Here is a 72,089-nt window from a genome sequence, read left to right as displayed (position 1 = left end):
TTTAACAAATTTCTAAAGAAAAAGTTCAAAAAATAATGTAATTTAAACATAATAAACATTAACAAAAAATTAACATCTCCATCTAAAATAGGTGATATAGAAAAATTAAATACTACTAAAGAATTTTGAACATATAAACTTGTTGCAAGCATGACTTTGTGTATGTAGATTTGTATTTGTAGTAAGTAGTAGTTGTATTATTCATAAAAATTGATTGGTGCTTACAATTCTCCGTGGTAGTGTGCCTATATAGGCATTCACTGGCCACAAAGATAGAAGGTCACAAGTTTTAACCCATGTCTCTTCACAATTAATGGGACATTAACTAATTTAATTAATTTATTATTATTATTATTTGTTATTTAAATATTTATTATTTAATTGATGTTTATGAATATTTTTATTCATAACAGTGTCACCCTCTTTAGAGATGCTTTGTCCTCAAAGCACAACCAGAAGGGTTTTCTCTAGTTGAACATTGTTGTGATGGAATGGCATCCTTGGTGCATTCTTCATGAGTAATTGTACCTTCCTTGGAGCCGGGAGTATTAACACCATTTAATTTATAATGTTGTCCTTGCTAGTTAAACTCTGTGAATTGTTCTTCAAGGTTTGTAGTATAGTTCCCTAGTTGCATTAACCATTCTGCACCTAGAACTACATCCATTTCTTTGAGTGGTAGGGCAAAGAGATCTGTTTGTAGCTCTAGTTCTTGTATTTGAATTGAAACTTTTTGACATTCTCCTATTTCCTTGATTTTTTTTCCAGTAGCGATAGACATGTTCAAGTCCTTGATTGGACATATACAAAGGCCAAGTTGTTTAGCAAGATCAATGTTTATACAATTGTGAGTACTACCAGAATCTATAATATATTGTCATTTTTGCTTTTTATGAGTCCCTTGAGCCTTAGGGTTTTGGGACACAGTCTCTTCCTCATGTTTGTTGACAGTGTAGTAAGCTTAGTGTTCCTTCTTGGAAATCGGCTCATCTTCCGAAGATGTGGTGGAACATATTTTGCAGTTGCTTGTTGTTCTTAATCTCTAAAAGAGTTACTATTTTCATCAAGGTTTTTCTAGTCACATGAGATTGCAACTAATGACAGTTCCTCAAAATCTGAATCTTCACTATGTGTGATAATGATTCCTTCATCATGTTTTTGTACTTCAATTTGCTTCCTATCTACTATTGTATAGTAGCGCAAGGATGCATCTTCACATTTATGCCCTGGCATTCAATTTTCTCCACAGTTGTGACAATTATTTTTCTTTTTTTTTTCCTGGCGTAAGTGTCTAATTCCTTCTCGAATTCATAAGTATACAATTGCTTGTTAAGGAATTTGTATCGTGATGTTCATTTGTCTCCACAATACCTACATTTGTTAGTTTCTTTTTTTCCCGAGTGTTGTTGTTGGTCTTCGTCTTCCCTGAATGATGACATTTTGAGTTTATATTTTCTCTCAATAATTATTGTTTCATGTCTAGCTTCTTCAATGGTTTTGGGTTTATATATTTTTAATTATTCCTGAATATAATCCTTATGACCACATCGATACATTTTTAGCAGCTCTTCATCTGAGAATCCCCTTTGTCTTATAGCTAATACCTCCCACTCGAGGATGTATTCGCTTATTGATCCTTCTGTTTGAGGTGAATGAATTTCTCGTAAGCATCGTTTTCTTCTTTGTCATGAAATATTTTAGTAGGGCGCTTTTAAAAATTTCCCAATTGAATGAGTGAGTTGCACATTTGTTGGACCACCATAGGAACCAATCATATGCTTCCGCTTCTAGGCTGTTAAACGCAGACATGACCTTCTCTTGTTCACCCATTGGTGGGTTTGCTCTGAAAATGGCGTCCATTTTATTTACCCATACAATGGCACCTTTATGGTTCTTACTATCGTACTTAGGCAATTCCCTTTTAATTTTAAGGTAGTCTCTATCAAGAAACTTTGTATGGTATTGGCTTCCTTTGAACTGTATTTACAGTACTTGTGGCTTTTCGTGCATTGACCTAAATTCATGACTTGGAAAAATTCTGCCTTCCAGAGTCTTTGGACTTTGCTTAATTGAGGGGTTAAAAGGTGAATTGGCTCCTCCCATAAATTGGCTCATCAGGCTCTTTATTTCTTTGATATCCTCTGTCATTTGGTCTTGGCTCTTCCCTAATTCATCTTGCTTTCTTTCAACATTGTTAAGACGTTGGTGCATTCTGTTGATTTCTTCTTGAAATTTCTTAGATTTGTCGTCATTATTATTGCTTCCCATTTTGTTCTTCTTTTTCCTAGTAGACCCAATTTTTTTTTTTAAATATTATATATCTATCTATATATATATGTTTTTTTAATTAATTATGAACTATATAATATGATTATACCCTTATATAATAATTAATCACATAATTAATTATGTAATAATTAATGTTATGATTTATTCACTTATGAAAATCATTGGCAATTAGAACAATGCGACTCTGGACCAAAAGTCCTGTCGACTGCGAGAAAACGACGATTGGTAGTGACACCAACCACGCAGCGGGGATTTGGCAGCGGATAGGGTAGTGACACGAACCAGGCAGTGGGGACCAAGCAACGGGTTAGCTGAGGAGAGACAGTGCAGACATAAATCGACCGACGATAGAAAAGTGGATCGATGGTTGACGATAGCAGTTATACGGGTAGCAGGAAATGGTAGCACTGAAGGGATCAACACGCGAGCATGACATCGACTTAGTCGCCAAAATGGAGAGTGGTTGACTGAGGGATGGAACAGTGGAACGAATAGAGGAACGGTGGATGGAACGAACAACAGAGGGATGGAACAATGGAGAAATGGGTGGTGGTGCATTGGAGGACCAAAACAACTCTGATACCACTGAAACAGATAAACCTGTTGCAAGCATGAATATGTGTATGTAGATTTGTATTTGTAGTAAGTAGTAGTTGTGTTATTCATAAAAAATTATTGGTGCTTACAATTCTTCATGGTGGTGTGCCTATATAGGCATTGACTAGCCACGAAGATAGAAGGTCACAACTTTTGACCCATGTCTCTTCACAATTAATGGGTCATTAACTAATTTAATTAATTTATTATTATTAATATTTGTTATTTTAATATTTATTATTTAATTGATGTTTATGAATATTTTTATTCATAACAGAACTCGAGTCCTCAAGTTATGTCAATTAAACCTCACTAAAATAAAGTATAGAGATAATATGAACCAAATAATTTTAACCTAAGACATAGTAACACTTTCATTGCATGATATTCAATTTTACTATAATTTTCACAAATTTCAAGGGAATTTGACAAGTAAATAGAAAACTCAAATATAAGCATGTTTATTTTCAAAATCCTTCACTCCTATAATGAAACTTTATATTTTTTAAATTATGAAACAATGAAATCAAAAAATAAATTTACCTAATTATATATTGAAACTAGTTATTTTAAATTAAACAAGTGTAATATGCAGCATTGCTGCTTAGTACCTACCCCTTATACAATTTTAATAAACTTCATAGAATCTATTTAAAAAAAATTAAACTAACTGAAAGTAAAAGAAAATTGGCAAAAATAAAAAACAATATATCTCAGTAGGTTATATATATATAACCTACTGAGATATATTGTTTTTTATTTTTGCCAATTTTATTTTACTTTCAGTTAGTTTAATTTTTTTTAAATAGATTCTATGAATATATATATATATATATATATATACGAAATAACATTTTTTCACTGGAATCTGACGATACAATTGTGAGTAAGGATATGATTTTTTTTACTTAAAATACATTTTTGAATGCATAAGTGGATTTAGCACCCTAAAAAATCCCTGGGGCACTCGAATTCTATAAATTAAACAACTTAAACTCATGTTTTTGAAAATATCTTCCGGATTTTGATTAAAATTAATCAATATATATATATATTGAAAAAGTCATTTAGTGTATATATATATATATATGTCATAGTGATTTAAATTTGAAAAATGGTTTCTTCATTTGCGTAAAACAAGTTGTTTGGTACATTGTTTTCAATGTATCACATGTGTTTTATTGTTTTTAAAGTCAATAAATTTCAACCAAGTTATTCATTCAATTGCTTTTAATATAGTACATTGATTTCAAAGTTATGTATGTATAATTTCATATTAGTGGTTAACACATTAATATGTTTTAAGCCATGTCTTTGTTATAGTGTTTTAAATATAAAGGAATTAAAGGTAGAGACACACGAGTTATAAATCATAAGTTGATAGAAATAAAGTCACAAAAAAAACATGTGATTTTAACATGTCCAACCATAAATGTTTACAGGGGGAGAATCTAAACCAAGCAGTCGTATAAGTCTCATTTATCTATCTTCAATTGGATCTATGCACCTACGAATATAAAAGAAAAGGTCACATAAACTTGAAATTTAAAAAAAAAAAATAGTCAAATCATAGAGAACAATGTAGAATCCTCAAATACCAAGTATAAATATAAATATAAATGTTAGAGTTCTTATTTACTAATATTTCTTCATATAAATATTTTTTAATGGCGTAATCTAACTTAGAGACAAAATGGCCTTTTTCGTGACATTTTCCTGGTTAATTTTAACCAAAACCTTGTAGAGATATTTTTATTTTTTTTTACAGAAACAATTGAATTTTATTGAGAAATATGGTTGGGCCTGAGTCAAACAACCTCTATTACAGTCATTTGTAAGATTTCTGGCATTTCAGAATCCACATAATCTGGCTTTTTCATTGGAATTTCGTTGTTGCTTTTGATTCTTTTGGGATATCTTGAGAGTTCCTTGCTTTGCGCTTAGAGTCTAAATGTCTAGCTTTTTCTTTCAGCTTTTCTTTGGTGGGATAACACAACATGACTTACCCAAAATCGCTTCCAACAACTCAATAATTGTAGTCTCTGACATTACTATTCTTTTCCTTTATCTCGTTGGATGAGAGCTAAATGCTTAAGTGAACGCGTTAGCTATGGCAATCCGGTTGTGTGGTTCGAATTGTACTGCTGGAGCAACGATGATTCAAAACTTGCAATGGCTATGATGATTGACTTTCCAACAGTGTTTGTTTACCCGTGTCAAAGTCATGGATCAACGTTGGTCTTCTGCATTTAGATGTGATTTGGATGAATGTTGTGTTTGCCAAGATTGCACTTGCATGGAGACAAAACTATTGTGAAGGGAGTGTGAAACAGAGACATTGCCTTGGCTGCCCTGTCCATGCTCAACTGTCCTTCTCTATTAAGGAATTGGGTGCCTTTCAGTTTCTTCATCGTTCTTTGACAGAAAACCTTGTGCTAATAGACATCCCTTATTTGCCATAATGTCAGCTTCCTTGTTCAGAGTTCGGAGGATATGGTAGAATGAGTAGGAAGTGAAGTTTTGCAGAATCTTTCTTATTCTTTCAAGGGTCTTGTTAAGCATAGAGCTATTGAGTTGGTCGTCAGTGTTTAGGATTTTAATCAAGATTTCGGAATCAACGAAGACTTGAAGGTTTTCCCCTCTGTTCCTCTGAGCAAGTTAACACGCTTTGAATAGTCCAAGCATCTCGGCCTGGTTGTTAGTGTTCTGTCCTAGGCCCTAACTGAAGTTGTCCTTTTTGTGTTGTTTGAGGAGTAGATTGTTCCTCCTACACCTAATATCCCCGGGTTTCCTTTGGAGGCTCTGTCAAAGAATATCGTGACTTTGCCCTGATTTTTCCACCAGTTTTGAAAGTTTGCCTCAGAGATCTGAAGTCACCACTCTGGATTGTGGCAAGGCCGAGAGAGGTTCTTTTTGTTGCTGGCCCATATAAGGGATTCACTTAGCCATATGAGCTCTTCAGGGAGTAGAGAATTGTCTGACTTATGAGGTCTATTTTCGTAAGTTTCCAACAGCAGAGCTTTGGCATTGGCAGTCACTGTATTAGTGGATTGTAATCTGTTGTTGAATATAGCTTCATTCCTTGCCAACCAAATTCCCTAGCAGATGTATTTTGGAATTGCATTCCAAATTTTAGCCCATGTGGATTTGCTCTTCAAAGTGTGAGGATAACACTCTTTCCATGTGGCGAAGAGACTAACTACTGAAAGCTGCTCTAGAATTTGGGTGTTGAGCCCCAACATTGCTTGCAACGAGACTTCTTGAGAGAAGGGGCAGTCGATGAACAGGTTGTTCAATCGTTTCCTGAGCCTTGCAGCAAAAAGGGCATCTATGGGGACCAATAATTCCCCATTTCTCTAAATTATCTCCAGTGAGGACCCTTCTGTGCATGAGAATCCAGTAGAAGAAATTGATTTTTGGGAGACCAAATGGGTCCCAAACATGCTGCCAAAGCTTTGTAGAGTGGATCTGAGGCGGTTGTTCTTGAAGAGCTGCAAAGCCCTGCCGTGCTAAGTAAGCTCCGGTCTTCCCCCAACCCCACTTGTCCCTCGAATGGAGATGCACAAGAGCCAGACCAGAGAGCTTAGCTAGAAAGAGATGGAGTTGAGGGAGCATCCAGTCAGGGGGGCGATGAAGAGCCCAATTACTCCAATTCCCACCGGAATCCCAAGTGCATATGTCAACAAGTTTGTGAATACCTTTTGGATGAACCAGTTGCGCAAATCTGCAATTTCCGGTGCAAGATTTAGGGGTTGGAGGCCCATGATCTTATCTTCCCACAATCCAATTATTTTTCCATTTCATGGGATTATGTAGAGATTATATTTGAAGACCCAACCTTGGTTGCATAACTTCCACAACGTGGTTCCTTTGTGCAAAGCTCCTTCTTCCATATTCTTTATTGAGAGTTTGTGTAGATATTTTTTAATTATAACTTGACTTACAGGATGTATTTGATTTGATAATATTTTCCAAAGAATCTTATCTCCCAGATCCAGATTGGCCATCCAGGGATCTCTTACCTGTAGTCCACCTTCAGATATTGGCCTTTTCACTATGTCCCAACTTACAAGATGAAGTTTTTTTTGGTTCCCCTTTCCTCCTTGCCATAGGAAATTGCAAATCAGCTTAGCTAGCTGTTTGGTGATCATTTTTGGAGCTAAAAGGAATGAAGCCTGGTAGATAGGAAAGGATGAGAGAACTGACTTAACAAGAGTGAGCTTCCCGGCTGTGTTAAGCCATTGTCCGCCCCATGAAGGCATTTTTGCCTTGATTTTGCTGATAATTTCCATCCAATAAGGGACCTTGCTAGTTCCCAATGTTAAAGGCAGGCCTAGACACTTGAATTTGTCTCAAGAGACATAGCCGGTGAAGCCCAGGGCTTGGGAAATCCTGAGAATAGTTTGTTGGTCTACCACCCAGCCATACACTGCACTTTTCCTCTTATTGACCATAGCTTCGGAGACTCTGCAGAAGCTTTGGATTACTCCATTGAAGGCCCTTGCTATTTTAATGGAGGCTCCTCCCATAAGGATAGAGTCATCGACAAACAAGGCATGATTGATTAGGGTTGTTCCGTTTATTGCCCTGATGCTTGGAAGTTTCCCAATGAGCTTCTCTGCAAAGAGATTACGGCTCAGGGAGTCTGCCATCATAATGTACAGGAAAGGGGACAGAGGGCAGCCTTGCCTAATGCCCCTCGAAGCTTTGAAGTATCTTGTCGACTTTCCATTTACTAGAGGGGTTACCCAAGGTTCTCCAATACATGCTTTAATCAATTTTATAAATTCAGAACTAAAACCAAATGCAAAAATAACTTGGAGGAGGAAAGAGTGCCTTACTCAGTCAAAGATATTCGCCATGTCCAGCTTGATGAGCATACCTTGCTCTTTATGTTGATGGTTAGAATGGATGATTTCCTGCACTAGTATCACATTGTCCAGGATATGCCTGCCTTTGACAAACCCTCCTTGGCTGGGCGAGATGAGTTTTTCCAGCAACAACTTTATTTTATTTGCAAGTAACTTGGTGAGAATTTTGTAGGACGCATTACATAGCGAGGTTGGCTTGAAGCAGTCGAACACCACCGGGTTCGCTTCTTTAGGGATTAGAGCTAGGAAAGTGGAGTTTGTGCTTCCTCCCACTTTGGCTTTTCGAATGAAGCCTTTGATCATTCGGTACAAATCAACCTTGATGATGTCCCAGTAGATATTATAAAAATGTATGGAGAACCCATCGGGTCCTGGAGCTTTGTCTGGTTCCATATTCCATATGACATTGTTGATTTCGTCTTCAGTGAAGGGCTTCAGGAGTGTTGAGTTATCCTCCTCGTTAACCAACCTTGGAACGTGCTTGAGGAAGTCTTGAGCTTCCTCATCATCCTCCGCACCTTCTTCTTTGTACAACTGCTAAAAATGAGAGGTTGCAGCCTCTTTTATCAAAGTTGTGCCTTTGAGAACAACCCCATCCAGTGAGGTGATTTTAACAATGTGATTTCTAGAAAGACGAGTTCGAATTTTCTTGTGAAAGAAGGCTGAATTTTTGTCTCCAAACACAAGCCATAGATTGCGTGATTTGAGCCTCAAGGATTTTTCCTCCTCTATGAATGACCGGAGGGTGCTGATTTGGAGTTCTTGCTCGCTCTGTATTTTTGAGCAAGTTATGTCTTGCAGCTCTAGGCCCATTTGCAGATCCAGCAGCTGCTTTGTGTTCTGTTTTCTATGACTAGTGGGGGAGTCTGTGGGATTTTTTATCCATTGTTTCAAGGCTGATTTGGTGGCCTTTATCTTTTTCTCCCAGACATAGTTGGGCGATCCAATAACATGGATGGACCAGGCCTTCTTGACTGTACCCATAAACCCTCCTTTGTTTGCCTAGAGAGGGTTGAACCAGAAGGGGATTGGCCCCAAATTTTCTTCTTCTTCCAGCAGAAGAAGCATGGGTTTATGATTTGAAATCAACTTTGGCAGAATATTTATGGAAATGATCTTCTTCTCGGAGAGGAAGGTGCTTTGAAATAGGAATCTTTCCAACCGATCTGAAATATGCTTTGCCCCAACTCTATTATTTGTCCATGTGTAAAGCCCTTTTTTTGGCTTAAAATCCAGTAAAGCCCATTGTTGGATCAGGTCTTCCACTAAGGGAAGGAAGTGGTCCCTGCTGCTGGTTCCTCCTCTTTTTCCTTTGGATTAAGGATTAGATTGAAGTCTCCTGCAAGAATTATATTCTTGAGGGAGTAGGCTTCAAGGAAATCGGTCAAGGTTTGCCAACATTCTTTCTTTTCTGCATAGAGGACAGGTACATAAAGATTAAAGAGAGCAAAGTTAATCTTACTTGGAAGGTGCCAGAGTTCGGTGTAATCCAGTGCTGCATCTGAAAGGAGCTCTCAAGTTGAAACTTGTCATCCTCCCAGAGAGTGGCTAGCCCACTGCATGTACCTCTAGCGCTTACAGCTTTTTCAACTTTTGTTTTCCATTTTACTTTGCTGAGTTCCAGAAAGTCTCTTGGAGCATGAGGATCTTAGGAAATTTTGATTTCAATAAGTTCTTCACTGCTTCAGATTTTGAGGGATTCCCCAGTCCTCTGCAATTCCAAGAGACTAATTGCATTATTTACTTGCAGAGGGTGGGGAAGTACCTCCCTTGGGAGGCCTGGTTCTAGTATTTCTGTCGATAGACATCTCAATCGTGGGCTAGCTACCTTGCATTTTTTGTCCCTCTGCCTCTTCTTCTTTGGCCTCTTTGTGAGATTTCCTCCCCTCGTTTCGAGGGCCTCTCAGTTGTCTCATCTTCCGAGGATCTCGAAACCTCTGGGGTCTTCTTCCTTGTCATATCTACATAGGTTTGGGAACCAGAGACACCTTTTGGAGTTCCGATTTGGAGAGGGCTTGTTTCCTCTTCCCTTTTGTTTTCTTCCATGATGATGGTCTGTTGTTCAGCCTCTTTATTTGTTGGATCTTGGAGTTTTTCTGGTGTGTTGAGTATTTCAAAGGGATTTGTGGGTATGTCTGCTCTTGGTGGGTCTGAGATTCCCTCTGCTTGGGCTTCGGGAGGAGGACCACTACCCGTGGACAATGCTTTACCTTTGTTCTTGTTGGTCTGCTTAGTTGTTCCCGGTTTCTGGATCTGAGTCCATTGATATCCTTTCGCATTCTTTGCCAGATCCTCTGATTTCATTTTACATTGCCTAGCAAAGTGCCCATAGCCATGGCAATGCCGACATTTAAATGGGAGTTGCTTGTAATATAACGCTTGTATGTGAGTCCAGTCAGCCACCGTGCGTTTAATAGCTTCAGGGAGACCTTCCTCCAGGTCTACTTCTACGCAAATTCTTGCACAAGAGTATAGGTCCCTCCTTTCTGCTCGATTGATGTATTTGCCAAGTTTATTGCCTATGGTTCATAAGGATTTGGGGTTCTAGCAATCCAGAGGTAAATGGGGCAAGCACACCCAGACAGGGAGAGCTGAGGGCACATCCTTTGTCGGATCGAAGTCTGGAGTCCATTGATTCAGATACAAACCCTGAGGACCCATGGAATACGGGTTGTTTATGAATATGAGGTTTTTGTCTTCTTTCATTTCAAATACGAATACAAAGAAGCCTTTGCCGAAGAAGTGACTTTTGATACCTTCCTTGACTAGAGATCGCCAATTCCTTTGCACCCATCTATCTACAGCTTTAGGCGAGGGCCATAGCCCAGTGAACTGTCTAATAAGACCTCTTTCTGCTAGGTTCAATGTCGCTTTGCATGGTTCTTCATTTGGAAGAGCAACTATGGGGATGGAATCCATTCTTTTGATAAACTTCTACTGGTTTTCAGTTGCTGGCCATTTATTGCTTGTCGCAACCAAATCTTGGAACGCAGCTAACTCAGGTGGAAGGGGAGGATCCAGTTCGCTACCCCTTCTTGGGGCCATGGCGCTGGAGCTGCGCGCAGTCTACATTGTGGCTGTAGCTCCTCACGCGCGCCCAGAACTCCCGATCGCTCCTATCGACCTCAGATGCACCAGCCTCCCGCTATGGTTGTCTGAACTTAAGTCCCAAATTTAACCAAAACATAAAGGGTGGTAATATTCCAAACAAAAAAACATAATGTCCAAAAACAAAACCTTGTAGATATTTTTAAAAACTTGATTTTAAGTTGTTTAATATGTAAAAATTGAGTGCCCTAGGGAGTTCTTTAGGGTATTGAACCCATTTATGCATTCAAAAATACTTTTTAAATAACAAAAAATTACATTCTTTCTTGAAATTGTTTTGTCGGATTTTGGCGAAAATGTTTATTTCATCTATAAGTTAGACTATGCAATTTTTAATTTATCTATCTTTTATGAATTTTATAAGAAAAATTCTTCCAAATCTTCTTGAAATTATAAAAATTAACATTGGAAAAAACAATTATTAATATTGGAATGAACTCTAAACATGAGATAACATTTATTGTCGTTATTCTATTTAAATAATAATTAAATAACTTTCAATTTCAATCTTCTATCTCATTATAAAAAATAGATTTGTAAGATTTGATGGTACATTTTAATAAAACAATGGGCACTGATTGTTGTGATTAGTGTCAATATAATATATATTTTTATTAAATTTATATTTTATATCTACAGAGACAATTCCAAAATAAACCCCATAAAAATAGTTTAATCATTAATTTCAACCCATCAAAAATTAAGATTTTTGAATTTTAAAAATAATATTAAAATTTGATCAACTTTGTGAAACTTTATAAAAAAATTGAAATACGAAAAGGTCAAAAACATTGACCAAACAATGATTACAATATAAACATGTTTGTGGACGGCTATAATAAATGACTAAAATAGAAATTCATAATATTAATATATAATGTGTTATCATTAAATGTCAAAACTAAAATACATAAATAATTACGATCATTAATATGTGTGTGGGTGTAGTCTAATTTATAGACAAAATAGATTTTTTCACTTGAATTTAGCGAAATAATTTCAAAAAAGAATATGATTTGTTGTTTTTGAATTGCATTAACGGATTTAGCACCCTGGAAAACCCCTTTAGGCACTCGAATTAACAGATTAAACAACTTAAACCAAAGTTTTTAAAAATCTCCGAAAATTTTGGTTTAAATTAACCATGAAAAATGTTGTGAAAAAAAATATTTTGTCTATAGGTTAGACTACGTCTATGTATGTGTGAGTTTCCTTTTAATAATGAAAATTTAGCTCATTTATATACATATATGTGTTTCATTTTAATAATAAAGTTCGGCTCACTAATATAATTTATTTATACATTTATGTTTTGGATTATTTTATTGAAAAATTCATAAAGCAAGATTTGTAAGATTTGAGGGAGTACAAATTGTATCATTATAACACAAGTGTCAATTATATATATTTTTTTCAAATTTGTATTTTATATCTATGTTTTTTAAATCCAAGAATTAAAAAATAAATTCTATAAAAATAGTCTAATTAATAATTCTAACTAATAAAAAATTAGATTTTCGAATTTCAAAAAATTAAAAAACAATTTTAATTAAAAAAAAAATCATTTTAATATAATATTTTTTTATGAACTTTATATAATTTTAGAAAAAAAAGTCAAAAAGCTTTGACAAAAAAATGAAAACAATATAAACTTGCATGTCAGTCGGGCAGGGATAAAAAAACTCACTTTTGTTATATATAGATAATTTAGAATTGTCCCCATTGGGGGTCGCTGAATTAGAAAAGACACCAACTCGAGGCAATATCCACCATCACTTATGGTAGTAATGAAGGTTATATGTGGCAAGTACGATAGGCCTGGTGGCCTGCAAAGGAAGTCTCTTAAAAAAGAATGGGTTATTATTCCCCTAGCTGATCCAGGTGGATATTGGTGGCCACCTGCCAAGTCCACCTAGACCCCCACCATTTTTTCTCTCAGCATTTTTAGTTTCCATAATTGTAGCACAACCTACTATTTTTAGCAGTTTTTCGGGTCCTGAACTTCTGTAGCCGTTTTGAGGCCCTAAACGACGTTTTTTTGAAAATCTGGGGGCAACATGGGTCCATGGACGGATGTTCCCCTTCCCAAAGTGGTAGTGCTCGGATAGATCTTTCTAACGAGCTATTGTACGCATCAAACAGAGATCGTATGCCAAAGTTACGACCCTGGGAAGTTGATGTACCAATTTACTCAAACGAGACCCATAGTTTGGCGTTTCATCTTCTAGGGTTAGGTTTTGGAATGTTAAGGGTTTTCCATTGTTTCTCAACAATAAATAGGCCTTTGAGCCTCATTTTAACACAGTTCAGAGGCATGTAGCCACCACATCTCTTCTCAAAGATAAGCTACCATCGCCCTAGCTGGTTTATTTCCATTACTGTTTGTAAGCATTATTTCAGTATTTTACATTAATGAAAGGAAGTATTATTTCCACTGCATATCTGTGTTTATGGTAAATCTCTGTAATTTGTTGCGTTCCTGTTTAAATCTGGATCAGTGGTATCAGAGCGGTCTGCTTTTTCTCTGTTTTTCTTTGCATGTCCCCAACCAGGTCGGGATATAAGGAGTTACGGCTTGAACTGGTCGAACCTTTGCAAGACTAGCCTCGCAAATCCCGACGGCCTCCCATGGCGGATGAGAAGAAAGACGAGGGGGCAGGAGATCCTATCAAAATCTTGCTTGAAGAAGCCCTCGAGCGACAACGGAGTGCGATGATGGACAACTTTGCCCAGATTCTTCAGCGGCTACCCAGAAGCGACGCATTGGCTTCTAGCAGCTACTCTAGAAATGCCACGCCCTTTAAGGTACAAGTTAATTTTGAAATCGCCATATTCGAGGGTCAGATAGATGCAGATGCCGTAGATAAATGGTTAAATCTGCTAGAGGGTTATTTTTATGTTCATGAATTTTCGAGTCGGGAAAAGATTGTTTTCGCTCTTCTCAAAGCAGCCCCCCACGTCAACGACTGGTGGGAAACCTACTACGAGCAGAAGGATGAAAATACTGACTCACTATTTTCAGCCGCACCCACCTGGAATTCATTCCGGGATGCCATTAAGGAGCAGTACTACCCTGTCAGAAGCTATGAGGATGAATACATAAAGTAGACCACACTGCGGCAGGGAAGGGACCAAGACGTGCCAGAGTTCACCAATATTTTCCATACCCTTTGTACAAAGTTGGGTATCAAGGATTCGGAGCCACATTTGATACTCAAATACCACCGCTGCCTACACAAGTACATCCAGGAAAAAATAAAATTCCTAAACATCTCCTCGCTCGGCACAGTATACTGATATGCCGTCAAGGTCGAGTACAAGTTTAAACAAAAGAAGTGAGACTTTGGATCTGCGAATCTGAAGCAAGGGAAAGGTGCCCCTAAATCACAGAACAAAGGAAAAAGCCAAGGTGGGGCAACCCAAGACAACCTGCCAAAGCTTCAAGCAAAGAACAACGCCGTGAAGCCGAAAAAGGACACGGGAAAATGGTGTGAGTTCCATAAGTGCTCCACTCACAACACAAGTGAGTGTTGAGCCAAGCAGTCACTGGAGGCTGAGCTAAAGGTTTCAGAATCAGATGCATGTTCTGACTCTGAGTCAGAACCCGACAAGGGGAATGACAAAGGGAAGCAGATCATTGATGCGGATCCCAACGCCACTGTTGCTACCGCCAAGATCCAGAAAAATGAACCCGAAGATCCAGAGGAGGAGGAGTGTCTCTTCCACTCCCAGATGTGGGTAAAGGGCTCACCGCTATAGTTCATTGTCGATAGCGGGAGCCAAAAGAACCTCATTTCGGCAGAGGTTGTGAAGCGGTTGGGCTTACCGACCACAATACATCCACAACCGTACACCATCAGGTGGCTTCACCAAGGACGGTATCTTCGCGTGAGCCAGCAGTGTCACCTTCCATACAACATCAAGCCCTTCACGGATGAGGTATTGTGTGACATTGCTCCCCTTAAAGTTTGTGATGTATTATTAGGACAACCGTGCTTGTGGAAGTGACATGCTATGTATGAATCAAGGACCTGTGTTGTTATTATTACATTGGGAAATAATTTGTACAGGATACCAGAGGTAGCACCGCCTACCGCCATCTCTTTGATTACTGCAAAAAAATGCAGTAAGCTCATTTCCAAAACCAGGAAATTTGTTTTCCTGATGATACACACTCAAGGAAAGAAGAAGACGGTGGCCACGGCCTCCAGAAAGGGCCCCTCCGCACGACAACTACAGATGTACAAGGTCGTGGAGGAGTACGAGGACATCTTCACCTCCCCCACAGGGGTTCCTCTGCACTGTCAGGTCAAGCACTCCATCGATCTGACCCCAGGTGCGCCGCTACTCAATGGACCAATTTATCGGCGCTCCGCTCTGGAGAATGATGAAATCAAGAGGCAGATTCAGGAGCTCCTGCAGAAAGGTCACATCCGTCTGAGTTCATCGCCTTGTGGGAGCCTGATCGTGTTGGTACAAAAGAAGGATGGGACTTGGAGACTCTCTATTGACTATCGGGCACTGAACAAGATCACTGTCCGTAATAGGTACCCGATCCCGCGGATTGATGACCTCCTGGACCAACTAAAGGGGGCGAAATATTTCAACAAGATCGATCTGAAGTCAGGATATCACCAGGTACTGATCGAACCCTTTGATGTGTGGAAGACTGCCTTCAAAGCCAAGGAGGGCCTTTTCGAATGGTTGGTTATGCCTTTCAGATTAACGAATGCTCCTGTAACCTTCATGAGGTTAATGGATGACGTCTTGTGGCCATTCACCAACTCATTTGTAGTGGTATACTTGGATGACATTATGATCTTCAGCCAGAGTTGGGAAGAGAACCTCCACCACATCCGACAGGTTCTCCAAACACTGTGGCAACACAAGCTATGTGCCAATTTGGAGAAATGCACTTTTGGCATGACCCAGGTTTAGTATCTGGGATACATTATTGATGAATAGGGGGTGCATGTGGATCCAACCAAGATCCAAGTCATTCGGGATTGGCCATCTCCAACCACTCTGATAGAGCTCCGCAGCTTTCTAGGTCTTGCCAACTTCTACCGCAGGTTCGTGTTGGGGTTTTCTCATATCACTTGGCCCTTGAGTCAAGTCACCAAGGGAGGAGAAAAAGAAAAATTCTTTTGGTCTGAATCTCAACAGAAGGCATTCATAGAGTTGAAAGATCGCCTCTGCACAACACCAGTGCTCGCGTTACCATATTTACAACAACCATTTGAGGTCGATACAGATGCCTCTGACTATGCTATTGGGGCAGTCCTTACTCAACATGGGCATCCAGTGGCATATCACAGTGAAACACTTTCAGACACAGTCCGGAAGTATCCCACTTATGATAAAGAGATGTATTCCATTATGCAGGCCTGCCGACAATGGAATCATTACATTTTAGGGAAGGAAACGGTCATCCACACAGACCACCGACCCCTGCAGTTCATAGAGACCCAAGGGAAATTGCAGAATGATCGCCATCAGAAGTGGTCTACATACCTGCAACAGTTCCATTTGAATATCAAGTATAAGAAGGGCAACACCAATAATGTTGCAGATTGCCTCAGTCGACCACCGATCATGGCGTTAACCACCGTTCTCAACTCTTGTGGGCACGAGACTTCTGATTGGCCACTTCTCTATAAAAGCGACCCAAAATTCAGCCACACATACCAGACACTCTTGGAGGGTTGGCATGTTCCAGATTTTCACCTCCAAGATGCCCTGTTATGCTACCTGGGTCACCTTTGTGTTCCTTTAAGTGAGTGTGCCAAGATGATTTGAGAAGCACACTACAGTCGAGCTGCTGGGCATTTCGGGGTCGAGAAAATGGTGGCAGTACTGCAAAAGTATTTCTATTGGCCGAATCTTCGACAGGATGTTGGGAAGTACATCAAATCATGTACTGTCTGTGCCATTGCCAAACCGACCATCAAGAAGCAAGGCCTCTATGCCCCGCTGCCTACCCCTAGTCGACCTTGGGAATCCATCTCCATGGATTACATGTCAGATCTTCCTTCCACTAAGCATGGAAATGACTGCGTTTTTGTGGTCGTTGACAGGTTCTCGAAGATGGCCATTATGGTGGCCTGCAAGAAGAATATCACAGCAGAAGCCACTGCTAAACTCTTCTTTGAATGAGTGTGGGTGCACTTTGGGATCCCACAGTCTATCATCTTAGATCGGGATAGTCAATTCCTCAGTACATTTTGGTCCAGTCTCTAGTCAATGCTGGACACCAAACTCACTAAGTCCATAGCCTTCCATCCTCAAACTGATGGCCAGACAAAGGTTGTCAATAGGATGATTGTGCACATTCTGCGCATGTACAACTCAAAGCATCCACGCACATGGGATGAGAGCCTCCCCTATGTTCAGCACAGCTACAACCGAGCTCTTCACAACTCGACTGGCCACAATGCTTTTCAGGTGGGCTTGGGATTCCAGCCACTATGCCCCATTGATGTGGCCATGCCACTTGCAACTACTCACATAGATTTGGTTCATGTCCAGTCCAAAACAGATAAGGCAACCAGCTTCATTGAGCACATCCAACATATTCGCCAGCAAGTCCATGAAATTCTGGAGAAATCAAATGCCAAGTACAAGTAGTGACATGATCAACATCGGGTGCCACACAAGTTTCAGGTGGGCGACAAAGTCTGGTTGCATTTGCAAAAGGGACGCCTTACTGGAGCCTATCAGAAAATGAGACCACTCTGACATGGTCCTTACACCATTACTAAGGCTGTGGGAGACAATGCAGTTGAGCTCAACATTCCCCCATTCCTTGGCTTGCACCCAGTGTTCAATGTGGACCGCCTTCGGCCATACTTTCCACCATTGCTAGACACATCCGACATTGCAGAACAACTCACACCCACATAATTAAATCCAGATTGCATGGAACAAGCTGCAACTGATCGAATCATGGACACACAGATCAACAACACTCGCCAACAGAATATCCAACGGTATCAAGTTGTCAAAGCAGGCCAACTCCTTCACCAGGGCAAGTGGCTCACCAGGGACCAAGTTCAGCAAACGTTTCCTCATCTCATGAAGGAACTCAACACAATGGGGACCATTGCTTCCTAAGGGGGGAAGAATGATCTAGGTGGATATTGGTGGCCACCTACCAAGCCAATCTGGACCCCCACCATTGTTTCTCTTAGCATTTTTAGTTTCCGTAATTGTAGCACAACTTACTATTTTTAGCAGTTTTTTGGGTCCTGAACTTCTAGAGCAGTTTTGAGGCCCTAAACAACGTTTTTTTGGGAAATCTAGGGGCAACATGGGTCCATGGACTGATGTTGCCCTTCCCAAAGTGGTAGTGCTCGGATAGATCTTTCTAACGAGCTATTGTACGTGTCAAACGGAGATCGTATGCCAAAGTTACGACCCCGAGAAGTTGATGTACCAATTTACCTAAACAGGGCCCACAGTTTGGCGTTTCATCTTCTAGGGTTAGGTTTTGGAATGTTAAGGGTTTTCCATTGTTTCTCAACAATAAATAGGCCTTCGAGCCTCATTGTAACATAGTTCAGAGGCATGTAGCCACCACATCTATTCTCAAAGATAAGCTACCATCGCCCTAGCTGGTTTATTTCCATTACTGTTTGTAAGCATATTTCAGTATTTTACATTAATGAAATGAAGTATTATTTCCACTGCATATCTGTGTTTATGGTTATCTCTGTAATTTGTTGCATTCCTGTTTAAGTCCGAATCACTAGCGATAGTAGTTGTGATCATAAGCATTAACTGGGATATGAAATTGTGGTGTCTAGGGAACAGTATCTGCTTGGTTATTTCAAGAGGCCTCTCTAGATGGGCGGAGGAAATCGACTACGTCTCCAGTCTGGATCTACAGAGTGTTTTTGCATGCAATAGAAGATCAAATAGTTATTTGGGACCTTGGGTCAATTAGTGAACGAGGGCTGGTTTCGTCTGGTAGTTAGGAGCTAGAATTTGGCTTGGGCAGTGGGAGGTTGCCTCTGCAAGCGAGGCATAGTGTCGTTGGGTTTATTTGTGAAAGGAACAAAGTTGATTCTCAAGTAATTCTATCATTTCGGCCTTCGATTGTGATTCTAGTGTATATTCTTGACATCTGACATTTCAATAGAATTGGGTAGTGATTCTTGACCCCTTGGTCTTCTGGTGGTGGTTTTGGGCAGGAAAAATATGTATGGAGCTCTAGTGTGAATTGTGGAGGTGAGTATATTTGGTTTCAACCAAGAGAGGTTGGGGCCTGTAAGTAATTCCTTTAGTGCTTATTTGGAAAGAAGTTGGGCAGTGAAGAAGATTGTTGGGGTGGATATTTGGGTGAGCAAGGGGTCGACATTTTGGTTTAATTATTCTTCATGTTGGGATTTCAGTTATTCTCTAGCCTCTTAGGCTTGTTTCTTTTTTGGGGGGGTGTTCCTCTTATGTCATTCGTCATTTATGGGTTTTGGTTTTTTGCTCTCTCTGCGAGAAGGTCGTTGTTGGAGAGTTGTGATAATTTGGGTGAGGTGGTGGTTTGGAGCCCGTAGACAGGGTGGCGTCATTTCCTGGTTTCACATCCTTGGTGCCTAGACTTCCAACAGTCGGTGGTGTCTATGTTGTGCCATAGGGGGCATGCTCGGTGAGGTGGTGGCCTTTGTAGATAGCTTGAGGAGCAGGATGCACAGGTATTGTTCATAGATGCAGGTGGGAGTGGATGCGGCGAGCGAGGTGGCCCATGAATGGGCCCAATCTTTGGGTCGTGTGGAGCAACCTCAGTCTTTAGCTATGATAGCTGATCCGTTGAGGGACATTCAGGCCTCTCTTGATGTTATTCAACAACAAAGATATGATGACATAAATTAAAGCATAGCCTATGTCAATGATGTTCAATACAGCCAGGGAGAAATTATAGAGTGTCTTTCTTCAATGAGACGTAGTCAGCACTGCAACACTGAATAGATGGATGAGATTGAGGCAAGATTAGCACAATTGAATATCATGTTCATGAAGGGCATGGCCCTCATGCAGCACTTGTGGTGGTCACCCTCTGAATCCTCTTCCCTTATATGAAATTGCATGTTGCTTTATGGTTTTGTCTGTGTTTTGGGTAATTTGGCCATTTTTTATTAGGATTCACGTAACTAGAAATCTTTCTTATGTTTTTACACTACTCTCTTCACTAACAAATATGTTCGGAGTGAAGCAGGGAGAGCAGCTAGCCATCAAGATGTATTTTGTACTTTTTTGAACAATTAATGAAAGTTTTTTATCGACAAAAAAATAATATTTAGAATTGGGAAAAAATTAATTATATGTCTATAATTATATATATAAAAAAACAATATTAATTACTTGTAAAATTATTTTAACATTAAAATATTTATGAATTATATGATATAGTTTTAAAGTAAAAGAAATGAAATAATTACAAATTTAATAACATAATTAATAAGTTAATAATAATTTAAATTAAATATATAATAGAAATCAAATTTTTATTACCTAATAGTATGGGTTAAAATATAATTATTAATATCAATGAATCTTAGCTCAAGTGGGTTGGTAAACAATTCACATAGACATATTATGAAATAGTTGTATCTAGTGTAATAGTGCTAATTGATATTTCAAAGTAATCGATTCTTGAGAAATTCTCGTTTCATTTAAACAACAAAATATATAGTTATTAACATGTTATAATTTATATTTTCTTTTGGTTTAAATTTTATTTATCATTATGTGATAAATAAGTTATAGTTAATCTACAATATTTAGGGTAATACCTTAAATAATTGGTATTGCTTAGTTAAAGTAGAATTGTCTTTGGCATTTGGGCTACGAACTATGTCTATAACTATGCCTAGCTCACTTAAATGGTAATGAGGGCCCTTGCTCTTTTATAGGGTTAAACATACCACATGCTTTTGAGAGAATTCAATGCTAATGGAGGGATATCACTGGTGGGCTCCAGTATTGTAGCAATAATGCTACAACTCCTGGGGCTCCCTATCTCTAATTTTATCAACCCGGTAGTTCGTACAAACTTGGAAGCGACGGTGCTGTATGCACAAGTACTAGCTCTTGTCGCAGCTGTCACTTGGTCAGCTGGCACAAGTCCGCTAGGGCTCAAGCCAACTTCTATATGCTCTCAGAAGAAGCTTTCTAAATGATGGACGAAGGCTATCTCAAGGGAAATTGATCTACTTTGCAACAATGAACTGAAAGCCAACCAAAGCATGGAAACCCTAGTAAACCCTAATCTGACTAGTTTAACCTCTATGATGCGATGGTGAAAGTGCAAATGTCTAAAAAGGATGCCATTACTTCTAGTGATGTGAAATGCATGAACTCAAACTACTTCCATTGAAAAGAACATTGTTTTTGTATTTTTGCTTAAGTGGATGGAGTGATTATGAATTTGTCTCTGATTAGGGTTTGGCTGTGCAGAGGTGGTGCGAAGGGAGAGAAAGCTTGGGAAAGGTCAGGATGGCTAGGAGAGGTCCCAGAGGGTCCCTAGCATTAGTCCACATAGGTCTACAACATTCGGATGCTCGGAAACCAAGTTTGCAGGCTTCTACAGGATGTCTGTAGGGGATCCTACATGAAACTAAGGAATTCTACAGGAAGTCTGCTAACTTCTACAGGATGTGCTGTAAGTGGAAGTTTGGGTGATGGTGAAGGGATGGAATGGTTTGGGTGGATAGGTGAGGTGGAGATGGAACTTTTGATGACTCAGGGGCAGAGAAATAGGACAGAGAATGAGTACACGAAGTTGGTTGGTGGATAGAAGGATGGCAGCAACGAAAGGTCAAAAAGATGAAGCTACGTGGCAATGGATGTGTTGGAGGGTAAACGAGCTGGACAGAGGCCGAGTAGGTGGCTTGAGGAGAGGTCAAGAAGAAGAAGAAGGAAGTGGAATGATATGGAGCAGTGTAAATGAAACAAATGACTTATGTCTTGCACCAAAAACGAGAATTCATTAACCTATGATACCTGTGCCATTAAACCTATGAACAGCAATGTAAAACCGAGAAAAGAAGCCGTGCATGGAATGAAAAATGTAGAAGTATGGTTCAATATCAAAAGTGCATGGATGGATCTTCAACGAAAATGACTATGTTGCAGCTTGCATGGAAGTAAAAGACTGCGTTTCTTTTTGGTGGTTGATATGGACTGCACCCCAATCCCTAAACAGAGATGGCAGTGATCTCTAACAACCTTTTTCTTGGAGCTCCTATGTATTACAAACCTCCTATCGAATCTAAGCAGCTGAAAGCAAAGTAACCATAAGCTAATCCTACTCAATCACATAAAAACTAAATCAGCAGACTGTAAATTCGAATTTCATGTCAAAGTAAAGAAACAAAGTGCTGGAACAAAAGGCAAATAACACTACAAAACAGAGGAGGTCTATTGCTCTCAGGTTGGGCCCTAACCTGAGAGCTATAGCTCCCTTAAAAACTCAGAATTAGATCCAAATCTGCTTGCCTTTATTCATAATCAAAAGTCTAATGTCATGCCAAAACTGGCTTACAAAATAACAAAAACCGAGCTGTAACTCGTGCTCAGAGATTACAATAGTAATTCCAAAAGTCAAAAAGCTTCTAACAAAGGCTACGGCCTCCATATTTATACAAAATGAGGATCAAGCTGGCTGCCTTCATTCGTGGAGCTTGGCTGTCTAACTGAAAGTCAAACTGCTGATCCTGTAGAACGTGTTGGCTGCCTTTGAGCTCGGTGGGGAGAGCTGTTAGAGCTCGGAGTTAAGGTGAAAAGCACGAGGGAAGTCATTTAAAGCTATAGACAACCTCCCTATAAACATGCAATGCCACCTTTGTTGTCTCCTTGTCTCCTTTTGCGTGGTCTTTTGCTCTCTTTAATGCCAAGAACCTGAAATCATCATGTATTAGTCACATAGATATAATGCCTGCCCTTCTTCCTACAAACAACACGAATATACTAAGAAATGAATGCATAAGTGGTAAAATATGAATGGTTGAACAAGGTAAGTAGGCCAATATGAGCCCAAATTGTACCAAAAATTGGGGCTCATCATCAGCCCCCAGCTAAACTATTTGCTCATCCTTGAGCAACTTTGCTCTGGCTCCTCGTCTTTGGCCGAGAACTAGAGCCCGGAGCATGCTCTTCCTTTCCTGTTTTTGGTGGCCCTGCCTTTTCTGCCCCTGGTGGTGACGAGGGTGGCACTTCTCCCCCCTTTTCCATTTCCTTGAGCCGGGCTTCGGAAGGCGATTGGCCTATTTTTCGTGTCCAGGAAGTTATTTTTGGGCTTCCCCTCTCGGGGGTGACTGATGTTTTAGAGGGTTTCTTGCACTGGGTGAAGTAGGGACATCCCCTAAAATGGTTTGGCTGCTGGGTGGAGGTTGCGGCTTGCCCGTGTTTATCCTCTTACTTCTCCTGGCTTCAGATGGTAGAGGGGTCTCCCTCTCTCTCTTCTCCTTCGACTTTGGAGGTGTACTGAGGGCGACCAGCGCAGCTGCTGCCTCCTTTTCGAGAATGCCAGCCTTCTCTTTCTTGCGTTTTGCTTTCTCAGAGCTCCTTGTAGAGGGCCCCTTCTTTTCAGATTTCGGGCTTCCTGTAGAAGACCCTGCTTTGCCCACTTTCGGCCCTTCTGTAGAAGATCCTTTCTTTACCAATTTTGGGCTTCCTGTAGAAGACCCGGTTTTAGCCACTCTCGGGCTTCCTGTAGAAGCCCCTGCTTTGGTAATTTTCGGGCTTCCTGTAGAAGACCCTTTCTCTGCCTTCAGGCTTCCTGTAGAAGCCTGTTTCTCAATGATTTTCGGGCTTCCTGTAGAAGACCCTTTCTCTGTCTTCGGGCTTCCTGTAGAAGCCTGTTTCTGCTTTCCTGTAGACACGGGTGTCACCACCTTTTCTTGCTTAGCCGCATGGGTTTTGCTTTTTGCTTTAGTTGCAGGTGCTGATGAGGTACTTGGGCTGACGTGGACCACCTCAGCTTTGTCCATTCTGCTCTTCAACCTCTTTTCTCTTGCTGACAAGATGGGTGTGCCACCTTTTTCTTTGTCATCCTTTTCTTCAAGCTTCTTCTTTTGTTCCTTCTTCTGCACTATGGTCGGGGTCTTCTGGCCTTTTTCTCTCTTTCCCTCGGCCACTGCTTCTTGTTCCTCACTACTGGAAGAACCCGTTTCTTCAATCAACATTTTAATGTCTCCATCTCTTGTCAAATTCCGGAAGGATTCCCATGAGAGGGGAACCTTATATGAATGCAGCGCATCCTCCACAAGAAGCTTGATCAACCCATGGTGGGCTATCTGATCTGGTATGCCCTCTTTTAGCTTTGTGGCACACTCAATTAGAGACTGCAACAGGAAATAAGGGATGCTCAGTTTTTGTTCTACAGGAAGATCAATCCGGTGCCTCAATTCAGTGAGCAACCGAAAGTGATATGCATACACGATGCTAAAACGACCTTCACAAGTTATATATTTCATGATTTGCAAACTGACTTCATTCCATGGTGGCAACAGACTCGTTCTTCGCACCCCATTTTTGTCCTCCGAGAATTCCTCCTCAGGTGGAAAGAATTCTTTCTTGGCCTGCTGGCTCAACTTCCGCTCTTCCTTATCCCACGGCAGACCCATTGGAAGTTCAGTGATTCGACTGATATATTGCGGTGTGAGCTTGAGGCTTAGGCCCCTGAAATTCACTGTGGCCAGTGTCTTGGATTTCGGCCTCAGAGCCTGCAAGAATTCTTCGGCCACTTCATCATCGTAACCCTGCAGCTTATCACAAAAAGACATCCATTGTGTTCGTGTGAAGAGCTTTACCACTTCCTGGTTTTCCCTTAATTTGGCTGAATCAGTGGGTTCTCGTCTAATAAACCCACCCGGCATGATAACACAGTTTTGTTAACTAGAGGTGGTGATTGTGGAAGAGGTTTTGGTTTACTGAGACAGAGCGTAGGATATCATGCACATAACCCACAAACTTATCCCTGAGGAACATTGACACAATTTAATTACTTGACATCCTGTAGAATGACAGTATAGGCACAGCAGACAACAATTTCACCGTTTTTCTATGACCGGACTGTGGACGACAATCTTGCCACCTTTAATAACCAGTTGCATGAAGAGTTCAGGGTTACCTCTTTAATTGGCCACCTTTTTACGTGAGGCACCCGCTTTCCTGTAGAAAACTGCGTTCCTGCAGGATGACAGCGTTCCCGTAGAATGCAGCGTTCCTGTAGAATGACAACGTTCCTGTAGAATGCAGCGCGCGAATTTCGGGAGAGATTGCAGTCGGTCTGCGCTTTGGGCATGCTTCTCAATCGCTCTGATAGCCAAAGGCTCGGCTTATCACACTGCAGAAGGAGCAGGATAGCCGCTCGAGTTCAAACCGGTGGGTGATAAATGCATGAATGCGATCGAGCCGATTAGATTTCAAATTCGGCGGAATCCGTGGCGCGGGGGGTGAGCTGTCCCTGCCGGACCGTTGGGTGACGTCACCCCATCATTCAACTGTGCGTTCACTTGCTGCCGCATCAATTCTCGCGGATCTGCCGCCACCTCTCCTGTTGAACTCGTTTCCTCGACGGGATCGTTCTCACGTGCATGCTGCCCATTCTCTTTGTCATGGCCGCCACCCACACATCCAACTAGACCATTAACTGGCCGACGTGGCTGGCCAAATGGCCACACAGTCACTCAACCAATTCACCTTTACACTTAGCAATCAATCAAAGTAACATTCATGCAGTCTGATGGAAGGAAGGGTTGAGACACTTACCTGCGTGGCTGTATACGTTGTTTCGGCTCTTTGGACGCTGATGAGTCGATTTACCTGCTGCTGGCGAACTTACACAGGCCCGGAGGTCTATGTTCACGAGCTGCCGTCGATGGATGGGATGCTTCAGTTGTATGCGCCCACGTTTCCCTTCAGATGGCCTGCGTGGTGAATGGTATCCACTCTAGCAAGTTTAACTGTTACAGGACTCCCACGGGATGTCTTGGAACAGTTCTTCCTCCTTGGGTGCATGCTGCACGACTATGGATGGCCTCACGATCATGCTCTCGGAGCCTCGGGCTGACTGTGATGAATATGGTGTGAGATCTCTAGCGCTTTTTCCATTTACAGGTTGCTTTTTTTCTCGAGACTCATCGATCTGCTTTGCTAGTGCAGGTACTTGGTTGCATGTCGACAAGGACGGTGGAGCAAGATAACAGCAATGTGCATGGTTGACAACCATGGCATGCATGCGTCCAAACCGATCCTTAGCCGTTAGATCGCCTCATGAAATGAATTCTGGCCCGTTCTGAGCTTCTACAGGAAGCTTCCTGTAGAAATACAGCGTTTCCTGTAGAAAGGATGCGTTCCTGTAGAGAGTCTGCACCTTCCTGTAGAAGATCTGCATCTTCCTGTAGAAACTCTGCATTTTCCTGTAGAAAATCTGCGTCTTCCTGTAGAAGACTCAAGCTAGAATAAAATTGCACATACCTTGGAGAAAATGAGGATTCTTGGAGGAGGTGCTGGTAAGGTGTCCATGCTGCATGATGAGGACCCTTGGCTTTGAGTTGAGTGGCTTCCTCTCCTCCATAGAACACCTGCATGCAATTTTACATAATGAATCTGCTGACTTTGTTTTTCTTTTGTTTTTTTTTTGTTTTTTTCTCTTTTTTCTTTTGAAAGATAACAGGGGTGCCTCATTGAGGTTTTCACCCTTGCCATCTGCCTTGAGCGCCTCAAAGAGGTTTTCACTCAAGGATATTTTTCCAATCTCCTCTTTTTTTTGGTTGAAAAGACAATAGGGGCGCCTCAATGAGGTTTTCACCCTATTACCTGCCTTGGGCGCCTCAGAAAGGTTTTCACCCAAGGTTCTTTATTATTATTTTTCCTTTTTTTTTTTTTTAGATTCTTCAGGGTATGCCCAAAGCAGAGGTAGAACCCTTCTCTATGACCAACACTGCCTTCTCCATAGTTTTGATGAACTCTTGTCTTGAGGGAGGCTTCCTGTAGATCTTCAATCGATGCCCATTGACAAGCATGGGGATGGCTTCCTCATCAATGGTCCTAATAAGCACAGATCCATTGTCATGACATTTTTCCACTGAATATGGCCCTAGCCATCTGGTTCTCAGCTTCCCTTTGAAATCTTTGTATCTGGAGTCATACAACAAAGCCCAATCTCCCGGCTGAAATTGCTTGTCATGGAGATGTTGGTCATGCCACACCTTTCTCTGAAGTTGAACCACTTCTGAGTGAAGGAGGGCATGCATTCGGTGCTCATCCAGGCCATTCAGCTGCAATAGCCTTTCTTGTTGTGCATGGCTGAGATCTAGGTCCAGCTGAGCTGCCATCCTCAAAGTGTTGTATTCAAACTCAATGGACAACAAAACTTTCTTCCCATAGACCAGCTCATAAGGTGTGAAGCCGGTGGTGGTCTTCCAAGTGGTGTTGTAAGCCCATGTGGCTTCAACCAGGCGATCTGCCCAGTCCTTTCTGCTGCTGCTCACCACCTTAGTCAAGATCCCTTCTAATGCTCTATTGGTGACTTCCACTTGCCCATTTGCTTGAGGGTGATAGGGGGTGGAAGTCCTATGCTTGATCTTGTGATGAGCTAGTAGATCTTCAACCAGGTTGGATGTGAACTGGCTCCCTTGATCGGTGACCAGCTCTCTTGGATAGCCAAGCTTATAGAAGATGTTTTCTCTTAGGAACTCGGCCACCTTTTCTTCTGTTGCTGCTTTGATTGCTTTAGTCTCTGCCCACTTTGTCAAATAGTCAGTACACACAATGATGTAAGACCTTTGCCTCGAAGAAGGGTTGATTGGGCCCACAAAGTCCATGCCCCACTTCTCAAATGGCTCAAGAGTCACTTGAGGTTGGAGAGACATCTCATCCCTTTGGGTCGGTTTCCCCATTCTTTGGCATTGGTCACACTGGCTGACATATCTTCTGACATCTTGATGAAGTGTGGGCCAATAGTAGCCTGCCTGCAGGATCTTGAAGGCAGTTCTCTTTGCTGCAAAATGTCCTCCACAAGGCCCATCATGACAAGTGAGGAGGATATAAAAGACTTCCTCCTCCCTTACACAACGCCTTAAGATCTGATCGGGGCCAAGCTTGAACAGATTGCCCCCGATCCAAGTAAATGAAGCACTTTTTCTGATGATTCTGCTCTTCTCTCTGGAAGATAGGTGCGGAGGGAACTGTGCTGAAACAAGGTAGTTTGCTATATCAGCAAACCATGGAGAGAGTACTGAAATAGCAAACAGATGTTCATCGGGCATCTAGTCATCCATTGTTCCATCCTCATCTACAGACAAATCCAATCTAGATAAAAAGTCAGCAACAACATTTTCTCTACCTGGTTTGTCAACAATGGTCAAATCAAACTGCTGAAATAAAAGTAACCATCTAATAATACGAGCATTCACATCTGGTTTATTCATTAAATATCTAATTGCAGCATGGTCTGTATGTACAAAGGTTTGGTAACCAGTAATATAATGTCGGAACTTGTTCAGTGCATGGACCACAGCCAAGAATTCTTTCTCGGTTACAGTGTAATTCAGCTCAGCTTTGGACAAGTTTTTGCTAACAAAATAAATGGCATATGGAAGTTTTTGCTCAACCTGTCCTAAAGCTGCACCTATGGCTTTGTTCGAGGCATCAGTGTGGATGTGGAAAGGTAGGGCCCAGTTTGTACCTCTCAGGATTGGGGTTGACACCAACTTGTCCTTCAATTCATTTAAAGCCCTCTGACAATCGTCAGTCCATTTAAACTCCACATATTTTGCCAACAGGCCAAACAATGGCGAGGCTAGCTTGCTGAAATCTTGAATGAATCTCCGGTAGTATCTTGCTAATCCCAAGAAACTCCGGACATCCCTTACCTTTTGAGGAGGTGGAACCTTCTTGATGAGAGAAATTTTGTTAGGATTCACTTGTAACCCTTGGCAAGAAATTGTATGGCCTAGCACGGTCCCTTCAGTCATTAGGAATTCACATTTTTCAGGACTAAGGGACAAGTTCATCTCGATGCATTTGGTTAGGACTTTTCCCAGATTGGACAATGCTTCCTGGAAGTTGGCCCCATAAGGAGTAAAGTCATCCATATAGATTTCCACTGCATCATGGACCAGCTCCGAGAAGATGCTCAAGACAACTCTCTGGAAGGTAGCAGGAGAATTGCATAGCCCAAAGGGAAGGACTCGGTATGCAAAGGTACCCCAAGGGCAAGTGAAGGTGGTCTTATCTTGGTCTTCCGGGCTGATTTGGATTTGGTTGTACCCGCTAAACCCATCCAGGAAAGAGAAGAACTTCTTTCCTGCCAGTCCATCCAACACTTGATCTATGAAAGGTAGAGGGAAATGGTCTTTCTTGGTAGCTTTGTTCAGTTCTCGGTAGTCCACACAGATTCTCCATTTCCCATTTTTCTTGGGAACCAACACCAGAGGGGACACCCTTTCGCTATCTGAGATGGGGTAGATGAATCCTGCATCCAACAGTTTTTGCAATTCTTCCTTGACAATGTCCTTAAGAGCTGGATTCATTCTCCTCTGGGGTTGCCTAACCGGTTTACAACCCTCTTTGATGTATATATGATGGGTACAGACCGAAGGATGGACTCCTTTCATTTCCTTATAGATCCAAGCAAAAGCATCTAGGTGGTTGGCCAACAGACTACACAGCTCCTTTTCCTGGGAAGGAGATAGGGAGGAGCTGATCTTCAATGCTTTCTCAGGGCCGAACTCCACATTCTTGATTCTGGAAGTAACAGGGTTGGTTGTACAAAGATCCACTAAGGTGCTAGCTTGGGCATCCTCCACCAATTTCTCTAAGGGAAGTGCACTGGAAGGTGGATTCTGGATCAAGGTCTCGATCAAGTCATCCTCGGTTGGGGGGTCTCTTCTAGTGGTATCTAAGGTGCACAGAGGTGCTAAGTACACCTTGTCTTCCTCTCCTTCTTCCAACCAGAGTGGTAAGTCATGCTCTAAGGAGGGTTGGGCAGGAGGGTATAGGACTAGCTGCTTGGACATGGGACCATTTTTGATGGTCATGTTTCATGCACGACAACTTATGTAAGCATCTGCAGTAGCTAACCAAGGCCTTCCCAAAATGAGAGGATATCCAGTAAGCTTTGCCTTTGGTTGCAGAACCAGGAAGTCTGTAGGGTATTCCCAAGAGTCAATAGAGACCAAGACATCCTCCACAATCCCTTCGAGAGTCACGGTGGAGCAATCTGCTAATTGCAGTACTGTCGAGGTCTTCCTCAAGGAACCTTGAAGATTGAGTTTGAGCATGGTATCCCTGGTCATCACATTAATGGCAGCCCCCAGATCAATCAAGGTGTGAGGTATGATGGTGCCATTGATGTGGACATCTACTACAGGACTTCCAGGATCTAGGTACTTTGGGCAGATGACTTGTCCTAGCATCAGGTCAGACAGTTGTCCTATGACATTAATGGTTGAAGCATCTTTCTTCCGCCTGCCTGGGTGTTTGAAGCACTTTTCCTTAACCAGTTTGTTGTATATTGGCACATCCTTGATGGCTTGGAGAAGTGGTATTTTTACACACAACTGCTTGAGCTCACCCAGAAGCTCATCCTCCTCTGGGTTGGGTTGTGTGGTGGCTGTTAGTCTCTCAGGAAAGGGTGGAATAGCCTTTGGTTCACTTTCCTATTTATCTTCATCATCCTCTGGGGGAGGAGGTTGGCGATCTGGTAGAGTCTTTCCAGATTGAAGATTGTTCTCCTGGATCTCCACAGCATAGGTAGGGCATGAGGTTTCCCCAGTGTATACCTGCTGGGCCTGTCTATTGTTGAGGTTCGGGTTCGGTTGAGCAGGCATTTGAGGTTGCCTTGGAGGAGCAGGAGGTAATGGTTGAGGTTGAACTGGTGGTGGAGGCAAGATGGCAGGAGGAGTGTTGTATTGGGGCCTCCACCCCGACTGAGGTGCATTCCATTGAGGCTGTGGCTGGGCATGTGAATGATATGAATGAGAAGTAGGTTGAGTGGGGTACTGAGGTGGATAAGACCATGGAGGAGGCATGGACCATGAAGGATGAGCAGGGGGACCCCAGGAAGGCATAGGAGTCGATTGGTTGGGGCTGTAATAAGCTTGAGGTGCCCCTTGCATCCCCTGCTGATAAGGTCTAGATCCTTGTGGCCTCCTTTGGTTGAGGTAATAGAGAGGTTTAGTGGGAGCTTCTGTCCCTTGGTACACGGCTTTAAACCCAGGTAAGGTTGGACACTGATTTGTGGGATGGTCCTCCTCACAAACGAAACATACTTCAACCGAATGCAATGGGCATTCGTTCTTAGGGTGTCTCCTTGTGCACCTAGGGCAGAAGACAGCCAAGGCTCTCTCAGCTTCTTCTTTCTTCTGCTGGATTCTGAATGTGTCCAGCTGCATGGCAATGGTCTGTCTCACCTCACTCTTGAGATCTTCTAATTGATTTGAAAGCTCATGTTTGGAGAAAGGGACACTAGTTGAGGGGAGGTTTCCTCTACCTCGTTTCCGAGCTGCCCTGGAGTGGTTTCTAAACACAGTTTTGATGTCCTCATAAGGCAGTTGGTAAATGTCCCCCCCAGCTAACATGTGAAGGGTATCTAAGAGGTCTTCAGGGACTCCTCAGAGCAGGACCAACTTGAGGGATTCAGGGTCAAGTGTGCACCTGGCCCGCTTATAGCTTAGTTGGAACCTCTCCTCATAATCCTCTAAGGACTCATCATTTCCCATGGTCATCCTAAAGATTTCTCCCTTGGTTTCCTTAGACCTACAATAATCCCTGTACTTGGTATTGAAAGCTTGCTGCATCTGAGCCTAAGTGGTAATACTATTCCCAGGTAAGCCCATGAACCAGCGTAATGCTGCATCCTTAAGAGTTGAAGGGAAGAGTTTCAGCTTTTGCTCATCTTCAGTATAGTCATAGGTTTTACAAAGGACAACAAACTCAAACGGGAAGGTATCAGGATCTTCAGTAGTCAGTCCATGGAAGTGAGGTAAGGCGGAGGGGCTAATGCTCTTCATTTTCATTTCTCAATTGGTCTCTCGGATGGGGAAGGCACCTTCTATTCTCTCATCTTCTCTTCTATTGTCAGCCATAGCTTCAGATGGAGTGGTCTCTAACTCTTCTTCTACTATAGGATCTTTGTATATCTCTGGATGTTCACCTATAGGTTCTTTTGGGTCACTGTCACCAAAGAAGAGAGAAGGGTGACTCAGTGATGTGGTGGGGGTGTTTGGTAGGAATTTGCCTGATCTATCTCGGTTCCTACGAGGCATGAAAGGGAAAAGACTTTCTTTTTTATTGTTTTTGCTTTTTCTTTTGTACCTGCAAAACTGAAACAGATTGATCTACGGCTAACTATAAAGATGCAGAATTAAACTGAAAGCAGGAAAGAACTAATCTACTATGCTCAAATGAAATTGCAGAAATGAAACACTAGTCTACGCTTGCAGAAATGAAATGCTAATCTATGAAAGCAGGAAATGCTAATCTATGAAAGCAGGAAATGCTAATCTATGAAAGCAAGAAATGTCTATGCTACTTTTGCAGGATGGAAATGGAATAAACTACTTAGCAGAAGATTGTAGTGGAAAATAGAAGAAAAGCGACAATCACCAATACTCTGACGCTTCCCCAGCAACGGCGCCAAAAAGATGGTGGGCTCCAGTATTGTAGCAATAATGCTACAACTCCTGGGGCTCCCTATCTCTAATTTTATCAACCTGGTAGTTCGTACAAACTTGGAAGCGACGGTGCTGTATGCACAAGTACTAGCTCTTGTCGCAGCTGTCACTTGGTCAGCTGACACAAGTCCGCTAGGGCTCAAGCCAACTTCTATATGCTCTCAGAAGAAGCTTTCTAAATGATGGACGAAGGCTATCTCAAGGGAAATTGATCTACTTTGCAACAATGAACTGAAAGCCAACCAAAGCATGGAAACCCTAGTAAACCCTAATCTGACTAGTTTAACCTCTATGATGGGATGGTGAAAGTGCAAATGTCTAAAAAGGATGCCATTACTTCTAGTGATGTGAAATGCATGAACTCAAACTACTTCCATTGAAAAGAACATTGTTTTTGTATTTTTGCTTAAGTGGATGGAGTGATTATGAATTTGTCTCTGATTAGGGTTTGGCTGTGCAGAGGTGGTGCGAAGGGAGAGAAAGCTTGGGAAAGGTCAGGATGGCTAGGAGAGGTCCCAGAGGGTCCCTAGCATTAGTCCACAGAGGTCTACAACATTCAGATGCTCGGCAACCAAGTTTGCAGGCTTCTACAGGATGTCTGCAGGGGATCCTACAGGAAACTAAGGAATTCTACAGGAAGTCTGTTAACTTCTATAGGATGTGCTGTAAGTGGAAGTTTGGGTGATGGTGAAGGGATGGAATGGTTTGGGTGGATAGGTGAGGTGGAGATGGAACTTGTGATGACTCAGGGGCAGAGAAATAGGACAGAGAATGAGTACACGAAGTTGGTTGGTGGATAGAAGGATGGCAGCAACGAAAGGTCAAAAAGATGAAGCTACGTGGCAATGGATGAGTTGGAGGGTAAACGAGCTGGACGGAGGCCGAGTAGGTGGCTTGAGGAGAGGTCAAGAAGAAGAAGAAGGAAGTGGAATGATATGGAGCAGTGTAAATGAAACAAATGACTTATGTCTTGCACCAAAAACGAGAATTCATTAACCTATGATACCTGTGCCATTAAACCTATGAACAGCAATGTAAAACCGAGAAAAGAAGCCGTGCATGGAATGAAAAATGTAGAAGTATGGTTCAATATCAAAAGTGCATGGATGGATCTTCAACAAAAATGACTATGTTGCAGCTTGCATGGAAGTAAAAGACTGCGTTTCTTTTTGGTGGTTGATATGGACTGCACCCCAATCCCTAAACAGAGATGGCAGTGATCTCTAACAACCTTTTTCTTGGAGCTCCTGTGTATTACAAACCTCCTATCGAATCTAAGCAGCGGAAAGCAAAGTAACCATAAGCTAATCCTACTCAATCACATAAAAACTAAGTCAGCAGACTGTAAATTCGAATTTCATGTCAAAGTAAAGAAACAAAGTGCTGGAACAAAAGGCAAATAACACTACAAAATAGAGGAGGTCTATTGCTCTCAGGTTGGGCCCTAACCTGAGAGCTATAGCTCCCTTAAAAACTCAGAATTAGATCCAAATCTGCTTGCCTTTATTCATAATCAAAAGTCTAATGTCATGCCAAAACTGGCTTACAAAATAACAAAAACCGAGCTGTAACTCGTGCTCAGAGATTACAATAGTAATTCCAAAAGTCAAAAAGCTTCTAACAAAGGCTACGACCTCCATATTTATGCAAAATGAGGATCAAGCTGGCTGCCTTCATTCGTGGAGCTTGGCTGTCTAACTGAAATTCAAACTGCTGTAAACTGCTGATCCTGTAGAACGTGTTGGCTGCCTTTGAGCTCGGTGGGGAGAGCTGTTAGAGCTCGGAGTTAAGGTGAAAAGCACGAGGGAAGTCATTTAAAGCTGTAGACAACCTCCCTATAAACATGCAATGCCACCTTTGCTGTCTCCTTGTCTCCTTTTGCGTGGTCTTTTGCTCTCTTTAATGCCAAGAACCTGAAATCATCATGTATTAGTCACATAGATATAATGCCTGCCCTTCTTCCTACAAACAACACGAATATACTAAGAAATGAATGCATAAGTGGTAAAAGATGAATGGTTGAACAAGGTAAGTAGGCCAATATGAGCCCAAATTGTACCAAAAATCGGGGCTCATCAATCACCACCCCTTATGAACTAACTAATAAATCCTCATGTGTTTAAAAGAAATGTTTAAAAATTCAAATGACATATAGCTTAAGTGTATGTATAGAGAAAGTCTTTTGGTTTGCACCAAATTCTTTCCAATATTATACCTACCCTATTATTACTATGATAGAAACTTGAAAGCTTATAGAAATACCCTTCTACATGACCAACACTTGTTGTTTGTTGTGTATGAACTGACCCGAAATTCCCTCGCACGATGGCACCTGTAATGCCCACGAGCTGCAAGCAAGTTTGGGTGAGAGTGCGCAACGAGGACGTGTGGGCGAGCCAAATGAGACAGATAGCGAACGGTGGAAACGCAAAGGAAATGCGACTAAGTGTTAAGATCGTTTGGTTATATAGGTCGTGGGCGGTCCCGATGGGCAGGGCAAGGCCAAATGAAGAAGACACAATGGTTGGGTTGGCCGACGGGCGAGCCGACCCATTCAAGAATTGAAACGAAGATATGGTGGGTCGGACAGCATGGAGACACCACGTTTCATATGACAGGTGAACCATATATATTTGATGGCTTGTAAATGGAGCTAAGGCATGGAACACACAAGTTCAGAGCATTCAAGGTAGAGCGAGGGTGAAAGTGCATAGTTGGTCTGAAGTAAACGGGCAAAGTTGCAGGAGGACATAGGCCAAAAAACTCGAGCCAAAATGAAGGAAAACATTCAAGGGCGTTCGGGCAGAATCGTTCGAGGGCGTTTGTGTAGAATCGTTGGAGGAAGTTCGTGCATAATTGTTCGAGGGTGTTCGTGCGAAAAATCGTTCAAGGTCGTTCGAGGGCGTTCGTGCGAAGAGTCATTCAAGGTCGTCCGGGTGAACGGTCGTTCGAGGGCGTTCATGTGAAGAGACGTTCGAGGTCGTCCGGGTGAACGATCGTTCGAGGGCATTCGTGCGAAGAGTTGTTCGAGGTTGTCCGAGTGAATAGTCGTTTGAGATCGTTCGAGGGTGTTTGTGCGAAGAGTCGTTCGAGGTTGTCCGGGTGAATGGTCGTTCGAGGGAATTCGTGCGAAGAGTCATTCGAGGTCGTCCAATTGAATGGTCTTTCGAGAGCGTGGCATGGCGTCCGGGCGAACGGTCATTCAGGAAATCGTTCGAGGGCGTTTGTGCGAAAAGTCGTTCGAGGGCACGGGAGGGAGTTCGTTTGAGAAGTCAGGTAAGGGCGCGGAAGGGCGTCCGACCGAACGACGGGTCGAACGAAACGTGTGATAGACATTCGTGTGAATGGTGAACAATGAACGGAGGGTGAGTTGGTGAAACACGTCCGAGTCGAATGAAACGAAGAATCGTGCGACGGTTGAAGGCATTGGCAAATAGGCAAGCCGTGAACAACAGTTCAGGCGAATTTGCCCAGGATTGGGTGAGGCTACACAACAGGTGCAGGAAGTGAATTTATATAAGTGTAAAGGTGAAATTTGGGGTTTCCCTTGGATATAAACTTATATGTAATTCTGAATATTAACATTATTATTACGGGCAGACTCATTACAGAGAGTTGCCCCTCCCAGCTATATTGTTGTGTATTTCATGTTAATGCAAATTCATGGTTATGAAGTTAATATGATAAATGATATAATGAAAGATATGTCTAGCTGTTGAAAAATAAACTAAGTATAGAAAGTAGGTGTAGTCCACGATCGCAAGTATTGGTGAAAAGAAAGTGGTCGGTGGTGCCACACCTCCTATAGTGCGGTTGGAAGAGCACCGCTAGTGTAGGGGCATGACAGGTGGTATCAAAGCTACTTCATGGACCTGGACATGGCTTAGATGGAGATGGATTCTTGGTCGAGTTGATGATGTGACAGGATGTTCTGAGAAAACACTGATGATGACATAAGAATGTGCATTCTTATGGTTTAAGTGTGACAGTTGGACTGATCACGCAACTAGTTCGAGTCATGAGGGTCGACAGTGTGCAGAGATATGTTAGCATTGTGTTGGAGTATCATGGCAGCAATTCACACGATGATGACACATGATGGACTCAACATTGTGGTTGATGATCATGGATTGAGAAGGCTTTCCAATTTATGGAGGATATACCAGTGGTTTATATGTCATTAGTATGGATATCTTGGTGACAAATGGTTGTTGGGATGAGAGATTGTTGAGGACGAAAATGAAGACCATTGCACTAGCGTGACAAGTGGTATCGGAGCTGATCGGGACAAGAAGTTGAATAATTGACATTCATGATAGGTGATTCAGGTTTGCAGAAGGGAAGTGTAACACTTCGTGATAGGTTTAGCAGAGGTGAAGCTTCGTGCTTGGGCAAAGTTGAACGACAAGACATGGCAGGTTTGGAAGAATGTGAAGGGAAGCTCTTGCTGACCTTATATAGGTTGAAGCGGATGAAAGAAGAGAACCCACAGATTCGAGATAAACTTGAAGTCTTGGAAAGGAATGTTGAAGACGAACTTCTTCGACTTGGTTGGGCAATGGAGCGGGTTGCAACTGCAGATTGCGATGACAAAGAAGAGGAAGCTGTGATATTTGAGGATGTTGCAGACATGACAATGGTGGAGGATGAACTTGAAATTGATCAAGTTGGACCAGGATCATGCTGTTTGCAGACATTGGTGGATGAGGAAACTCACATAGAGGAGCCTCATGATGAAGTAAGTATTATTGATACTTGTGTTTCAGTGAGACTTTTGGAAGATGAATCGTATGCAGGGTGGTGCAAAATCAGTTTGCCAATGCAAGGGAGGATCTTACCATGGATGTCTACGATGAGACCTTGTATGGAGAGGCAAGGCTCATTGACTGTTGTAGGATTTGTTGGGGTTGTTTGTGACCTTATGGTAATAGGTACAAAGGCCCGAGACAAGGGAGGAACATGATGATCATTGCAGAAGAATGGGTCATGCTTTAGCCACATGGAAAAATTGGCTAAGTTCCCAGCATGACTCATGGATAGAATGAGAGAGGGCACACACTTGAGTATGGTGATACTTGGGTGGACTTCTCATGGCCGAGACCAAGAGGAAGTCTTGGTGGAACCTTCAGTGTGGGAGCCATAATGGAAGAGACTCATGTGATGATGATATGGTTGGGTGACCAAGTTCACTAGACCGATTTGTAGGCTTGGATGAGGATGACCGATTGTTGAGATAAGTCTACCTAGTTGGACAACATGGACAACTTGAGTCATGGACATCGAGTTAGAGACATGGGGTATGGCAGTCTTATGCAGGGACATTATACAGGAGCACTTGTAGAGGGGTCACTTATGGGCATCCAATGAGGAGTGCCAAGGCATGGATGTTGTGCAGGTGGATTTGTGGATGTGACATGGAGATGTTTTACTTATGAGCCTATGGGGATGTTGTGCACTCTTGTACAACAAGGCAATGGAATTGGTTGGACTTGTGAGCAGACTATGGAGCATTCCTACTACATGGAGATTTGAGGCATCTTGCAGAGATCTTTGGGCCGAGACATGTATGCTTGCTAGGGTGTTGGTTGGAGATGACTCATGGAGCTCATGATGACATGAGGTTGTGACTTTTGAGGACTTCATATTATGGTGGACTTAGAGGATATGATGCATTGAGAAGCTGAGGTTAGGGACTTTGATGCAGGATGGGGTGCATACTTTTGAGTACATGTATGGGTGTGCTTGAGAGAGTGACTTGATGTGGAGGACCAATATGAGACACTTTGGAGTGATGGAGTTACAATGATGATGATGCCTTGGTGGCAACACTTGGGCATAGGTTGAGCCAAGACTTAACCACTTTTTACACATAGATGAATGAGACAGGTGTATACTTGTTTCCTTGGCAGACTTGAGGGATGGCACATTACAAATATGATGGAGGTTGCTTCATGAACCTAGATGTGGCACATCGAGAGACAAGTTTGATGAGAGGATCTCTTCATTTTGAGGAGATGGATTTTACACATATGGATGATGATGTTGGATATATGTGACTGATTTCATGCAGCACATTGATACCAAACATCATGGACAACATGTTGTAGATGAGATGAAGACTACTTCATGGACCTGGATATGGCTTAGATGGAGATGGATTCTTGATCGAGTTGATATGTGATAGGATGTTCTGAGAAAATACTGATGATGGCATAAGAATGTGCATTCTTATGGTTTGAGCGTGACAGTTGGATTGATCACTTGACTAGTTCGAGTCATGAGGGTTGACAATATGTAGAGATATGTTAGCATTGTGTTGGAGTATCATGGCAGTAGTTCACATAATGACGACACATGATGGAATCAACATTGTGGTTGATGATCATGGATTGAGAAGGCTTTCCAATTTATGGAGGATATACCGGTGGTTTATATGGCATTAATATGGATATCTTGGTGACAGATGGTTGTTGGGATGAGAGATTGTTGAGGATGACAATGACTTCTAGTGGGGGAGAATGTAACGCCCACGAGCTGCAGGCAAGTTTGGGCGAGAACGCACGACGAGGACGTGCGGGCGAGCCAAACGAGACAGACAGTGAACGGAGGAAATGCAAAGGAAATGTGACTAAGTGTTAAGATCTTTTGGTTATATAGGCCGTGGGCTGTAATGCCCATGAGCTGCAGGCAAGTTTGGGTGAGTGCGCGCGACGAGGACATGTGGGCGAGCCAAACGAGACAGACAGTGAACGGAGGAAACACAAAGGAAATGCCACTAAGTGTTAAGATCGTTTGGTTATATAGGCCGTGGGCGGTCCTGATGGGCCGACGGGAGGGTGAGGCCAAACGAAGAAGACACGATGGTTGGGTCCGCTGACAGGTGAGCCTACCCGTTCAAGAATTGAAATGAAGATATGGTGGGTTGGCTGGCATGGAGACACAACGTTTCATATGGCAGGTGAACCATATATATTTGATGGCTTGGCAATGGAGCTAAGGCATGGAACACAAAAGTTCAGAGCGTTCAAGGTAGAGCAAGGGTGAAATTGTGTAATTGGTTTGAAGTAAATAGGCGAAGGTGCAGGCAGACACAGGCCGAAGCACCCGTGTTGAAACAAAGGAAAACGTTCGAGGGCGTTCAGGTAGAATTGTTCGAGGGCGTTCATGCAGAATCATTTGAGGGTGTTCATGCAGAATCGTTCAAGGACGTTCGGGTAGAATCGTTCGAGGGCGTTCATGCGGAAAATCGTTCGAGGGTGTTCATGCGGAAAATCTTTCGAGTCATTCGAAGGCGCTGTAGGGCATTATTTCGAGAAGTCGGGCGAGGGCGCGGTATGGCATCTGGCTAAACGATGGGTCGAACGAAATGTGCGAAGGGCGTTAGGGTGAACGACATGTTCGGGCAGAAACGCACGATGGTGAACGAATGGTGAACGAAGGGCGAGTTGGTGAAATGCACCCCGGGTCGAACGAAACGAAGAATCTTGCGACGATTGAAGACGTTGGTGAACGGGTGAGCCATGCACAAGGCGAACATGCTGAACGACAGTTCAGGCGACTTTGCCCAAGGTTGGGCGAGGCTACATGACGGGTGCTGGAAGTGAATTTCCATAAGTGTAAAGGTGAAATTTGGGGTTTCCCTTGGATGTAAACTTATATATAATTCTGAAGATTAAAATTATTATTACGGGCAGACTCATTACAGGGAGTTGCCCCTCCTAGTTATACTGTTGTATATTTCATGTTAATGCAGATTCATGGTAATGAAGTTAATATGATAAATGGTATAACGAAAGATATGCTTAGTTATTGAAAAATAGACAAAGTATAGAAAGTAGGCGTAGTCCACGATCGCAAGTATTGGTGAAAAGAAAGTGGTCGGTGGTGCATCCTATAGTGCAGTTGGAAGAGTACCACTAGTGTAGGGGTGTGATAGGTGGTATCAGAGCTGATCGGGACAACAAGTTGATACTTGACATTTGTGATAGGTGATTCAGGTTTGTAGAAGGGAAGTGTAACACTTCGTGACAGGTTTAGCAGAGGTGAAGCTTCATGATTAGGTCAAGCTAAACGACAAGACATGGTAGGTTTGGAAGAATGTGAAGGGAAGCTCTTGCTGACCTTATACAGGTTGAAGCAGATGAAAGAAGAAAACCCACGGATTCGAGATAAACTTGAAGTCTTGGAAAGGAATGTTGAAGACGAACTTCTTCGACTTGGTTGGGCAATGGAGCAGGTTGCAGCTGCAGATTGCGATGACGAAGAAGAGGAAGCCGTGATATTTGAGGATGTTGCAGACATGACAACGGTGGAGGATGAACTTGAAATTGATCAAGTTGGACCAGGATCATGCAGGTTGCAGACATTGGTGGATGAGGAAACTCACATAGAGGAGCCTCATGATGAAGTAAGTATTATTGATACTTGTGTTTCAATGAGACTTTTGGAAGATGAACCGTATGCAGGGAAGAGAAAAATTAGTTTGTTGATGTAAGGGAGGATCTTACCATGGGTGTCTACGATGAGACCGTGTATGGAAAAGCAAGGATCGTTGACTATTGCAGGACTTTTTGGGGTTGTTTGTGACCTTATGAAAAAAGTTACAAAGGCCCGTGACAAGGGAGGAACATGATGATCATTGCAAAGGAATGGGTCATGGTTTAGCCATATGAGAACTTGGCTAACTTCCCGACATGACTCATGGACAGATTGGAGAAGGGCACACACTTAAGTATGGCGATACTTGGGTGGATGTCTCATGGCCGAGACCAAGAGGAAGTCTTGGTGGAACCTTCAGTAGGCGAGCCATGGTGGAAGAGACTCATATGTTGATGATATGGTTTGGGTGACCGAGTTCACTAGACCGCTTTGCAGGCTTGGATGAGGATGACCGATTGTTGAGATGAGTCTACCTAGTTGGACAACATGGACAACTTGAGTCATGGACATCGAGTTGGAGACATGGGGCATGGTAGTCTTATGCAAGGACATTATGCAGGAGCACTTGTAGAGGTGTCATTTATGGGCATCCAATGAGGAGTGCCAAGGCAGGGATGTTGTGCAGGTGGATTTGCTGATGTGAAATGGAGATGTTTTACTTATGAGCCAATGGGGATGTTGTGCATTCTTGTAAAACAAGGCCATGGAAATGGTTGGACTTGTGAGTAGACTACGGAGAATTCCTACTACATGGAGAGCTGAGGCATCTTGTAGAGACCTTTGGGCCGAGACATGTATGCTTGCTAGGGTGTTGGTTGGAGATGACTCATGGAGCTCATGATGACATGAGGTTGTGACTTTTGAGGACTTCATATTATGGTGGACTTAGAGGATTTGATGCATTGAGAAGCTGAGGTTAGGGACTTTGATGCAGGATGGGGTGCATACTTTTGAGTACATGTATGGGTGTGCTTGAGAGAGTGACTTGATGTGGAGGATTGATATGAGACACTTTGGAGTGATGGAGTTACAGTGATGATGATGCCTTGGTGGCAACACTTGGGCATGGGTTGAGCTGAGACTTAACCACTTTTTACACATGGATGAATGAGATAGGTGTATACTTGTTTCCTTGGCAGACTTGAGGGATGGCACATTACAAATATGATGGAGGTTGCTTCATGAACCTGGATGTGGCACATCGAGAGTTGGGTTTGATGAGAGGATCTCTTCATTTTGAGGAGATGGATTTTACACATATGGATGATGATGTTGGATAGATGCGACTGATTTCATGCAACACATTGATACCAAACATCATGGACAACATGTTGCAGATGAGATGAAGACTACTTCATGGACCTGGATATGGCTTAGATGGAGATGGATTCTTGATTGAGTTGATATGTGAGAGGATGTTCTGAGAAAAGATTGATGATGGCATAAGAATGTGCATTCTTATGGTTTGAGCGTGACAGTTGGATTGATCACCTGACTAGTTCAAGTCATGAGGGTTGACAGTGTGTAGAGATATGTTAGCATTGCGTTGGAGTATCATGGCAGTAGTTCACACAATGACGACACATGATGGAATCAACAATGTGGTTGATGATCATGGATTGAGAAGGATTTCCGATTTATGGAGGATATACTAGTGGTTTATATGGCATTGGTATGGATATCTTGGTGACAGATGGTTGTTGGGATGAGAGATTGTCAAGGAAGACAATGACTTCAAGTGAGGGAGAATGTAACGCCCACGAGCTACAGGCAAGTTTGGGTGAGGGCGTGCGACGAGGATGTGTGAACGAGCCAAACGAGACAGACAGTGAACGGAGGAAACACAAAGGAAATGTGACTAAGTGTTAAGATCATTTGGTCATATAGGCCGTGAGCGATCCCGGCGGGCCGATGGGCGGGCGAGGCCAAACGAAGAAGACACGATGGTTGGGTCGACTGATGGGCGAGCCGACCCGTTCATGAATTGAAACGAAGATATGGTGGGTCGGCTAGCATGGAGACACAATGTTTCTTATGGCAGGAGAACCATATATATTTGATGGCTTGGCAATGGAGCTAAGGCATGGAACGCACAAGTTCAGAGCATTCAAGGTAGAGCAAGGGTGAAAGTGCATAGTTGGTCTGAAGTAAACAAGCAAAGGTGCAGGCGTACACGGGCCGAAGCACCCGAGCCGAAATGAAGGAAAACATTCGAGGGCGTTCGGGCAGAATCGTTTGAGGGAGTTCATGCAGAATTGTTCGAGGGCGTTCGTGTAGAATCGTTCGAGGGCATTCGTGCGGAAAATCGTTTGAGTTGTTCGAAGGCATGGTAGGGCATTCGTTCGAGAAGCCGGGCGAGGGCGTGGTAGGGCGTCTGGCAAAATGATGAGTCGAACGAAACGTGCAAAGGGCGTTCGGGTGAACGACACATTCGGGCAGAAACGTGCAACGGTGAATGGTGAATGATGAATGAAGAACGAGTTGGTGAACGAGCTCGGGTCAAAGGGCGAGTTGGTGAAATGCACATGGGTCGAACGAAACGAAGAATCGTGTGACGGTTGAAGATGTTGGTGAACGGGCGAGCCGTGCATGAGGCGAACAAGCTGAACGACAATTCAGATGACTTTGCCCAAGGTTGGGCGAGGCTGCACGACCGGTGCAGGAAGTGAATTTGTATAAGTGTAAAGGTGAAATTTGGGGTTTCCCTTAGATGTAAACTTATATGTAATTCTGAAGATTAACATTATTATTACGGGTAGACTCATTATAGGGAGTTGCCCCTCCCAGTTATATTGTTGTGTATTTCATGTTAATGCAGATTCATGGTAATGAAGTTAATATGATAAATGGTATAATGAAAGATATGCTTAGCTGTTGAAAAATAAACTAAGTATAGAAAGTAGGCGTAGTCCATGATCGCAAGTATTGGTGAAAAGAAAGTGGTCGGTGGTGCCGCACCTCCTATAGTGCAGTTGGAAGAGTACCGCCAGTGTAGGGGCGTGACATGGGCAGTCTCGGTGGGCTGACGGGCGGGCGAGGCCAAGTGAAGAAGACACAATGGTTGGGTCGATTGGCGGCGAGCTGACCCATTCAAGAATTGAAATGAAGATATGGTGGGTCAGCTAGCATGGAGACACAACGTTTCAAATGGCAGGCGAACCATATATATTTGATGGCTTGGTAATGGAGCTAAGGCATGGAATGCACAAGTTCAGAGCGTTCAAGGTAGAGCGAGGGTGAAAGTGCGTAGTTGGTCTGAAGTAAACAGGTGAAGGTGCAGGTGAACAATGGCCGAAGCACCTGAGCCGAAAGGAAGGAAAACTTTCGAGGGCGTACGGGTAGAATCATTCGAGGGCGTTTGTGCAGAATCTTTCGAGGGCGTTCGTGCATAATCGTTTGAGGGCGTTCATGTGGAATATCATTCGAGGTCATTTGAGGGTGTTCGTGCGAAGAGTCGTCCGAGGTCATCTGGGTGAATGGTCATTCGAGGTTGTTCAAGGGCATTCATGCGAAGAGTCATTCGAGGTCGTCTGGGTGAACGATCTTTTGAGGGTGTTCGTGCGAAGAGTCGTTTGAGGTCGTCCGGGTGAACGGTCATTCGAGATTGTTCGAGGGCGTTCATGCGAAGAGTTGTTTGAGGTCGTCCGGGTGAATAGTCGTTCGAGGGCGCGGCATGGTGTCCAGGCAAATGGTCGTTCGGGAAATTGTTCGAGGCCGTTCGTGCGAAAAGTCATTTAAGGGCATTCGTGCAAACGTTCATTCAAGAAGTCAGGCGAGGGCGCAGTAGGGTGTACGACCGAACGACGGGTCGAACGGAACATGCGACGGACATTTGGGTGAATGGTGAATGAAGGGTGAGTTGGTGAAACACGCCCGGGTCGAACGAGACGAAGAATCATGTGACGGTTTAAGGCGTTGGCAAGTGGGTGAGCTGTGCACGAGGAGAACGAGTTGAATGACAGTTCAAGTGACTTTTCCCAAGGTTTGGCGAGGCTGCACGATGGGTGAAAGAAGTGAATTTGTATAAGTGTAAAGGTGAAATTTGGGGTTTCCCTTGGATGTAAACTTATGTGTAATTCTAAAGATTAACATTATTATTACATGCAGGCTCATTACATGGAGTTTCACCTCCCAGTTATACTGTTGTGTATTTCATGTTAATGCAGATTCATGGTTATGAAGTTAATATGATAAATGGTATAACGAAAGATATGCTTAGCTGTTGAAAAATAAAATAAGTATAGAAAGTAGGCGTAGTCCACGATCGTAAGTATTAGTGAAAAGAAAGTGGTCCGTGGTGCTGCACCTCCTATAGTGCGGTTGGAAGAGTACCGCTAGTGTAGGGGCGTGATAGCACCATAGTTGGAACCATTGTGCTTGATGTGGTCCTAAGGTGCCCAGATGAAACAAATGTGTCTGCAACATGCCCAAGGTGGAATGAACACATCTAAATGGAGAAGGATTCGACCTGAGACTGCATGAGCCCCGCGCACGAGATAGAATGAGTTTGTCGCTAAAACATTTGAGGTTTCTTACACAACGAAGGATGGAATGAACATTGGCCCAATTGACTGACACCTGTCTAATTTGGAACGATGGAATTGTATATATAAGAAAAAAAGGATGGAACAAAGTGGAACAAATAAGAAGCAAAATAACACAATGGAGTGAGAACTTGGCACAAACGAGGTACAAAACTGAACGAATTTGAGGTAGTCGAGCCGTACATAGTTGATATCGTTCCAACCAATCTACAAGGTGAGTTGGAACGTACCGAGCTGAGAGGAGTCATGCACACCCAGAACCATACGAGAGAAAAATTGAAAGAAGGGTGTGGTTTTTTCCTGTTTGGTTTTGGAATTGGTTTGAGGAACCGATATTTGTCTCTCCTATATTTTCAGAAATTTTTAAGGGCTTATATTTCTGTAAGTTGTAATTAGAAGAAATTGCAATATAATTTGAAGAGAGGTATTGAGTTTCTGGTTGTACAAATTTGATGTTCTATTTTGGTGAACTTTTATATTGCATATATGTGATGAAGTAATGTTTCTATGTAATGAAATATTATAACATGTTCACATGTGATGATTTTATGAATACTAATTATAGGGTGGATGTAAAATTGTAGTTGGGTATTATACTTGTGTTAATATTGAATGTTGAATTATGCACACATAATATATCTTCCATGTGAATGAGAAGTATAAGTGTTATTCATAAGTTGGTCACAACCATTGTGAGGAACCTCCTCGATGTCGCACGCTCATAGGGACTTGATGTGCCTTAATTCAAGAAGTGCTCTAGGGGTGTGACAATTGGTATTAGAGTAGAGTCCACCACCTTCCCTCGAAGTTGGTATAAGAGCTAAAGTTTGTGGCAGTGAGACAAAAGTGCAACTCTTCATCAACCAAGAGTTAGTATCAGAGCTAAAGCAAATTAGCAATTTGGAGCTCTTCACCGCACTGTCCCTAATGTGGCAATTGGTATTAGAGAAAAGTCCATTATTTCCTCCAAAGGTTGAAGGAAGTTTGGTACATTATTCCTGACATGACAGGTGATTGGAGGATAGTTCAAATCAATGGAGGCCGAGGGGAATGGTACACAAGTTGAGAGTACTAGTGCTCGAAAATCAAGCTTGTTTGATTTGATTCATTAGGTGCTTGATAAAGTTGAGACCGATGGAAGAAGAATGGATCAGTTGGAGATGCAAGTTGGTGAACTTGTGTCATTGGTCGATGACCAGTCATAGACAATTGCAACATTGAAGAAAGCAATTCGAAAGGGTTTGTCTGATACTTCAGTGAAGGTGAAGGAAAAGGAACCAAAGTTGTATTATGGTACTGGATGTGCTAAGGTGATTGGAAATTTCTGTTGGGATGTGCAGTAGTATACTAGAGAGTTGGTTGCATACTTAGAGGAGGATAAGGTTAGAGTTGCTACTACATATTTGATATGGAATGCAAAGTTGTGGTGGAGGACTAGGGTAGAGGAGATTGTTGTTAGTCACAATCAAGATGACATCACTACATGGGCAGGAATGAAGGAAGCTTTGTGCATGGAATTTGGACCAAGGGATTAGAATTGGAATGCAAAGACTAAGTTGGGGAGTTTGAGACAAAAATGTGGTACATAGTCTTACATACGTGAGTGTTTAGGTCTCACATTGGAGATAAGGGATGTGTCTGGTGGAGACAAGTTGTTTAACTTCATGGCAAGATTGTAGCCATGGACACAAACAAAAGTGAGAAGGTTGAATGTTTATAAACTTTTAGAAGTTATCATTGTGATAGATAAGCTCTTGGATTTTCATGCAAATTGGAAGATCAAAGGGAAATATTAGGGTGGTGATAAAGGAAAGAAGAAGGCAGACAAAGAAAAAATAGATGTATTCAAAGGAAGATCGACCAAAAGAGTGATGGAGTGATGGAGGTTTTGGGTGCAACTTCTTCAAAAGAGGCTACTCCAAAGCAATATCAAAGAAGGAAATGATTGAACTATGTGAGTATATGTGTAGGTGGGAGGCAATAGGTTGCTTTAATAGATAGTGATGCTACTCACAACTTCTTGAGGGAGGATGTAGTGAAGATATTGGGTTGATAGATTATCATAGTCCACATGTCCTCCAAAGAAGTGAACTTTGAGGAGAGGAGAGGATGATCAAATATGTTCCAGTGAATATTAGATGTTGGAGTGGAAAGCTTGAATTCACCATCAATTAGTTGGATGATTATATAGTTGTATTAAGACTTGATTTTCTGATAGGATAGAAAGTTGTGCCTGTACCACATTTGGAGAGATAATTCATTATTTTAGGAGAAAATCCTATGATTTTTCTAATTGTGAGGACCATTTTTTGATGGGGATGCGAGGATGAAAATGATTTCTGTGAAGGAGAGACAACATGTTGATGACTCTTTGATGATTGATAGAGATGATGACTAATTTGGCATAGAGGATTTTGAGTCTTGCTAGAAGAATTGAGATGGTTGATGCTGAGAATTTAGTATTTGAGTATGTTGACTTTTTTGACATATATAATGAGGAGGGTGAGTTGATTGAGGATATGTTGATGATGATGGGGCCAAAATGATGTCATATGTATTCCATGATGAGGTTCAAGATGATCAATGTTGGTATAGACTATCAAGTAGAGAGATTAAGGAGTCAAGTGGGACAGATAGAGCAAGGGGTTGGTTTTAGGATCTAGAGTTAAATAGATTGATTGAGGAGAGTGAGGGTAGGATAGGTCCCTACCCCCTTTGTTGTGATATATAGCAAATAGATATGAAGGGTTCATCCTAGGAGTAGGAGGACCATTTATAAGATTGGATAGAGAATATTTGAGAGAGCATAGTACATCTTCAAGAGGTAGAGTTGGAGTGTGGAGAGGTAGTCCCTGAGGCTAGCCCACTTCATATTCTTTGTGAGCTCTTGGTGATGAGCTCATTATCAATTTCTTAGGGAGACAAGTCTGAGGATATTTGGAGTGCCTCAAAAATTACTTCTTGATGAGTAGATTTGAGACAATGTGTATGTGTGGAGACGTTTGGATGACATGGAGGTGTGATGGTGTTTGCATTTGTTCAAGTGACATGATTTATTATGGATTTGTAACTATGATTATATTAGCTACTTGATAAGTTGATGACACGAAGGGATCTAACACGTGACATTCTTACATTTGCAGTCATGGAATCACAGGGTTGAGCAGTATTAGAAAATTAGCATTCTTCATATGATTTATGTATTTGGGAGGTTATTTAAATGGCTTGAGATGTCAACTTGATGAGAAATCTTCTTAAGGATGTAATACATCTGGTGATGGATGGATTATTGAGGGAGTTTCATTGCCGAGGATGCAAACTTTTTTTTGGAGGGGGAGGATATCAGTCCTCTTAGCTTAAGTGCCCATGAGTGACATGAGCTAGATGAGATAAGTCATGAGGCAAGATGTCCATCACATATTTTGCGATGTTTTGGAGGTTGTGGCACGACGAGACCAAGAGAACCCAAGGCATTCGGGTTGGCATGAGAGTGCTCCCACAAGGTGCCCAAGTCGACATGGCCGTATATGGAATTTTGTGCCCATGAGTCAATACAAGTCTACTCGGAATGATTGAGGTGGAACAAAAGGCGCTCAAACTAACCCAAGATGCACTGGCATGATGATGTCAGGTTTGGAATGACTATGATTGATATGGTCCCAAGGCGCTTAGACAAAATGAATGTTATCACTCTAACGTGCTCAAGGTGGAACAAGTGTGTTTGAATGAAGAAGGAAACTTCCTAAGATCGCATGAGCCCCGCACATGAGACAAAATGAATCAGTCACCCCAAAAGTTTAGGTTTCTTAGATGATGAAGGATAGAACAAATGTCGACCTGGTTGACCAATTCCCACTCGATTTAGCATAATGAAATCATATATATATATATATATATATATATATATATATATATATATATATATATATATATAGATATATATATATATATATATATATATATATATATATATATATATATATATATATATATATATATATATATATATATATATATATATATATATATATATATATATATATATATAATGGATGGAATGAAGTGGAACATAGAAGAAGAAAATCCACATGGGGGAGTGAGGACTTGGCACAAAAAGGATGCAGGACCGAATGAATGAGGTGAGGTCGTTCCAACTGAGTTGTAGGGAGATTTAGAATGGATTGAGCTAAGAATATCCATGCACACCCATAACCGTATGAGAGAAGTTGTGAACAAAGGGTGTGGGTTATTTACATTTGGATTTGGAATTGGTTTGAGGAATTGAGTTTTGTATCCCTTGTATTTTGAGAAAGGCTCGAGGGTCAATATTTCTGTAAGTTGTAATTTGAAGAAATTGCAATCTAATTTGACGAGAGGACTGAAGTGTCCCATTGTACAAATTTGTTATTATATTTTGGTGAATTTTTATATTACATATATGTGATGAATTAATGTCTCTATGTGACAAAATATTGTATCATGTTCATATGTGATGATGTTATATATGTGAACTGTATGGTGGATGTAAAATTGTAGTTGGGCATTATACTTGTGTTAATATCGAATGTCATATTCTACACACATAATGAAGATATCTTACATGTGAATAAGAAGTATAAGTGTTAGAGGCGTAGTCTGGGAATCAAGTACTCATAAGTTGGTCACAACCATTGTGAGGAACCTCATTGGTTTTGCACACTTAAAGGGCCTAAACACGTCTTAACTCTAGGAATGCTCCAGGGGCGTGAAAATTAGTCTTGCATAAAATCTTGCATGACAATTTTATAGCATCAACACTGCATATACACAGTTCAAGATCAACCAAAGGTTCAACAAAATACTTGTCATGCCTCCTCTATAACAACTTCGAAATCCACATAATTGACACATCAATAATTATAGGATTGTTGTGATTAACATAAGTGTTCAAAGTTCACCATGTTAATCTAGAAAATGTGTTCATGATCAACACTAACTATTATCTTCCAAACACAAAAGTGATAATGCCCTGAAACATAAGTGTAGTCCTAGGGGAACTTGGGAAGGTTGTGCAATATCAATGCAACACCACCTCCTATCTCTTAGGCCAATATCCTTTGATACAAGGGGTGTTTCCTTTTATAATAGTCCAATATAAAATTTAGAAATAGATGGGATGGGGGACCCAAACATGTGATTTTCCAATTGGGTGATGGAGTTAGATAATTAAATTAAAAATGATTTGGAAAATATGGAGAAGTCATAGTAAGGTTTTTACAAACATGCTCAAAGTAACCAAGTTGAGTTACTTCAACATGCTAAAAAAAGGGATCTTCCAAAGATTCTCCTCACAACATGTCAAAATAACCAATTAATAAGATGTAATAATACATAGATAAAGGAAAACCACATATGAAACCATTACTTGAGGTAGAAATCGACATGAACCTTCTATTGGAATGTACAAGGAATAGTATATCAATATTCAACTATAATTCCGCCACAAGCTTAAGAGGGCCAAGATGTGTCACACCTAAAATTGAGACCCTAGCTAGGAAAACCCTCAAAGGAGAGTGAATAGCCCTAACTATTATATTATAGTAGAAAAAACCTTCATTGATATAACACAAAGATACAACAACACAAAGGGAGGGTTTTAATTCAACCATAATGTCCTCTTTGGGGCAAAAAATACTCTTCTTCAAGTTCAAAAAACTAGTAGATCAATCCAAGTAATTTCCTTCAATCAAAATAGCCCAAGAAATATGATGGGAAGATGGATAATCTCACATAGAATAGAAGGTTGATTTTGTCCTCCCAATAGCTCTTCAATTAGACTTAGAAGTATATCACAAACCATACAAGTAAATGAGAGGGATTCTCTTTATGTTTTAGCTCAACCTCTCCTACAATAATAATAAGTGAATCCTAGATCCACTTTTCCCTCCAAGAGTAATAATAATATAAAAATCATGAATGAGTCTACAATGCCATGTGTCAAATTCTCATGCAAGGCTCTCTCTTGAGTATTATGGTTTCTTGTCACTTATATCCATTCTCCTTGGAGCACTCTTAAAGATACCGATATAATAAATACCTCTCATGCAAATTATAACCATAACCACACTAAAAGGAGAGTGTTACTCAAGATGAGGGATTATCTTCCTTAAAATGATGAAATGATGTCATATTTTCTCATTAAAGCTTGGGTGCTTCTCCAATAGTGCTAATATATCCCTTAAAGGTGGATCTCATAGATAGATGCACAATGGTTGTTATAGAAACCCTTGCCACCTCCTACATCATACAACAAACATTAGATACATGACTAAGTGGAACACTTTCCTCCTAAATGATTGTGTTAAAGGGAACACCTTTGATAATTCTTTAAGAACTTCCTAAGGGTAGATTAATCTCTCCATTGAATGATAAAATCCCCTCTTTCGTGAAATTGACTCCTTGGTAAAAGGGTTGCTTTAGGATTATGTGAAAATTATGGGAAAGGATTGCCATAGCAACCCTAAAACCTATTTAACCTTGATGTCAGGATATTTATACATTTAGGAGTTAATTAAGTTCAACTTGGCCTAATGTATTAGTTGGAAAAAGTGCGTTTATTAGAGTGTCTCTTTAGTATGCACTAGTTGCATTGTAGTTGGATAGTCGTGATAAGTTCTAGACATAGAGTGATTTGATAACTCATATTATCCTCAATACCAATGACTATTGATCCACAAATTAACACCTGGTTGGTCCATGATCTCTATTTAAAGAGCATGGAGGGTCATTACTAATGACTGATTGCGAGAAACTTTCTTATGTACAATTTTTCTTTTTGAATTAAAAGAATTGTCTTAAGTGGCCACATTAGCTAGGGTTGCAGACTGCTTCCCTCTTAGAGGGTTTTAGCCCTATAAAAATACTAGTGTTACAATCTTTGATCTAGTTATGTCAGTGGTTAATTAAGGTGTTCATCTTATATGGAATACCCTAACTTCCCAAACATTGTCTTAGAGCATGTTTGAAGACACGCTCCTATTGTTAAACCAATGTTGTTGCATGTAATAAAATGTTTATGGATTCTACTATTTCTATTCATTTAAGGGCTGCTAAACTATTCCATTACATCTGGAGCATTTCTTTCATTTAATAACACATTTTGTTCAATTCAAAAAGGTGTTTTTTTTCCCAAGATACAACATTTTTTTAGAGTTATAAACATCGAATATGTGGTGTCTTAATTTTTCCCTCATATTTTTATTTTACCATCTTTTATTTCCAGTTTGCTACTCTTTTCAGTTTATGCATGCTCTTTGTCATGTGCCTTAGGTGATCTCAACAAATTAGAAACATGCGGAAAATTGTTTTCTTTTTTGCATATGCTCTTTTCCATGTGTTCTATGCAATCTTGGAATATAAAAAACATAGGAAACTTGCATTTTTTGGGTAAATTAACTGAGATGTAACCCTATTATTCTTCAATTTGAGATTTTTCTTTATTTTGTTTTTCTCTAAACTATTGTTTGTTTTGGATGAGAATGGGAAATTACATCTTTTTTTGGTAAGAATGCACCTAGAGATGAAGTGGTAGTAGCAGTAGCAACACCAACATCCTCATCCTCCTTCATTGGTACTATTATGTAGTTTCCACTAGCTCACTTGATTGAAAACTACTTTATTTATTAAGAGATCTTGAGTTCCAACCCTTTTTTAAGTTACTTTTTGAAAAAGTTCATGCAAACTTGAGTTATTTCATAATTTTATTTTATTTTTAGTTACTTTTTGCATGCACCTCATTTTTTAAAGTAAATTTCTTTTAATTTATCACTTGTTTTATCAAAGCGGGTCACTTCATAAAGTAAATTTTTTATAAAAGTGAGATTATATGCAAATCTAGTGAGGGAAAACATTTTTTTCCTTGGCAACATGCATCATTGTGTGAGCCAACTTCTACCTTCCATGTGGCTCTTTGTTATTGTTAATGCAATTAAAAAAAAAAATACATAACTTTCACATTCGAAGTTCATTTTCACAGTCATTTTTTTAACAATCTATTTTTCTTTTTCTTTTTTTTGCTAAGGCAAGAGCGGATCCTTCTTTTCAATTAAAAAGGAGAAATGGTGTACAAACGACGACCTCGGTGGTGGGGCCCACCAATATGACAGGCTCACCCCAATCCATGGTCGCAAGACGACAAAGTGAACCTAGGGACGTGGCCCACCAACACAAACCAGCAGTCCAAAACTGACCGTTGGATCCTAGGCTAAAGATCTAGCGGATGAAAAACATATCGGGTGGCCAACAAGCTCACCTTTTAACAAACATATCGGACCCAATGAACCCTATAAACCATAAGTTATAATCATATCGGGTCCATTTTTGGCATAACCGGTGATCACTTTTACCACCCGAAATCCACCATTTGCGCACGATTCATGTAAACAGCTCGAAACATAACCGTTGTATCGGACCCACCAACAAGCATGCTCAATCCTGGCCATGGATTGTCCTCACTTGATCCAACAGTTAGGGATCATATTGCGCAGACTAATAGCACTAGTAGTTAGCACGTAATGAGGGCGGTAGTTCCTCCCCACCCTTGGCCACGTGTCGCGTGGGAATCGCTCCCAATTGTAAAAGACCGCTTCCGGCCTAAAGAGCATGCGATAAACCGGAAACCACCCCGAGGGCAGTAAAGCGATCACAGGAATACAAGCGGGGGTTTTGCGCCTGCCGAGAAAATCTGGATTCCGGCGCAAGGGCCAAAGGAAGATGAAGATCCCTCCTTCCGTCCATCCCTCTAAGACTGTTGGTTTGCTGTTACTTGGGTTAAGGAGGTCGACATAGACCTGCATCCTAAAAAGGACCTTACATATGTCATAACATTTCATAATGAATCCAGATCAACGAGACCCCGTCTATGTGGCTCTATTTCGGAAATTTTGTCTCTTGATTTTTCCTGATGCTGTTGTTGGTCGCTGATGGCCCTGGATGAGCAGCCCTCCTTCAACCTGTCATCTATTATCTCTTCCCACTAGTAGCACAAGTCGATATGCTTGTTTCGTACCCCCTCATTTGCAAGCCAGTCCGCAACTTTGTTGGCTTCCCTGTGAACATGCACCAACCTAAGAGTTCTTAGCCTTCTTAGGTGCACTTGGATTCTTTGGTAGAATTGCAGAAGCCTCCAGTGTTCTGAGATTTTCTTAGGAGTAGCGCCAACATTTATCCTCTTCATTGAGTTAATGACTAATTTTGAGTCGGCCTCAATGATGACATTGTGAATGTTGTGCTTGATCAGTATTTCCAGGCATAATTCCATCGTCATGAGCTCAACCATATTGTTGGTTGCTTTTCCTAGATAACTGTGGAAGATGACTTGTATGTTTCCTTCCTCATCCCTCAAGACCCCACCATAACCAGCTTCTCTCGGATTCCCTTTTGAAGTCCCGTCTATGTTGAATTTTAAAAAGCCATGAGAAGGGGGTTGCCAAGAAGACTTATCTGCTGAGGTCTTCTTGTTAATTTGCATAGACCCTTGAGGGGGATGAACCTTGAGCTCTAACTTGTCCAAAATTCTGGCCTCTCTTTGTCCGATGGGTTTGCCAGTAGCTGCACTTCCCAGGATATGAACAGTCTCTTTGAGTTGTTTAAGGATTAGCTTAAGGATGCTGCTCACCTGATTCACTTTCTCCTTGAAAATCATGTTGTTGCGCTCCTTCCAGATGTTCCAAATTATGAATCTTGGGTCAGCATCCAGGCAGAGTTAATCATCTCTTTGTCCAAATTTTTTTCCCACCAATTCTTCAACGTAGTAGTGATGTCATTGACATCTCTGTCTATCTGCTCAAAGACTTCTCCAACCCAATTCCAAAGTATTGTAGTGAAAGTGCATCTATTCAGTAGATGATTTGTAGTTTCTTCTTGTTGTCTACATAAGTGACATCTTGAGGGGCAAACAAAGCCTCTTTTTCTTAGGTTATCACATGTCAGAATCTTGCCCTGTTGAACCAGCCACTTGAACAGTTTTAATTTCATTCAATGAGGATTTTCCCAGATTTCTTTCCACGTCTTATCAGTGTTTGGAAGGTTAAGCCCTGCATCTATTCTTTTGGCTTCCTTAAGGTTGAAGAGACCTGTCTTGTTCTTTCCCCATCTTAGTTGATCGTTCAATTTTGAGTTCAATATTTGTCTCTTGTCTAAAAGACCTTGAAGGGCTATAGCTTGAGTCTGCAACATGCCCATTCCACTGTAATATGGAAGTTTCCAAGTTCTCCATTTCCCATTGTTCCTAGATTAGTACTAATAGTCACTTACCCACCTTAGTCCTTTGTTGATGGTATCGGTGTGAATGTCTTCTAATTCTTCACTTCGGAGATTTTCCTCCTGCTGCCAATTGTCCTCCCAGAACCAAGCCAGGTTCCCATATCTGATCTCCCAGAAACTATGGTTTTGGACTAGGGCCCCGTTCTCCCATGCCTTGTTCCAAATTGTAGAACCTTTTACTTGTCCTCTCATTCTGATTAGATTGTTCTCTTTCCATTCGCTAACATATTTCTGCTTCTAGAGTTTTGCCCAGGGGGCTTGTATTTCTTTTAGCCATCTCCACTAGGTTTTGGCACCAAGAACTCTATTCAGAATTCTTGGGTTATGAAGACCCAAGCCACCATGGGACTTAGGTTTGCATACTCTGTCCCAAGCCACAAGGGCCCATTTCTTCTTTTCTTCACCTTTCCCCCAGAGAAAGTCTCTCTGAATGTTTCTTATATTGGTAATTACACCGGTTGGTGCTGGAATGGCAGATAGCATATAGATAGGGATGCTTTGGAGGAAAACCTTAGTGAGAATCAGTCTCCCTGCTAGATTTAGTGCTCTGTTTGTCCATTTACTGATCTTATCTTTTAGCTTATTAAGAACAGGCTCCCAGATATCCTTGTGAAGCGGTTTGTCAGTGAGAGGAACTCCCAAGTACTTCACAGGTAGTGACATATAGATAGGGATGCTTTGGATGAAAACCTTAGTGAGAATCAGTCTCCTTGCTAGATTTAGTGCTCTGTTTGTCCATTTACTGATCTTATCTTTTAGCTTATTAAGAACAGGCTCCCAGATATCCTTGTGAAGCGGTTTGTCAGTGAGAGGAACTCCCAAGTACTTCACAGGCAGTGATTCCCTTTGAAAGCCCAAAATTCTGGAAAGATTTCTTTGAATTGAAATATCTGTATTGAAAAAGAAAATCTTTGATTTAGTGAGACTTACCTCTGTGCCTGTTGCCCTAGCAAACTCACTCAGAATCTGTTTGAATGCTTTGGCTTCCTTGACAGTGGGTGTGCCTTGAAGCATAGTGTCATCCACAAATTGTTGATGTGTCACCGTGTCCCCACCTTGAGTGAGTCTCAGACCCTGAATTCTCCCTTCTTCTTTAGCAACTCTGATAGCTCTTCCTAACCCTTCCATCATTAGAATGAAAAGGAAAGGAGAAAGAGGATCTCCTTGCCTGAGACCTCTAGAAGGCATGAAGGTTTTGGAAGGAGAGCCATTGAGAAGAATTGAACAGCTGGCTATGGTAACTAGCACCATAACCCATTTAATCCAATTGTAATCAAAGCCATAGGCTTTTAAAATTGCTCTTATGTATGACCAGCTAAGTTTTTAATAGGCATTTGCTATGTCCAACTTCATTATCATTCCTGCCTGTTTGTTGGTAATGAGAGAATGAACCATTTCATGTGCTTGAATTATATTATCTAGAATTTGTCTTCCTTCCACATAGCCCGTTTTTTCCTCTGACACTAGGGTTGGGAGGAGAGGTTTGAGACGGTTGGCAATGAATTTGGATATAATTTTGTATATCACATTGCATAATTCTATAGGCCAAAATCTATCTGGAGAGGTGGCCTTCTCCTGTTAGGGGATTAAGGCTATGAAAGATTCATTGAGCGCCTTTAAGACTTTCTTAAATCTTCGAGAGTCTTCCACTACCTCTAGGATGTCCTGTTTCACTATCCTCCAACAAGCTTTGAAAAAGTTCACATTAAAGCCATTCGGGCCCGATGCTTTCCCATTTTGCATCTCTCTCACAACTTCCTCAATTTCTTCATCTGTTACTGGTCTATTGAGATTGAAATTATCTTCTCTAGTAACCAATTTAGGGATGTACTGAGTGAATTTTTCCGTAAACTAGTATCTATCTTCCAAGGTTTCCTTAGCAATTTTCTGAAAATGCTGGATTAGAACCTTCTCCATCTCTTCATGAGTGTTTCTTTCTATTCCATGCTGATCTGTAAGTTTCACAATTCTATTGTCGTTTCGGTGAGATATGGTGGATATGTGAAAGAATTTGGTGTTTCTCTCCCATTCTTTAATCCATTTTACTCTGGATTTCTGTCTCCAGAGTATTTCCTCTTGAAGGCATTTGTTGTCCCACTCCTGCTGGAGTTACTCTGCCATCTCTTTCCTTTCATCTGTATAGCCTTCTATGATAAGAATCTGGTTTATTTCCTTTAGTTTCTTTTCCACCTCTCCTTTAGCTTTGAAGATGTTACCAAATTCGTTTTTATTCCACTCTTTGAGTTTGCCTTTAATGTGTTTGAGCCTGCAGTGAAGAAGGAATATCTTTGTACCATGAAGGTGAAGCTCTTCCTTCAACCATTTTTCAATGTTTGTGAGGAAATCTGAATGTGTGAGCCAAGCGTTCTCAAACCTGAAGGGGGTGTTCCTTGGTTTGTAAAAAAGGGAAGCTTCCAATTGGATAGGCCAGTGATATGAACCCCCAAAAGGTAGTATGAGTGCAGTAATGCTACTTCCCCTGAGAAGAAGTTCCTCTGAAACCATAAATCTGTCCAGTTTTGAGGCCACTTGGGTAGGGCCCCCTCTTTTGTTATTCCAAGTGAAGATTCCATTGCTTGTTTCCATATCAACCAATTTCATATTGGTGATGAAGTTCTGGAAGGCAATTGAGTCTCTACCAAGTGTTCTATTTCCTCATTTCTTCTCCATGAGCGATTTTGTTATGTTAAAATCACCTCCAAGAATCCAGGGTAGAGTTGGGTATCTCTTCTTCATATCCTCCAGTGTTGTGAGGAGTCAAAGTTTGTCCTCCATTGGTTGCGGACCATAGACATTGGTGATCATGTAACATTGTCTGTCACCCACCGGTTGGAAAATCAGAGAAAGGTGATGTCTGGATGCCTCCGCATCAATCACACCAAATTTTTGTAGATCCCATAGAGTGAGAATACCACCAGTAGATTTATTTGCCTTAACTTCAAGGTATTCATATCTATTTACCCATTTTCTTCTGCTCCCTAGTCCTCTAATGTTCCAGGTTGTGATTTTAATTAAGGTGGGGTTTTAAAGGAGTAACTAGGAAGGTATTTCATCCTTCCTGAATCAACCATGAGTTTGTCACACTCCAATAGTAGTTCTTTTTGTCTTTTTCTTCCCCTCCTCTTGTCTGGATTCTTTGTTAGTTTTCCTGTTATTAATCCTATTGAGGAAGTCCCTTTGTTTTCCTAGTTGTCATGTCCTCTTTTGATTCTTGCCGCTGTTTGATGTGCCTTGCTAAGGAATATCTGTTGGACCTTGTCCACGTCCTCCTCAGGGATGGAGTTTATTCCCAGGTTGCCTCCTTGTTCTAGAAACTTTTCTAGCTCTAGGTTCTCCCTTTCCAAGATCTCTTGTAAATCTTGATCCTCTGTACCACTTTCACTTTAAGTCATTTCCTGGTCTTTTTCTATTTCCATCGTACTCAAAGGGTCCGTCGTGCGTTCATTCTATTCTTGAGTGTACTCCATGCTGGTCTCTTTTTCTTTCCCCCTTTTTGTCTTATTCTTTGTACTCTCTTTATCCCATCCATCAGCTTCTTTTTCTCCTAAGATCTCAAAACTGTTGTAACTTTTTGTCTTATCATTCACACTAGGGTTCTTTTGTGTCTTCCTTCCCCCTCCTTTTCCTTTTCCTCCTACTTTGGTGAAACCTGTCTGGTCTTTTCCTTTATTGGTATTTAGGTTTTCCTCCCTTCTATTGAGAGGACAGTCTCTGGATAGATGCCCATGCTATGATAGTTGTGACATTTGAATGGGATATGTTCATAGTCAACTACTTGAACCCATTCCTCATCATAGACTTCTAGAATGACCTCATCTAGAAGGGTTCCTGATAGGTCCATCTCCACACATATACGGGCATAGGATGTATATTTTCCCCTTAGAGTTGCCTCTGAAATTTTTAAGAAATGACCTAATTTATTGCCTATAGCTTTTAAAGACTCTGGCATCTAGTAATCTAAAATTAAGGAGTATAGTCGAATCCATATCGGTACCGAAGTGAAGGTTTCTCATTCTGGCACAAAGTTCATCGTCCATGGCCTCATATAGAGACTAGCAGCTGTAAAGAAGTATGGCCCTCCTTAAAAAATTCTGTCTCTGTCTTCCATGTTCGTAAACACCACAGTGAAAAAACCTTTTGATCCAAGATGTATATTTAACTCCCCCTTTGGTTTCCAGTTGTATTTTATCTAGGTGTACAATTCTTTCTCTGATGGCTAGATTCCCATAAATTTGCATATGATGGCATAGTTAGCCATGTGATCCTTGTGCGCTTGCAGAGTTGGATCATTCAGAATAACCCGAAGTTTAGTTATGGTCTTGGGTTTACAGGGCCCCATCTTAGCTCTATTCTCTAATCCTTGACCTCTGTCTTCCTCTTTCTCCTCCTGACAGTCTTCTTCGTGGGCCCCTTGATCTGCATTGGTTTTGCTACCTTCTGCCTTTTTAGTTTCTGTGTTTTTTTCCTTGACCTCCAAGGTTGTGGAGGTCTGTTCTTTTTCCCTCCTCTTCCTCTATTTGCTACCATATTACTGTAGGAGGTAATGGAGCTCCCTCCTCATTGTGTCTCCATGGATGCTTGTTTCCCTCTGTCACTTGCTTAGTTAAACCCTCGAACCAGAGCCACTGCTTTAACTATCTATTTTTCAAGAAATTTCCATTTAGACAATTAGTTTCTACCTTTGAATACATATTACCTACATATTTTAAATATAGATACTCCAAAAGAACTTTTACTTACCAATACCAACTACTTTTCATGGAACTCCCACATGGAGGATCTATTAGAAGTGAAGGATTGTATCTAATTACCTTGGGAAAAGAAAAAAGCCCATTGAAGCTTTAAAAAAAGCCAAATGGGACAATAAGAATGATGAAGCATGTGGATCAATCGGAATGTCCTTTTCTCCTCATGTTTGATTTCATATTCAAGGAATCAATGACTTGGATGAAGCCTATGGAAAGCTGGAAAATTTATTCAGTGAACCTATTGTGATTAGATATTTCCAACTTCAAAATCTAATGACTAAGTCCCATTGATTTCCCTTGTAGTGAATATTACTTTCTAAGTTCAAAACACTTAGAATTTTATTTAAAATTCTCGAATTGATATAAAGGATGATCAATGCATATATATTATTCTTTCCAAGCTTGGTTCTATATATTCTCTTTTTAGTATCTACCTTTTATACCACTAGAGAAGCTCTAAGGCCTCCATATAAAGATGCTACTCTTGAATATTTTTGTGACTCTCTAGTTAGAGAGGAAGACAAGCTATTTCATATTGGAGTGATCGAAACTACAAATGCATTTAACAAGGCCTGAATTCCTTAATGGAAAAATAAAATGAAGCATACCAGGAAGCAATGTCCTCATAAAAACAAGTGAAACAAGGCTCCCAAACCTACTCATCCAACGTATACTCATAATGATAACATAGGACCAAATTCAACGAGTAACGAGTCTGATAGACATTGCATTTTTTGTGGGAAAGATGGTCATATTGACTTTAAATATTTTAAAGTTGTGAGGACTTAGAAGCAACAATGAAGAAGCACAACATCAATCTTGATTTTTCTTCCAACATTTCTTCTCATAGGCATGCATTGTTTTCTTCTAGTTTCTCCTTCAATACTACGTATACAAGTTTTTCTTGTGAGTGACATTGATTATGGAGAATCTTAACATATGGTTTAGGATAAAACCATTTTCTCTTCTCTAAATGATTGTAACGCCAACAAATATTTGTTGGTGATAATAAATCTCTTTTTTTTTGCTCAGAGAAAAAAAACTATAACTTCATTGCAACTATAAAAAAGGAACAAAATTACATTTTTTAGATTCTTAAAGCATTCATTAAAGTAGCCTCTTGACTGAAAAACATAAAAAGCTAAAAATAAAAGTACATCAGAGAAAACTAAGTGTTATAATAATAACTTAATTTCTCTTTCTTTCCTTTCTTCCCTTGGACCTTCTGCCAAACCCCCGAAGGAGGTTTAACCGGAACCATTGCCAAATCATTCACGATCACCACAGGTGGGGGTTATTTTCTAGATTCTAAACTTTCTGAAACATGAACTCTCTTTGAAACCACCATCCCTTCTCTTTTTTATCCATATCTTCATGTTGTTCTGATTCAAGGATTGGTGTGGCTTTTGAATTACTCTTTATGTTAGGTGGTTATCCACCAGGATCCTGAGTAATCAAATATTCATTTTTTGAAAAATACTCCTTATTTACCCCATCTCCTTCCTTTAGAGGAAAAGGATCAAAATACGGGTAGCCTTTTGTTTTATTGGCCTACCCCTTTTTCCTTTTTGAGAGCCTTTTTTCCAGAGGGCATTGTTGGGTATTTTAATTGTTGATCAAATTATATTCATTAAATTATCGACCAGGGCTTGTGTACTTGTGAAGTGTATGTGCACAATATATGCTAGGATTTATGTTTTTAATCAAAACATCAAATCTAAATACAAATTGTAAATCTAATCATCCAGGACTAATGCTTATTAAGTTGTTCTTTCTATAAGACTTTTTAAATTGAAATAAAATTGAAACAATTTATGCTAGAATGCAAGTAATCAAAGAAAACTATTATGAAGAATTGAAAAGTTATTCTAATGAGTAGAATTAAAATTTATACTATTGAATTGAATTGAAGGTTATTTTCTTTACATAATTGAAAGTTTAGGTTATTCAAATTGAAATAAATCTATTATATTTGATTTGAAATGAAACTACTTTAAGTGCTTTGAAATAAATTCTATTCTAAAAACACATAAGGAAATGTAACTTTGAGGCATAATTAAAACTAGCTTGAAAGGCAATGATTGAATTGAAAGCAATGATCCAAATTGAAAGTCTTTACAGATTACTAATGTGCACAATTTTAATGAGAACCAATCCAAACATTTCAATGAATTTGAGACTAAGCAAGGAATATAAATGAGAAAACTAATAGATGTTTTTGGTATTTGGTTTTTAATGCTGAGCGCCAAACTTGTTGTAATCAAACTTCAATGAGTAACTTTGCATAAAAACAAAGCATCAAACTACTTCAAAAACTAGATTGAAATAGCTACCAACGAAAGAATGAAAGAAAACAACACTATAATATCTCACAACTCATCAGGGGGGCCTCTTGGTGAGCGCAAGGCATGAAAAATAAAATCAACAGATCAAATGACCAACACATTCGAATGGAAACAGGGTAATTGTATTCACTAGAAATAAAGTCTCAGAAAATAATAATAATTCAAGTGCTTACTTGATTGTCTTTACTTCAGATCGAAGCAATTTATACTATTTTAAACTAAGATTTTCTAAGAAAATAACGTTGAGAGGCAAGTTATAAAATTTGACACTTAGGTTTCCTCATTAAAACGAAAAGTTTGTTATTCATGATTTGCTATGAGAAGAGAAAATCATGAAGGTTCTCAATTAACATATCATCGACTTCAAATCTTGAACCTCGCTCGCTTGATGATGACACTGGCTACCTTGGAACTCTCTGTGAGAATAGTCTTCCATAACCATAGCTGAATTTTGCTTTGATCACTCGAATTCTCAGATTCTATGATCTTCCATGTAAGCGTAATAGGTGGATATCCTTGCTCTTGAAATTTGGCACTTATCCATTTATCTTGTTCATCTTCAAACTCTTGGGAACCTGTTCAATCTTGGACTTGGTTGCAAAAAAATTGATTAGCTATGAAAAATGTACATTGCCATAGAAATATTTCAACCATTTTCACAAAGAAATTACAGATTATGAGTTATGAATGATTGATACCTTATATTATGGTTGAGTCGTGACCTATATGACCTTATAGCCTGTAAATGGAACAAAAACATATATGGAATACGTGAAAAGAAAGGGAAAAATGGTATCAAAATGAGGACAATTTAGAGATCCAACAAGCATGAATATTTTAGGTGTCCTATTTTGTAGCATGTACAACATCTAAATGTCATATTTTCATAATCCAAATTTTATTTCCAATAAAAATATTTATGTTTCAGTAGGATGTGATCTGGTAGCTCTTTGCTCAGATCTATTTCTACACATATGCATGCAAAGGTGAATAATCCTTTCTCCATTTTTTTAGCATTCGTCTTTTGGAAGGAGCCCAAAGCATTTCCAATGTCCTCTAACACTTGGTGATGCCAAAAGGGAAGGGGTAGATTGGAAATCATACCCAAACTGGCATCTTTGTAACCACCATTTTTGAAAAATCAAACTTTGGGAACCAAGGGGTGATAAAGAGCCCTGCACTTCCCCAGAACCAAGGTCCTTCCTACATGTATTTCTCCATATATTCTTGTGAATCAAATTGAACAATGAAAAATCAAATTGAACATAGATATATATCACACCTTTTGGACCATGTCACATAAACCTAGTTATTCAAAGCTTGGACTTTGGCCAAAAGCCATTAAATCTATAAATTACAGCTCTAGCTTGTAGAATTTAAAAGAGATTATTTAAATCTTTTAAGTTTAATTCTAGGGCTAGATTTTTTTTTTTTTTATTTTTTTTTTATACAATATATGGTCCTAGAACAAACTTCATTTGATCCACTATAGTGGGTCCTTTACCCTAAGTTGTGTTCTTATAAGAAAATGAAGCAGGTGGGTTCCTTGAAACCAACGCTCCCCCACACAACATCAAAAGAAAACAATGGTAGTGTTCCTTGAAATATTGTAACCATGTAACTGAAAGGAATCCTACAACTACTTTCCTTCATAGATAAACCATTGCATGGATACATTAATCCCTAGATTATTCTCCAAGATCCTCTTTAGGGCCACTGCCAAATTAGACTCAACGAACCAAAATTGTAACGAAATCCAACTGATAGGGTTTAAAAACACTGAAAGCCCTTCCCCATGAAATTAAATCTCACAGCTCCCCTCCAAGCCATGTAAAGAAGAGAATAATGGGCCTTTAATCCCTTTATGAGGGCACCAATGCATGCTAAAGACAACGCGACCACCCCTTCAATAAAATCATAGTTTCCATCTACAAAGTTCCTTGCATTAGCTTGGAAGGAAAATATATCTAACTCTAGGATGAGGCAGTGAGAGGGAGATGTTCCAAAGTCCTTGATCTTCGACCAATCATAAGCAAAAAAATATGTCTAAGTAGCAGATGCAGAACTCACGTTGACTAGGTTTTTTTTTGTGTTCATTTATTGAATGGAAATTTGTCTCATTCTCTCCACGACATCCACATTCACTAGATTTTGTTTCTTCCTAACTACCCATCCTCACAAATAAACCATCGAGTTGAAGTTGGAAGCAGGCAGAAGTGCCTATATCGAAATCCTATCCTTCCTTTTTGGACTAAGGGATTTTGACCCATGCCTCCACAACTCGATAAAAATCTTGTTAACTTGATTCTATTGGGCTAAGAAACCATGTCCAACCCCATTGTTGTAACCCAACTAGGATTTTTGTGCTCAGAAAAAACCCCAGTGACGAGAGTATACATCATTTTCCTCTAACACGATTAGTGATTATAAATATCGTAGCGTTATATGGTTTAGAATAATTAATTTATATAATTCTTATTTTAATGATGTATTATGTGTTCAAAGTATTTTTGAAAACCTTCTATTAGTATATCATACCACTCATTTAGGTGGAGATAAACCTATATAGTTTTCATCTCGCCTAGTTATAATCAAGGATTTAAAATATATTAGGCATGCCCTAGTCACGAAAATAGTTGATGATATTACCAAGCTGTACAATTTTTACAACTTTGGGTTATCATCTTTTCCTTCGATTTTCAATTCTTACAACAAGGACTTGAGAAACCTTTAGCATGAACAATTTGGTCATCTAAACTATTGCTCATTGTAGAAATTATGTAAACGAATGCAGTGACTATTATTCCTCTTATTTCTTTTAGAGGGTGTGTTTGTGTTAATTGTGTTCTTAGCAAACATCAATGGGAAAAATTTTACAAACATTCTTATTGCCATCCGTTGGGTCATTTGCAACTTGTTCACAATAATTTGTGAAATCCGCTTTCTTCTCTTTCTTTTATGAGTACATGTACTTCCTAACTTTCATTGATGACTTCTCCACATGTACTTGGGTTCATTTCTTAAAACTCAAGAGTGAAGTTTTTGAGGTGTTCTTAACCTACAAGGCCCTTATCGAAAAATAATCTGGACATCAACTACAAAGGTTAATAATAGATAATGGAGGTGAATATGTTAATAAAAAATTCATAGCTTACTACACTACACAATACATTCAAGTTCAACATATTGTTCCATATACACCATAGCAAATAGGTGTCGCTAAAATAAAAAAAATCATACACTAAAGGAAATGGCTAATTGTATGATTCAATCTAATGCATTAAGTCTTAATTATTAGGAAAAAAACATCAATTGTGCTAATTACATAATAAATTGCACTTCCACAAAGGCTTTAAAAAAATAGCATTGGAAGAAGTGTGGACTAAAATTAAATTAGATATAAGCCACTTTTGGGTATTTGTTAGTGAAGCATGGACTCACACTCCTAACGAGAAAAGAAAGCCTTACAACCTAAAGGTAAGAAGTGTGTTTTTGTTGAATATTTTGAATATATTAAGGGCTATAGAGGTCATCAACCTCATTCCAATGAATTATTCATTACAAGAGATGTTAATTTTGATGAAAATCTCTTGGATTACCAACCTAATTCGACATATGTGCCATCTTTTGCCTATGAACCATCTTCAACATTTGTGCCACCTTCTGTTACTATTCTAGTTTATTCTTCAAATGATGATAATGAGGATGAAAATCCACCTCTGGATGCTCACCTTCCTCTAGATAAGTCCACTGAACATGAAACTATGCGAAAACCACATCTTCCTAAATGGGTCCATCTAACACATGAAGTAGTTAGTGATATTTTTCAGTGATCCTATATATCAATATCATACTTGTTAACAATTCTAATGAGGCTCAAGTTCCAAAGTCTCATAATATGAAAGCATTTGCAAAAGCTTCAAGGCTTCCATATTGTGATATAGCGATGAATGAAAAATATCATTACTTAATGGTGGACAATACATGGGAACACGTCCCTCTTCCAAAAATAAGAATGTTTTTCATATGTAAATTGGTATATAGAAGTAAGTATGCATTTGATATAAGTATTGAAATAAATAAGGCTTGCTAAAGAATTCTTCTAAGCTGAAGGAATTGAGTATAATAATAAAAAAATTCCTTGTCACTAAATAAAATTCCATCTGACTTGTTCTTTCCTTTGTTATCTCACATGGATGGGAGGTCCATCATATGGACGTTAAATATGTCTTATTGCATGGAGATCTACAAGAATAAACCTACATGAAATAACCTCTTGGATATGTTTAGAGTGACTCCAACCTTGTTTTCCACCTTAAGAGATCTATCTATGGTCTTAAGCAAGATCCTTGAGCCTAGTATGCTAAGATTGATAACTTTTTTCTTGAAATTATCTTTTCTAGATGTCATTATGACCCTAATGTCTACACCAAAAAAGTAGGAGGGTATCTTATTATCGTGTTATTTATTTCAATAACCTTATATTCACTAGAAGTGACCCTAAACTTTTAACCAATGTGAAATCAAACCTTAAGAAGAAGTTTGAAATGATATACTTAGGCTATTTGCATTATTTCCTTGGCCTCCAAGAATTTTAAACCAAGGAACAAATTTCTCTTTCCCAATCTAAGTATACAGGTGACCTTCTTTGCTCCTTTCACATGGAATATTGTAAACTAGCCCCTCTCCCTTCTAGTTTAGAGTTAAAATTGTTGCCACTTACACTACACTCAAAATTGATGCTACTTTGTACCATTGGTTAGTTGGTAGACTCTTACAGTTTACTCATATATGTCCTTCTATTTCCTTTCTTGTTGGTCTTATTGCCTATTATATACAAGTATCCCATGAAAGTAATTATAAAGTAGCAAAAATGATACTTCAATATATCTAAGGTTCATTTCAATTTGAGATACATTATAATTTATGGAGGGATCCTTTGTTGGTTGGTTTCACTAATTCAGATTGGCATCGCAACCTTGATGATTGAAAGTTTATTGCAAGTTATGTTTTCAATATTGTTTCAGGAACCATCACCTAGGGTTATAAAAAGCACTAGTGTCTTACTCTTTCTCTAGTGAAACAAGAGTATCGAGTAGTAATTAATATAAGTCAAGAAGCCTTGTGGATTTAATGGACCCTTTTAGAATTTGGATCCCAACAACAACTCTTAACCATCCTATGGTGTAACAATCAAAGTGCCATCAAGCTCACCAAAGAGATAATTTAACATTAACATAGAAAAGACATTGAGTTACAAATGCATTTAATAAGGAAGCTCATTCATGATCATGTTCTTGAAGTGCTATTTTTCCTAATAGATGATCAAGTTGTAGACATTTCCATAAAGTCTCTTACATAGGTGATTCAAAATTTTAATTTGAGTTAAGATTTTATGAAGTCATTATTAAAGGGGGATATGCTAATTCCTCATTCCTTATCCTGTTGTGCCACCTATGTAAATCCTTCAATCCTATCCCAAGATGTTGTTAACTGGGGATGTTAGGATATTTATACACTTAGGATTTAGTTAAGTTCAAGTTGGTACGCCGTGTCTTTTATGTAAAAATGTGTTTCATTAGTTTGCATTTGTTGCCCTATAATTTGACAGTAACAATAATGATCAATATTTATGAAAAATGAAATTAAATATATATTCAAACCAAAAGCACAAATATACAATGAAGTTGAACTTCAATTAATAAATAACAAATGTTGAAAATTGTTTACATGCATAATGATAGTAAACTAGCTTAAGTGGTAGTAGCTTATCTCTGAGAAGGGATGTGACAACTGCATGCCTTTTGAACTATGTTACAATGAGGTTCTAAGGAATTTTTATCATGAATAAACAATGAGAAACCATAAACATCGAAAAACCTAACCCTAGAAGATGAAGAACCAAAATCTTACTGGCCCCGATGGGGTTTGTTGGAATGCCAACTTCCCAGGGTTGTAATTTTGGCATATGATCTCTGCTTAGCGGGCACAATGGAATGTTAGAAAGATTTATTTGAAGACAAAAAATTTCAACTACATTTTTTGTTGTTTTTACCAAAAAAAATTGTTTAGGGCCTCAAAACAATGTTAGAAGTTCAGGACTCGAAAAACTACCAAAATATAAAAAATTGTCAAAATAGGAAACTGTGTTAAAAAATAGGAAACTAATAGGAAATATTGTTGGGGGTCCAAGTGGAATAGGCTTTTGGCCACCAATATCCACCTGGAATAGTCCTCCCCCCTCAGGAAGCAATTTTCCCCATTACATTGAGTGTCTCCATGAGATGGGGAAACTTATATTGAACTTGGTCTCCTGTGATCCAGTTGTCTTGGTGTAAGAGATGGCTAGCTTTCAAAACCAGATACAGTTGGACCCTTTGTTGGAAGGTCTTATTAATCTATGTATCCATGATATGATCAGTTGTGGCATGTTTAATGCAATTTGGGTTGAGCCCTATTTGTGTCAGTTACTCGATAATGGATGATGTGTCCAACAATGGTGGAAAGTATGGCCGAAAGCAGTACACATTGAATACCGCGTGCATGACAAGGAATGAGGGGATATTTTAATTGAAATTCTTATTGCCCACAACCTTGGTGATGGTGTAATGGCCATAATGGAGTGGTCAAATCTTTCAATGGGCTCTTACAAGGCGTTCCTTCTGCAAATGCAACCAAACCTTGTCACCCACTTGAAACATCTGCGGCTCCCAACATTGATCATGAAATTGTTTGTAATTAGTATTGGCTTTATCCAAGATATCATGAACCTATTGATGGATGTGCTAAATGCATTCAATGAACTTGATGTATTTATCATCTTCGAATTGAACATGTGCAAATTGTTAATTTTCGTGCTAGATTGTTCTCTGTTGTAGATAATTGATTTTTTTTTTAATTTTCAACAATTTTCACATTACATTCACCTCATATCATCATAAGGAATTATATATAGAGAAAATTAACATAAAAAAATGCAGCATAACAATAAGTAACATTAGAAGACAATTATACACAATGGAGACATAAGGATTTAGGTCAGAGACCAGGGAAAAACCCCACAAAGGGGAAACCCAAAAACAATTCTTCTTCTTTTTGTATATTCATCAAATGTTCCTATGAGATAAAAAGTACAATTATAATGAGACACAAGTATTTCAATATCAAACACATTAGGCATCCTAGGGCTAACCCTTGATCATGCAAGATCCTCATGAGATAATAGCAGAAAATTCTATCAAAGAGGCATTCATAAGACCATTGATAGGGCTTCCTTGATACCACGACAAGTCACATGTATCTCTGTCTCAAGTATCATACAAGTTACTACTATAGGAACACATACCATTGTTAGGTGTCACAATCATGTCATAAGTATAATTTTCATATATCACTACCAAAATCACAAGTGTCATTACCATATATCACTGTCATAAGCACAAGTGTCACTACCATACAATACTATCATAAGCACAAGTGTCACTACCATATACCACTATCATAATCATAAGTGTCACTACCATACAACATTGTAATAAGCATAAGTTTCATTGCCATATATCATTATCATAAGAACAAGAAGTTGACCTCTCTGCAACTCAATGAACTAGCTCCTTCAAAGGTAAATCCTTAGGGTTCTACAAGACTGCCCACACATAATGATATATTTTCCTCTTTGAAAATTGAACTAGGGCTATCCTAATAACTCTCTAAAAACCCTCTACCACTGTATACAAGTTAGTATAGACCTGCATAATATGAACTTGCAAAATATCAATTTGAGAAGACAAATACATATCTTGTAGGATGATAATATTTGCCCATAAAAACTCATTCTTGTGCACACTTTATTTATGAGGTTTCATCCCTAGTTAGGAATTCTTGTAATGCTATAGATAAACTTCCTATGTGGCATAAAACCTTTCCAATCATAATGTTGATCCTCTTCCTCTGAGCCCTTATTCCTATTATATTTAACAAGGTAACTCGACCCCTCTTTACAAGTCTGCTCCATAATAATATTACCTCATATTTGCATTTAATTAGGGATCATACCTCCTGAGGCATGCATAGAAAAAATTTCCCTATTCTTGTTGACACCTACTTTTTGGGATTAGGAAAAATCATGTAAATATTGTAAATAGAAAATAAATGATGTTGGAAGATGAAGAGACATTGGAAGATGAATCCTAATAGTCTCCCTCTCCTTGTATATATCCATTTTTTATTTTAATGCAAAAATAATTCATTCATGGAGTTACTCTCTTGACCTGACATGGTATTAAAGCCAACCCCATGTTTAGTTTTCCTTTGTCCTGTAACTCCTTCCTGCCTTTGTTCTGCATTTTTGCACACTGCCATCTCTATCAAATCTCTATAAAATCTCGTGGCTTGTTATTGAATGTGTAGATCGAGATATCTCTATGCCTTGAGAGCGTTGAACGTTGCATTAACCTATAACTACTCTCCGAATTCCTCCTTTGAATTAAAGAATGTGACTGTCAAGAGAAACGAGAAACAAAATCCTCTCCCCATGGCAAACTTCATGCTCAATTGACTGGATTCCAGTGGATTAAAAGTCTGTTGTTGCATAAATGAAATAGTGATGGTGCGATGACCGTGAAGGCTTCCCCGGAGGATGATAACTTTGGTGCATTGATTATATATATGAAATCATGATGGCATGCCCAATGGGACGCTGATGGCACACTGATATCACAATTTTGTGTATGCATCAAATTTGGTATATGTGTTGATTGTGGTATGTACATTCAAGTAACTGTTGCACTGATCTCTTTTAAAAGGTTATACAGTATGGATATTTGACTTGGTATGCTACCTATGCATTGAATGTTTTGTTTTGAAGGTCATTTTTTATATGTCATGTCGATTGTTGCATTGAATAGCCTTTTATGTGCTATTGTATAATATTATATGTTGTTCGCTTGACATAGTGTTATATGTGTTGGATGTTGGATAAATGTGTTGGTTTTTTTAAAGGTCATGATATATGATGGACATGTTATATAATGGATTTAGAAAAAAGAAAGGCCATGACGTATATATGTAATGTGATGCTTTTACACATAAATAATGGTGTATGAATTCATTGAGTTGTTTTTTGTAATGGCCATATATTATATTGTATGAAATTACATATACCAATGTA

The sequence above is a fragment of the Pinus tabuliformis genome, chromosome X (assembly GCF_031772625.1).
Source record: "Pinus tabuliformis cultivar Carrire ecotype Pingquan chromosome X, CPIR1, whole genome shotgun sequence".
Taxonomy (NCBI): Eukaryota; Viridiplantae; Streptophyta; class Pinopsida; order Pinales; family Pinaceae; genus Pinus; species Pinus tabuliformis.
Note: the sequence above shows the minus strand (reverse complement) of the source record.